Here is a 72,089-nt window from a genome sequence, read left to right as displayed (position 1 = left end):
TATTTTTTGGTTTTAGGGCTTAACTTTCATTTCCGGTCATTTTCCTAGCTAAATTTTGTACTTGAATGACTTTGAGCCTATTGAACGGCTGTTGTGCTGAATTTATATTGCGTATGACTTTGGGGTTGATTGAGGAAAATAATGAAGCCATAAGTGGCTGGAAAAATAGGTAAATACAGAGGGCATGCTGCCCAAAATTTTGGCGCGACGCGATTCCTTCAATTGAGTTGATCTTAGTACAAATGAAGGGTTTTGGGGGTTGTTTGTAACCCTAGGACCAACTGTTATCTTTTGGCTCAAAAGTCATATTTTATTCTTTTGTACTAGTACTTGTACTAGTACTTAACATGGAAAGGCGTACGACATGTAGTCGAGCCTTACTTGTGCATTCCGTTTACTCGATTTTGGATGTGAAACCTTCAATTGGTTTACTTTGATGATTTTAGGATTTTTTGGCGATTAAAGCCAATCTGAAGTGAAAACTTTTGAAGTATCTGTACTTGAATCGGTGACTGTACCACTCCTCTCATTTGCTGCTTAACTTGATTTCTGCCCTGCAATCTGTGATTTAAATGACTGCACTATCTGTTTATTCTATTTCAGACGAGGGTGTACTTTATCACACTCGTTCTCTTGTCTGTCCATATGCCTATTTACTGTTAATCTGTTAACTATATCTGAATCTGTTCGGACGTTGTTTGGAGGCTGGTATCCAACGACCTTTCTGTGACCTCTGAGCTCAACACCTGTGGCTAGTTACTCAAGTCGGGCCGACAAGGGCCTGGTTGATTAGATAACGAACCACGGTAGTCTGTTTCAGGAATCTTTGGGTATTGAGACCCTTAATTCTGGTATACTCGAGTATTACCACTTCTGTTCTGTTCGGCGTTCGGGCCCGGTAGGGTTATGTTTGGTGGACGAAAATTGGTGTAAAGTGGGGTCTACGAACATGTTGGTTCAATGTACGTTGACGGAGAGTCAACGGGTTCGGATCGAGTACTGCAAATGGAAATCTGGCTCTTGAGAGCCACCTGTATTCTTTCCCTTTTAATCACTGTGTCTAACTGCTTTCCTTTATATCTGGTATATGTATCTGACTGGTTAACGTGAAAGGCCATGATTTTACCCCTATATGATTGGTATCTCATTGTGCGTAAGCTCACCCCTTTCTGTTGCCTTTGTTTTCCTTATAGGGAACCATTTTTGGGGACTATGATTTTTTGAAGCACGAGTTGAGCTAGTTTTAATATCTTTTGTAAAGCTCCTCGATGGTTGGAAAAACCCTAAATATATTTTGATCCAATTATCTTCCTTTTGTTTTGTAAATTACAAACGTATGTGTATAACACTGTTTAACCCTGTTTGTGTGACCTTCCGAGTTATATGACATGGCACTCACTATTCATCGACGGTTTTGATTTTCGTTTGACTATTTTGCGATTTTGACTTGTTCGAGCGCTCTTTTATTCTTTTGGAACGTTTTAGATCGTGTTTAACTGCACCGTTAGTCCTGGCGAGAGTTGCGCAGACAGTCCGCTAACCTCTTTGGTTCGCCTTAGGGGAAGATGGGGCTGTCACAGGTGGTATCAGAGCCACTTCGCGTGGTCTCTGCGCGGAGTGAGCTTGGGCCAAGTGGTGTTATGGTCCTGCTTTCGTGAATGCGTCGAAAGGTATAAGTGATCTTTTGAGCATAAGCTATGAACCGTGCATGTCATAAGTGTAAAGATCTTTATCATAGGACTTGAGGAAGATAGATATGTATGTCGGGTAGGAATCTGTAATAAGGATGATTTACGCTTGGGACCGTCCGGCTCAAGTTGTGAATTATCCTAGATGGGATTCTTGCGCCCGGATACGAAAGAGATGATAGCCTAGGTTAGATAGGACTTGGGCGAACTAGAAATGTGATTCTATGGAATTTCGTGTGGTTTGTTCGGGTGTTAGTAAGCATGATTAACCTGGATTAAGATATAAATTGGGGCATTCTCGTAGATTAGGGATGGAGGCCTAGAAGGGAAAAAACTTTTCGTTAGTTATTTTGTACTTGTGACCTAGTTTGTCTGTAGTACTTTTGGATGACCCGGTACTTTCATGAATTTCTCATATTTATATCTAATTGACTGCTACTGTGTGACTGGTTCGGTACAGTTGTGTTACGTATATATGCTTTTGATCTGTGTGTACCTCTTGTTACTTGCTTATGCCTATAATTATCTTTAATATGATCTTTGTGCCTCGACCTTAGATTGACTTAGATCAATGGAGGGCACTCGAAGTGGACGAGGCCGTGGGCGTGGAATTAGGCAACCCACGTCAGACAGGGGCGCTGGAGAAACCTCATCTGGACCTAACCCTGACCCTAGGGTTGACCCCAACGTTCAAATAGCTGCTGCCATGCAGCAAATGACCAACTTACTGGCACAAGTAGTGTAGCAACAGGGTCAAAACCCCAATCCTAACACTGGAAACCCTGGCAACCACGTGGAGAGCGACGACAGGGCTCTTGAGAGATTCCAGAAGTTTGCCCCACCGAAGTTCATTGGGGGATCTGACCCGGATGTTGCCGAAAGGTGGCTTGAGAAAATGGTAGATATGTTTGCTGCCTTACACTATACCGAGGAGAGGCAGGTAACCTTTGTCGTCTTTCAGCTGGAAGGGGCGGCCCGTTCCTGGTGGAATGTGATTCGGCGAATATGGGAACGGGAGCAAACGCCCAAGACTTCGGTGAATTTTATGCGAGAGTTTAACGCTAAATTCTTTCCTCCTCTAGTCCAGGAGAGGAAGGAAGACGAGTTTATCCGACTCCGTCAAGGGGCCCAGTCAGCAGCGGAGTACGAGAGCCAGTTCACCCGCCTATATAAGTTTGCCCCTGAGCTGATTTTGACCGAGCAACCGCGGATAAGGCGTTGTATCCAGGGCTTGAACGTAGAAATTCAGAAGGACCTCGCGGTGGCCTAGATTAATGCTTTTAGCGAGGCCGTAGAGAAGGCGCAACGAGTAGAGAATGCTAGGCTGCAGGTGAAAAACTTTCAAGCCAAGAAAAGGGCTTTCTTGGGAGTAACTTTGAGCAAGAAGGTACAAGTACACCCCCTAAGATTGGAAAGGGAAACGGGGGAGTACGACAACTAGGGGTGTCGCGTGATGTCTCTCAGGGGGGACCGGTCTCAGCTACTCGTGGTCCCTGTGGATATTGCGGAGGGCCAAATCATACGGAGGCAAATTATTGGAAGAAAGAGGGAAAATGTCTGCGCTGCGGAAGTGCCGATCATCGGATTGCTGACTGCCCAGTTCGATTGTGAAAAGGAAAAGGGACCCCGCAACCCATTAAGATTAACCCTGGACAGTCGGAAAAGGAAGGGACTGGATCCAAGGTACCGGCTCATGTGTACTCTTTAGAACACCATCAGGGTCCTGACTCGTCTGAGGACGTAGAAGGTACGATCCGTTGGGTACCTTAGATTTTGATAGATTCCGTTGATAAGAAAATTTCGAGGACGAAATTTCTTTAAGGGGGAGTGAGTGTGAGGACCCGTAATTTTCTTAATTTCTAGGTTTTATTTTCTTTTAATTGCATGTTTTTCCACATTTTCTTTATTCAAAAAATTTTAAAAAATAATTTTTATCAGTAAATATAGTTTTTAGATGAATTTTCTAGTATCGGTTAGTTTTTGAGAAATGCGTATACCGGACGTGGGACCGGCTAGTGCTGAAAGTTCGAAAAAATTCGGCCAGTTAGGTTAAGTTTTGGATACCGGGTTTCCTTTAGCAGGTGTTAAGAGATAACTAGAGGTTACTAAATGGATTGGTGTGAGAGGACAAAAGGATAGCCATGTATTAATTATAGTGACAAGTGTCACTTGGAGAATTGTTCTTACTTTTTGACCACTATTCATTACTTTACCAATTAAATCAAAAAATTGCCCAAAAATCATCCAAAATTGCAAGCTCTTGGCCGGCCATCTTTCAAGAGAAAAGAAGAAAAACCTCACCACTTTCTTACTTCTAATATTGCTCAATCTTTCATTCCAACCGGTTAATCTTCAAATTACTCCATAAAACCTCTTAGTTTAGTGGTATTAAGGTTGGTTGTGAAGTGGTTTGGAGGAGCAAGGTGCTAAATTGGGTCTTTTCTTGGGTTTGCAAGGTATGTGACCAAGGAACCTTCCCTTTGATCCTAATAATGTTCCATTTGTACCTTATGTGAGTTAAAGAGATAATTTTAGGTGTTATTTTGTGACTTTTGGTTGAAATGGTGAAGTTTTATATTTATTTGTGATTTTTCTGTTTCCATATGATTAATATTGTGTGGCCATGGATGATGGTTGGGAATGGTTTAGAATGAAGCCTTAGGGTGTAAATTGTGGCTATTTGTGGAAAATTTCCGCTTTGAAAGGAAATTTCGGAAATTAGGGTTGCAATTGAACCCATTCTGCCCGGTACTGTTTTCCCTAGTTAGAGGCCGAATCAGCCTTGGGTTAAAATATGAAAGTTGTAGGGAATGATATTTATAGATGCCTCCAAAATTTCAGGCTAATCGGAGTAATGTATCCTGTGAAAAGACCAAAATACCCCTGCTGCCCTGTTTCTACCCGAACATGCTAATCAGCTTCTGTAATTTGTTGTTGTGACCAGGAATACTACTGATTTGGTTGTTGATGTATTCTTATGAAATATAGCTTGGTATCTTAGCTTTCTGATGGCTTTGGAATCACTTGAATTGGACTTTGGTGGCCTGAATTATGGTTGTTTAACCAGAATGCGGTTTGCTAACCAATTTATGCGGTTCTGGTTTGGTACATTGCCATTTTGACTTAGTTACACTACAAACTGGACTGAGTAGCCTTCTTCAACATTGTAGCCCTTTCTTTTAGCTTCGAAATGGTCTATAATTTACATCCATCCGATAATTGTAACGCCGGTTGTGTCCAATACGCTAAATGACATCAAAACTATTTTTGGGTTTTTGGGCTTAACTTTCATTTCCGGTCATTTTCCTAGCTAAATTTTGTACTTGAATGACTTTGAGCCTATTGAACGGCTGTTGTGATGAATTTATATTACGTATGACTTTGGGATTGATTGAGGAAAATAATGAAGCCATAAGTGGCTGGAAAAATTGGTAAATACAGAGGGCATGCTGCCCAAAATTTTAGCGCTACGCGATTCCTTCAATTGAGTTGATCTTAGTACAAATGAAGGGTTTTGGGGGTTGTTTGTAACCCTAGGACCAACTGTTATCTTTTGGCTCAAAAGTCATATTTTATTCTTTTGTACTAGTACTTAACATGGAAAGGCGTACGACATGTAGTCGAGCCTCACTTGTGCATTCCGTTTACTCAATTTTGGATGTGAAACCTTCAATTGGTTTACTTTGATGATTTTAGGGTTTCTTGGCGATTAAAGCCAATCTGAAGTGAAAACTTTTGAAATATCTGTACTTGAACCGGTGAGTGTACCACTCCCCTCATTTGCTGCTTAACTTGATTTCTGCCCTGCAATCTGTGATTTAAATGACTGCACTATCTGTTTATTCTGTTTGAGACGAGGGTGTATTTTATCACACTCGTTCTCTTGTCTGTCCATATGCCTATTTACTGTTAATCTGTTAACTGTATCTGAATCTGTTCGGACGTCGTTTGGAGGCTGGTATCCAACGACCTTTCTGTGACCTCTGAGTTCAACACCTATGGCTAGTTACTCAAGTCGGGCCGGCAAGGGCCTGGTCGATTAGATAACGAACCACGGTAGTCTGTTTCAGGAATCTTTGGGTATTGAGACCCTTAATTCCGGTATACTCGAGTATTATCACTTCTGTTCTGTTCGGCGTTCGGGCCCGGTAGGGGTATGTTTGGTGGACGGAAATTGGTGTAAAGTGGGGTCTACGGATATGTTGGTTCTATGTACGTTGACGGAGAGTCAACGGGTTCGGATCAAGTACTGCAAATGGAAATCTGGCTCTTGAGAGCCACCTGTATCCTTTCCCTTTTAATCACTGTGTCTAACTGCTTTCCTTTATATCTGGTATATGTATCTGACTGGTTAACGTGAAAGGCCATGATTTTATCCCTATATGATTGGTACCTCATTGAGCGTAAGCTCACCCCTTTCTGTTGCCTTTGTTTTCCTTATAGGGAACCACTTTTGGGGACTATTATGTTTTGAAGCACGAGTTGAGTTAGTTTTGATATCTTTTGTAAAGCTCCTCGATGGTTGGAAAAACCCTAAATGTATTTTGATCCAATTATCTTCCTTTTGTTTTGTGAATTACAAACGTATGTGTATAACACTGTTTAACCCTGTTTATGTGTCCTTCCGAGTTATATGACACGGCACCCACTATTCATCGACGGTTTTGATTTTCGTTTGGCTATTTTGCGATTTTGACTTGTTTGAGCGCGCTTTTATTCTCCCGGAACGTTTTAGATCTTGTTTAACTGCACCGTTAGTCCTGGCGATAATTGGGCAAGCAGTCCGCTAACCACTTTGGTTCGCCTTAGGGAAAGGTGGGGCTGTCACATCTGGTGCTCCGTACTTCTACACCTTAGGCACTTCCGAGCCTTTCTCCAGCACTCATCCTCAGTATGGTTCGATTTCCCACAATATCCGCATGTTACTCGGGGAGTGGAGGTTTGGCCTCCCTGCGGAATGCCTCTACCTTGTCCCCTACCACTTTGGCCTCCCCTCTGGGCACCTCCTCTCTGAGCACCTCCCCTAGATGCACTCGAAAACCGTCCACCTCCAGCCCCACGACCGGATTTAACGGGTGGCGTGTTCCGATCACTCCACTAGGTACCCCTTTCCGTTTTGCGTGAAAATTTCTCACTTGCGCCCTAGCAGTCTCTATCCTTTGGGCCTTCTCCAGAACCTCCGTAAACGTATTAATCTGAGCTGCCGCCAAGGCCTCTTGTATCTCCACATTGAGTCCTTGCACAAATCTCCGTACTCTTCTTTGCTCCGTAGCTATCAGTTCAGGAGCAAATTTTGATAATTTCGTAAACTGAGTCTCATACTCAGCTACACTAGAAATTCCCTGCCGGAGCTTAATAAAATCGTCCTCTCTCTTCTCCTAGATGATAGGTGGAAGGTATTTCTTCGTTAAATTCTCGCACAAAGTTTAACTAGGTCCATGCAGTTCCCTCTCTTTCCCATTTGGCCCTGATTACATTCCACCAGGCCCTGGCTGGACCTTTAAACTGGAAAACAGCGAATTGTATTTGCCTATCCTCTGTATAGTTTAAAGTGGCAAAGATGTTGATCATGGCCTCTAGTCATTTCTCAGCTCCTTCCGGGTCTGGTCCTCCCAAGAACTTAGGTGGGGAGAACTTCTGGAATCTCTCTAAAGCCCTATCTTGCCCCATATCGGGGTCCCTAGGTTGATTTACAGGGGCTTGACCCTGTTGTTCCACTAGACGGGCCAAAATATTAGTCATTTGTTGGATCGCGGTGGCCACTTGATCTCCCCCTACAGCCTAGGATTCAGGTTGTGGCTCAATCGTTGCCTCTCTCTCCTCTCTCGGTTCTTGCACCGGCTCCTGTGCTTGTCTACCCCCACGGCCCCGACTAGGACCGCGTCCTCGGTTAGTTCCCCTGGCTTGACTTCTTCTACCCTCTATGTTTTGGATTTAACCAACTATAGACATATAAACAAAGTAAGGTATGGCTCGTATCGCACGTTGTAAAAGGATAAATAGAGGCAATAAAACACAAAATAAACAAGTACTTTATATACATAGCAAACAGGTCACATATACATGCCAACCTAGGCAAGTCAAAGGCTATACTAACCAAGGAACATAGAGCAAAAGAAACCCTATTTACATCCACCGTGATATGTCAAAGTCAAAACAAAAGAAAACGTGTCGTTCAACTATGTTCCTAACTACCCCACAAAAATCTCCTCAATCCCCGATCCTAACAAGTCATCTGGCTAGACGCTGACCCAACAGACTCTGAGGATGCGCTCGGCTCCTCCTCCGGATCCTCCTCAGCAACCTCCTCAGGAGCACCAGGAACGTCAGGGCTACAGGCACTTGAGCCTCCTCGGCCAAGTCCTGTATCACATCATCCACCAGTGCCTCGCACTCGGTCAGGATATGGCCGGTCCGGTCTCTGATATCCTCAACCACTCGCATGAGGCGTCCAATCGCCGCCTGAGCCTGCTCGCGGAAGGCATCAGTCCACTGCTGCTCCTCCAAAATCAAGGCCTCCAACTCTCGGATCCGAGCTCCCTGGTCTCGGAGAGTAGCCTGGAGACGCTCTATCTCTGAATAGCACCTACGATTGGCGCTACCCAATCGTCTCCGCTCGTCGTCCACTGCAAGCACTACCCGATCAGGCTAGGAGTAGGTCTTCCAGCAGTCGCAGCGTCGGATCTTGCGCGCTGGAGACCACCGCTGCACTGGCCCACTGGGGCTCTCCTGATACGTGATCACGCGACAGACGGGTCCCTCCAGATGTCATTCGTCAATAGGAGCGTCAGTAGGTATGTCAGTAGGTACGGGCTGAGACGGCCCAGCACTCCCAGATGCATCAGTACCCTCCATCACCTAGGTTTGCAAATAACATTACAAAGTAAGTACAGGAGACGTAGAAAACAAGGCTAAAGACTAAGCTCAAGAATAAAACCCTAGCCTATCGTGTCAAGCACTCAATCTATCCTGATCAATTCACCCCTAAGCTCTGATACCACCTGTGATGACCCCACCTTCCCCTAAGGCATACCAAAGGGTTCGGCGGACCTCCTGCCCAACTCTCGCCAGGACTCACTCACTCGTATCGCGTGCATACATCCGAGGACCATAAATAACATCGCAATTCAAGCTTATAATTTACATTGATGCACAATCAAGATACAAAACCTCAATATACCCAAACTGGTTCAAAGTGTATACAATCCAGATACAAAACATTCTATTCGAGTAATAGCGCGAGTACAAGTCAAAAGTCAAAATAACTAGACTATGCTAGTCTTTACACGTCTCACGCCTCGCTCGTGCCCCTGTAAGGAAAACAAAACTAACGGAGTGAGCCAAAGCTCAGTGAAGTTTCAAATATCAAATTGGCCATCAAACAAAGTAATAACAGTGTAATAGTGAAATAGCGAGCAAACAAGTCCAATCAAAGAGATAATACTTCAGGTAATCAAGAATATATGGATCATATTCACATATAAGGATACAGTGGCTCATGTCTCGGCTCCATCCCAGCTTGATCGATTGGTAGTTGACACTCCGTCAACTTTCAAGTAATAACTAGTCCAGAAAGAAAACCCCACTTCACGCCAGTCTCCGTCCACCGATCAACCCCCTTTTTCGGGCCCGCACGCCACATGAAACACGGGTGGTAATACTCGAGTATACTGATTAGCCGAGGAGATAACACTCCACTCGACATTACTAGTTACCCAGGGTTCGTTATCTAATCGACCAGGCCCTTGCCGGCTCGATTAACTAGCCACAGGGTTTCTGGAATTTCAGGCAAGATATAATTCATACACATGTAAAGCAAGTCAATTGAAATCGATGAACAAGTACAAGTCTCATTAGGGCAAGTGCGATAAAGTACACCCTTGCCCTGTCAAATCACTGATATATCATGTAATCACATTTGTCAAAGAGAAATCACAAATATCAAGTTCAATCAGATATTTGGAAGCACTCACCAAAAGTAGTGCCTCTAGTGTTCGCGTCGGGGTGGTACTCCGGGTTTGGAGTCCAAATCTGTGATAAAACTTGATTTAAGAACTTTGAAAATCAACTAAGGTTCGAAACTTAGACGTTTCGTTCAATAAGAATTAAGAAATTGAAATTCACTTGGAGAATAGTCGTGAAACGGTTGCTCGCTTTTCAAACTGAAAAATTTTGTAAGATGTATACTTGGAAATAACTTTTGAGTCGAAAGTGCAAGGAAAACGGATTTATAGTGATTATTACCGCTTTTCCTAAGGGTACAAGTTCGGCGAGATTCTAACGTATAACCCTGGATAACCAAAGTAGCAAAAGTCCTAGATGGTTCAAGTGATATTCAATTATCAACCTTACCCAAGTCGCAAGTGTAATTCTCTAGTCCTCGAGCGTAAATTTGGGCAGCATGCCCTTTGTATTTTCCTCTTTCCAGCCATTTATGGCTTCATTATTTTCCTCATTCAAACCCAAAGGTACACACACAACAATCTAATTTCAATAGCCGTTCAATAAGCTCAAGACAATACAAGGACAAAATCAAGCTAACAACAAGTGCGGAAATAAAGTTTAACAAGAGACAGATTTGATAGAGTTTTGCATAACGGACACAACCAAAGCTACGCTTAACGGATTGGGGTGAAACATATACCGTTTTGAAGCTAAGACAAAGGCCTACAACTTTCATAAAGATCAATTAATCAAATTTCTAGTGTAACCCCGTCAAATTCCCAATTCACCGAACCAACTTCCAACTAACCAGCTAGTTAACCATACTACATTTAAATGGCCATATCTCAGGATAACAAAGTCCGTTTAAGGCGTTCTTTGATGTGTTGAAAAGATAAGACAGAGTACTAAAACTTTCATGTTTTGCCAAATGGCTAAATCAGCATGGATCATAGTGAATAGACATGGTCAACTAGATGAACTGTCTAAAACAGATCACTGGATACATCCTAGGGCAGCGAGGATATTTTGGTCTTTTCACAGGCTACGTTGCTCCGATTGGGTTAAAATTTTGTAGGCAACTATAAAACATCGTTCTATACAACTTTCATGTTTTATGCTAAGCCTAATTTGGCCTCTAACATCATGAACTGGAACCGGACAGAACTGAAGTCAAATTTTCTAGAAATCTGGAATTTTACGGTTTCAAAGGAAACTTTTTTCCTTTCTTGCTTCAATCACTACCACAATCACTTATATAAACTTAGATATAACATATACATCCATATAACAAGTATAGGCAGCAAATACCTCAAACCCTAACTCATGTAACTCAAGAAAACATACACTATATCCACCCAAATCATGATAATAGCTATCATCCACCACAAATTTAAGGTGCTATGCCAAGTTAAACAAGATTAAGTGTAAGAAATGGGGAAATCAGCATTATTACCTTGCTAAAGTGACTACCAAGAGCAGCCCTAGCTTTTCCTTCCAAAATTTCACCAACACACCACTAGCTAAACACTCAAGGAAGGTTTTAATCGGTTTAGTTTCTTGTTTCCTCACTTAATACACTCAAACTCAAGATGAAATGGTGCAGCTCTCCCTTGGTTTTTCTCTCCCTCTCTCTCGGCCAAAGCAGCAGAAAAATGAAGAAGAAAGGCAGCTCCAAGGTGATAAGAAGGCAAGACAATTGGTCTTGGTCAAGGCCCTTAGTTGGCCAACAAGTGTCCTCACCAATTCCACTCATTTTTTTGTTCTTTTCCTTGCAATTTTTGGTCAACATTTTCAGCCAAAGCAGCTGAGATTGAGGGGATATTTTGCTCAAATAATAATGAGCTTGTATGGTAAAAAAAAGTGGTGATCAAGTGGTGGGTTCAATCGGTAGTACACGGTACACGTCGGTTCGCACCGTTTTTCCTTAAATCACACGTACTAGGGTTTTTACTTCCTATTCACTAACTTTTTATCATTGCTTCTAATCACATATTATTTCTCACCTAAAAGTCACTCTTAAGCCCCAAATTTGATCCTCGCTTCGTACCGGATTATTACACTACGGATACACGAAAAATCATATTTCACTTCGAATTGAAATCGGAAAGGAAAACCCTAATTTCCTATGATCATTGACACTTTTCTAGGGTGATTGAGTTGTAGGATAGTGTAGAATAATAATTGCCAAATAATTTTCAAATAAAAGGGAATTTTCAAGAAATATATAAGGAATTTACAAGTCCTCACAGACTTCCACTCTGAAAAAGGGAACACCTCTAGTTATACTTCTGGACAGGCAAGTAAGAGTGCCCCACCTTCCAAGATAGGAAGGGGAATGGGAGGAGTAAGGACCGCAGGAGTTTCAAGGGGAGTTTTATCCAGAGGAGGTCGTCGCGGGCCGGTTCAAGCGAGAGGAGTACCCTCTAGTGGTTCGGCCGTAACCCCTCAAGTCAACTGTGGTTACTGTGGCAAGCCAAATCACTCGGAGAATGATTGTTAGAGAAAGTTGGGAAAGTGTTTGTTCTGTGGTAGTGCCGAGCATCAATTTGCGAATTGTCCAAGTAAGCTGAAGGTAGGAGGTAGCACTCAAAGGCCAAAAAAGTCAACCTCTAAACAGACTAGTGTTGGAGGAAGTCGACCAAAGGTACCTGTTAGGGTTTACGTATTGGACTATCAATAGATTTCCGATGCTACTGAGGTGGTCGAATGTACGATCCCTATTTTCACCGTTTAGCTAAGGTTTTAATTGATCCGGGTGCGATACATTCTTTTGTGAATCCTAACTTTATGAGTGGAATAGATATGAAGCCAATTAAGTTACCTTATGATCTGGAGGTTAGAACACCTACTGGGGATCAAAGTTTAATTGCTAACTTGGTGCATAAGGATTGTGAGATCTGGATTGGGGAACGGAAGTTACTGGCCGATTTGATGAGTTTAGCGATTAAGAGGTACGATGTTATATTAGGGATGGATTGGTTAGCCCGTTACAACGCTTAGTTGAACTGTAAGACGAAAATATTGGAATTGTGCATTCCAGGAGAGGCAACCCTGAAATTGGATGTAAGGTTTAGATTAGTCTCGTCTGCGCTTATTTCAGGGATTCGAGTTAGGAAAATATTAAGTAAAGGAGCTCAGGGATATTTGGCTTTTCTTATAAATACTCCTAGCGATAAAGTGAGATTAGAATATATGCATGTAGTGAAGGAGTATCCGGATGTCTTTCCTGAAGAGTTAGAGTCTTTACCTTCGGAAAGGAAAGTAGCTTTTAAGATTGATGTGACTCCACGAGTAGCACCTATCTCTAAGACGCCATATAGGATGGCTCCAACTGAATTGAAAGAGTTGAAATTGCAGTTACGGGATTTACTAGAATGGGATTTTATAAAGGAGAGTGATTCACTGTGGGAAACCCCAGTCTTGTTTGTTAAGAAGAAAGATGGGAGTTTAAGACTGTGTATAGATTACCGAGGCTTGAACGATGTCACTATTAAGAATAAGTACCCTTAGCCCCACATTGATGAATTGTTTGACCAATTGCAAGGGGCGGTAGTATTCTCGTAATTGGATCTGAGATAGGGTTACTACCAATTGAGGATTTTGAAAAAAAATATACCTAAAACTGCTTTTAAATCGAGGTATGGACACTTTGAGTTTGCAGTAATACCGTTTGGATTGACCAATGCACCTGCAACTTTTATGGATTTAATGCATCGAGTCTTTAAGCCTTATCTGGATTAGTTTGTGGTAGTATTCATCGATGATATATTGGTGTACTCTAAAACCTTGGAGGATCACGGGAAAAATTTGAGAATTATTTTACAAACTCTGAGGGAACATCAGTTGTATGCTAAGTTTAGCAAATGTGAGTTTTGGTTGAAAGAAGTGACATTTTTGGGTCATATAATTTCTAAGGACGGGATTAAAATGGATCTACCCAAAGTTGAAGCAGTCTCTAAATGGAAGCAACCGGAAATCCTACTGAATTTTGAAATTTTATAGGGTTAGCAGGGTATTATCAAAAATTTATCAAGGATTTTTCTAGGATTGCTGGACCCATGACTGAGTTGACTAAGAAAAGTGAGAAGTTTATATGGAGTCTTAAATGTGAAGAAAGTTTCCAAGAGTTGAAAAGACGTTTGACAAAGGTACCCGTATTAGCTCTACCGAATGGAAAAGATAGTTTTGTGGTCTACACAGATGCTTCCAATGAAGACTTGGAATGTGTATTAATGCAAAATGAGAAAGTGATAGCGTATGCCTCTAGGAAATTAAAGTCGCACAAGAAAAATTACCTGACTCATGATTTGGAGTTAGCGGCTATAGTGTTTGCATTAAAGAAGTATAGGCATTACCTTTATGGGGTGACGTTTGGGGTTTTTACAGACCACAAGAGCCTTAAGTATTTGTTTTCTCAAAAGGAGCTGAATTTGAGACAACGAAGGTGGATGGAATTCTTGGAAGATTATGATTGCAAGATAAAGTACCATTCAGGGAAGGCCAATGTAGTGGCCGATACTTTAAGTCGTCAAGTGCAAGTGGTAAGATTGATGATTAAAGAGATGCACTTGTTGGAGGAGGTTAGTATATGGAATCCCCGACTTGAATCTAGAAAAGTAATTCTGGGGAATATCGTCGTGAAATCCACTTTGTTGGAACGTATCAAGGAAACTCAGGAAAGGGACCCTGAAGTGCAAAAGTGGTTGGAAAAAGTCAAAAAGGGAGAAAATTCGAATTTTAACTTTGGAATGAATGGTGTATTGAGGTTTAGGAATCGGATAGTAGTGCCAAAGGACGAAGGGCTTAAGAAGGAAATTTTGGAAGAAGTACATCGATCTAAGTACACGGTACACCCTAGAGGGAATAAAATGTACCAGAACTTAAAGAGTTTGTACTGGTGGGAGAGTACGAAGAAGAAAATTGCTCAATTTGTCCAGACCTGTTTGATTTGTCAACAGGTTAAAGCTGAACATCAGAAACTATCAGGTCTCTTGCAACCTTTAGAGATACCTGAGTGGAAATGAAAAAATATCACCATGGACTTTGTATCTGGACTACCTAGGACACAAAGGGGTCATGATACCATTTGGGTAATAGTGGATAGATTGACCAAATCGGCTCACTTTCTGCCGATTAGTATGAAGTACCCCTTGGAGAAGTTAGCTAAGTTATATTTGGATGAGATCATAAGGCTACATGGAATTCAAGTGAGTATTGTGTCCGATCGAGACTTTAGATTTGTCTCGCGGTTCTAGCAAAAGATGCAAGAAGTGTTGGGGACTAAATTGAATTTTAGCACTATTTACCATCCCCAGATAGATGGACAGTCTGAGAGGACAATTCAAACGCTCGAGGACATGTTAAGAACTTGTATTTTGGATTTTGGGGAGAGTTGGATTAAGTATTTGACTTTGGTGAAATTTGCCTATAATAATAGTTTTCATTCTTCCATTCAAATGGCTCCGTACGAAGCACTGTATGGTCAGAAGTGTAGATCTCCGATATGTTGGGATGAAGTAGGTGAACGAAAAACTTTGGACCCGACTACAGTGCCTTAGATTGAGGAGACGATCGAAAAAGTGAAGTTGATACGCCAGAGGATTCAAACCTCACAAAGTCATCAAAAGAGTTATGCAGATAACCGAAGGAAGGACTTAGAATTTATGGTTGGAGATCAAGTTTTTCTTAAGATTACTCCTCTGAAAGCGAGTTTGATGGCAGGAAAAGGGAAGAAGTTACAACCGAGATTTGTAGGACCGTACAAGATTATCCAACGTGTAGGAAGTGTGGCCTATAAGTTGGAATTGCCACCAAGTCTATCTCGGATTCACAATGTTTTCCATGTGTCAATGCTTAAGAAATATCATTCGGATCCGTCTCACGTTCCGCAACCGGAGAATATTGAAATTGATGAGGCACTGACCTACGAGGAGAAACCGATCAAGCTTCTAGATTATAAGGTGAAAGAATTGAGAAACAAGCGGATTCCTTTGGTGAAGGTTCTATGGAAGAACCACGGACTGGAGGAAGCAACCTAAGAAGTTGAAGAAGAAATTCAAGAAAAATATCCAAACCTGTTCTGAAATCAAGGTATAATTTCGAGGACGAAATTTTCTTAAGTGGGAGAGGATGTGAGGACTCGTGTTTTTATTTCTAAAATAGTTATTTTTATTATTTACCCTAGTATTAGTTAGTTATATTATCATTACGAGAATTTCTTTTAAGTTTTGCTTTATCGCGGGCTAATTGGCAGTTCGTACATTTTGGGTCAAAACGGCTAAGTGAAAATTTAAGATTTATTCTAGACTACTAAGAGTGAATAATTATAGTATTAAAAGAATTACATTGGAGGTTTAGTGCACAAGTGAAACAAACCCGAGAGAAAATGGATGTGAAACCTTCGCGCGAGAGTACTATTTATAGTTGACTTTTGCTCAAATTTTAACCACAAAACACTCAAGCTTCTCCAAGAAGCTTCATTCATCAGCCACACTCTCTCTCCTCACCTCTCATAGCCGGACAAAACACTCTAAGGAAGAAGAAGAAGAGATCTCTTCATTTCATTTCAATTTTTGCTTCCATTCCATCTCTTAAAGTGCAACCAACTTCGAAATCACTTGAAGATTCACTTGAGCTTGGAGGAAGACACCTTCTTGCGGTTTTTCTTGGGAGATTTTTTGTCCAAAATTTCTGGTTTTTCAAGAGCTGAAGAGGTATCCATAACTCCTCTAATCTTTCCATTTTTCTTCAAAGTTGGAGCTTAAATTGCAAGGGTTTGAACCCTACACATGGATTAGGCTAGAGGACTTGAAAAATTTATTTTTCTTGCTTTTAATGTTAGGCTAGCGGTCTTGTGGTGACCTCTAGGCAGTGGGCTTGAGGTGTAAATGCTTGATTGTGGTTGTTATTGTGACGACCCTACCTCTCACTAGGGCTTACCCCAGGGTTTAGCGGAACGCCTGCCCAGCTCTCGCCAGGACTCACTCACTCACTTCGAATAAAATAGTTTACAATCTCAAGAGTAAAGGAAATAACAGTTTTCAAGTTTGGAATGTACAAATACATTCATTTTTGTTTCACTTCCATACAATCCGAAATACATCAAAAGATTTGAACTCTAAATACATTCAACCCTAATCGAGCGACTAGTGCGAGTACAATTACAAAATTTCCAAAAATTAGACTATGCTAGCCTGTACCAGTCTCACGCCTCGCTCGTACCCCCTGTAAGGAAAACAAATGGCGTGGAATGAGGTAAAAGCCCAGTGAGGTTCTAAATAGCAAGTTGACCATTATTTAAAAGTACAAATATCACTGTCGCAAAATAGCGAGCATAACAAGTTCATAAAAGTGAGCAATAACACTTCAAGTAGTTAATCTCAAAATGAGCGAGTGTAAAATTCTTTTTCTAAAAGAAACAATAACACTACGAATAACAATCAAAGTATAAGGATACAGATGCTTTCAGGAGTCAAATTCCCGTTGCTTCACCAAAGCTAGATCCAGTATTAGTTGACACTTCGTCAACTTTCAAGTAAAATAACCAATCCAGTAGTGCTTCGCTTCACACCAATCCGTCCACCATTCAACCCCCTTACCGGGCCCGAACACCAACTAAACACTTGTGGTAATATTTGAGTATATCGATTAGTCGAAGAGATAACACTCCACTCGACAACACTAGATACCCATGGTTTGTTATCTAATCGATCAAACCCTTGCCGGCTCGACTCGATTAACTAGCCAGTTGGGTTTGGGTTCCCAAGAATTCGATGAGATAACATCTCCAATCGACTAAATCAAGAGAAAAGTACGGAGATGGGAATGAGAGGCACCTCCCACTCGGATAGAGTGTGGTACATACTGTCACTCAGCACTTACAAGTCAAGCACAAGTACAAATATAAGTACAGGTCAATGCAAATCAAGTTACTTGTACAAGCATGAATGAGATATCAAGTGTTTAGTTGAGTTAGGTCAAGTGCGATAAAGTACACACTTGTTTGACCAACCAAGCAAATCTTATCCGATCACATTGGTAAAGAATTTAATCAAGTATCAAGTTCAATCATGTATTTGGAAGCACTCATCAAAGATTTAGTGCTTGTCAAAAATCACGCTCAGGTGTAACTCCTTGGTTGGAGTCCAAATCTACGATACAATATCATTTAAAAGCTTGAAATCAACTAGGGTTCGAAACTTAAGAGTTTCGCTTCAAGAAGATCAATTAAATGAAACTCATTTAGATAGGGTTCATGTTACGTATCAAACTCTAGAAAATTCATGCTTGCTCTTTTGGTTTTGTCAATGAAACGATTGAAACTTTGGAATTCCCATTTGAGTCGAAAAGACGAGGAAAACGTATTTCTATTGGTCGCTACTTTCATTTTTCCAAGGGTACGAGTTTCGCCCAAATTCCAGCTTATATACCTCCACAAAAGAAGACTCGAATACCTTAGACAAATCAAGTTCAATTCGTCCTCAAATCTTTGCTCAGTTGCGAGTACACATTCCTAACCCTCAAGTGAAAATTTGGGCGGCATGCCCTTTGTATTTAGCTATTTTACAGCCATTTATGGCTTCATTACTTTTCCTCAATTCAACCTAAAGTCACACATAATCAATGTCACCACAATATCCCTTTAACTAGGCTCAATGTCATTCAAGTACAAAACAATGCTCGTAATGCGACCGGAAACCAATTTTAAGGACAAATAACAAAACAGCAGGTTTGACGTCTCTTGGCGTTTCGGTCAGAACTGAAGCTACGCTTATCAAATTGGGATACACTTTATGCCGTTTCGAAGCTAAGACAGAGAAATACATTTCCTATAAAGACATCAATACCCAATTCGTGCATTTTCAAGGTCAAAATGTGCAATCTCAGAGAAAACAGAAAACTGTCCACAAAACAGTGCTTTTGGCAGTCAGGGGTAGTTTAGTCATTTCACATGTTACATTCCTTCGATTGAGCTGAAATTTTGTAGGCAGATAGTTAACTCCATTCCCTACAACTTTCATGTTTTGATCTAGGTCTGATTAGGCCTCTAACATGGACGAACATACAGGTCAGTAACAGGGCAAATTCACTACACTTGCTGGAAATTGCTTGACAAAGCTGAAATTTTATAGCTAAAGCTGGAAATTCTTAGTTGAAAGCTAAAAAGTCAGAATAAAGCTATAAATCTTCACACAAGTCCTTAACAAAGTTAGATACCATCATATCATAGCTAAAAAACACAAATCAAGGCTGGAAAATGAAACCCTAAGCTGGAAATTTCACCAATCTTCACAAATTCATGATATCTTCCATAAAACTTCCAATTTCAAGTCATCTTCCTAATAAATTGCAAGAATAGAAAGAGAAAGATAATTTTCCAACTTATTACCTTCAATCCTCCAAGAGAAAGTTAAAAACCAAGTCTTTCCTCTCCAAAGAAACTCCGCTACAAGCTTCCTTGCTACCTTATTGCCACTTTGTTCGGTTTAGTTTTGTTGTTCTTGTTGATCTTCACTCAAACAAGGTAAGAATCATGGCAGCCATGGAAGTTTTCTTTCTTTGTTTTTCCCTGGAAAGGTTCGTCCATGATGAAGAAAGAATGAAGAAAAAGTGGCCAAAAGGAAAGATAAGAAGATAGAAATTGGTTTGGTCAAAGTTTAACAAGTGTCACACTTTGATTGGAGGTCAAAATTTTCTTTTCTCTCTTGTTTTTTTAGTCCAAATGTTCGGCTGCATTGAGAAGATATTTAGGGCTGATTTTTCTCAATTAATAACAAAGAGATTAAGGTAATAAAGTAGTGTTCAAGTGGTGTATTTAACCGGTAGCAAACGGTGCGCGTCAGTACAAGCCGATTTTCCTTAACTCGCGCGTACTAGTGTTTTAACTTATGATTCACTAACTTATTATTAGATCTTCTAATCACACACTTTCTCTTATATAAAACTCACTCTTAACCACCAAATTTTGTACACATACCTCACCAATTAATCGCACTACCAAAATGCACCAAAAACACACCAAAAACCCTAGTATGCACAAAAAACCCTAACTTATGCCATTCCTTTAGAAAAATCCTAACTGGAGTTATAAATGCCAAACATTCATACAACTTCGCCTGTTAAAAACTAGACTTAAAACACTAATAATCTTTAGAAGACACCTCAAAAAAATTCAGTTCAAAAGTTAGTCCAAATTGAGCCATAAGCTACTACAACATTCCTATGTTTACTTGTGCATGGCAGAATTTTTAGTCAACTTTGCCAATTTTTTGGAATTTATAGAGATTGAATCAAATTCTAAATTTTTCACTGTAGGAAGCCCTATGAGTCTAGTTTTAAATGCAATAAACGGAACTCAATTCCGATTTTCCTATACGAAGTTTTAGCCAATTTCCCAAAGCTGCGCAGAGCCTCCTGCGAAAATTTCTAGATTTTCTAACAACTTGAGATTATAAAACTTATCTTAGCAAAATTCACTCCATTGGCTTACATTCAACAAGAATCTAAGGCAAGTAAGTTCAAATAAGAGCTATAAAGACAAGTAAAATTTTGAGGTCTCACAGTTATGTGTTTAGATGAGTTGATTATGGATAGAAAATGAAGGAAAGATGAAGGAAAAATTGCGCATCGATGCTGGCCGAAATCTGTCCTATTATTTCAAATTTTTTATGCTCAAATGACTGTGAATATGATGTATATATGTTGCATATGGTGTGTAGAAAGTTTCTACCAAAAATCATTTGAATTGGTTGAGTAAAACTTGAAATTTCGAAATGTGAAGAAACCTGGAAAATGTGTTCTGGCAGCTTGAACAATGTCTCTTTGATCAAACATATCTCTTTGTACAGATGTCAAAATTGAGTATCGTTTATGGCATTTGAAACTACACATTTGTATCTTCCAACGGTATGAAATTCATTTTCTAGTTCGAAATGAGTGAGCCATAGTGAGTCGGCAAAGTTACTGTCCTGTTCTGATGGCCTATCTGAGAGAAAAGTAGTAGCTGCATTTTGTGGCACTATTTTCTCTCACTTATGAATTGATTTTGAAAATGATTTGTTCTGATGAAATGTAGACTTATGATTCTAGTTTCTAAATCCACCAACGATTCGAAATTCCAAGTTGTATTGAGTGAGATATGGTCCAATTTTCAAACTGCGACAAAACTGGAAAACCCTTCTTTTTGATGGACGACTGGTTTAGTTGTTTGTGAAATGTTTTATTTTGAAATTTTGATGTCAACCAACTATCAATTGCTTATGAAATGTTTCTTGGACCATGTTTCACAAATGAACCAAAATGGGATTGATTTCATGGTGCAAAGTGTTTGAAAAGGGAAAGAAAACAAGAAGACAGATTTGTCTTGGAAATTTCTTGAACTTTGGTAGTTTTGTTAACTACCTTCCTGTATGAGTTTTTACATGAAATTTGACAGAGGAGTATTCCTCATATGGAAGTTGAATTGTACCAAATTTGGTGTTATTCTAAGATGATTTTGATACCTAAATGATGTCCCAAAATTTGCTTTTCAAATCTGGAAAATTCCTGACTTGTGCTCAAATTCCAGCCGACTTTGGACTGCTATATTTCGATACTCAAGACTCCGAATTTAGTCCTGTTTGGCCTGTTTGAAACTTTGTTAGGAACTCTTATTGTGGTGCGAATTTTAGAGACTAGTCCACTTTCTGTGAATTTTTCCGAATTTTTAAAATTTGCTGAAAAACAAGACTGGAACTGTCTGGTATGCTTCAATCAGCCACTTTGTGCTGAAATTTGAATGTCCTCCGTTTAGAATCTTGGAAAAGTGTCTTCTTGGAAATTTTAGTGCTTTTAACCAAGATTCCAAAGGTATAAATTTTCCAATTTTGGACCAACTGAGTGCAAGTTCTGATTTTTCTAAATTTGAGGTGCAAAACTGAAATTTTCTGACTCGATGGGAAATGAGTTTTTGGAAACTCTTCCCTATCCTTTGATATTGATTGACCGTTTTAAACTTAATTTCGTGAAGGAAATCAGTTTTTCTTATGTTGTTAAACCCCACTTTTGAGTCTCGATTTATGAGTAATTAAGGCTCTCTTTCATGACATTTTCTTAGTATTGTACAAATGTACAATCGTCCTTGTTAGCAAAGGGGTTTGTAAGTAATAGTGTGTGATAGTCAATTATTATTTGCTCAGGCGTTCAAGGGGACCTTCAAGAGGATCTCAAAATGGATGCCTAAAAGTTGTTTGAGCACTTACTCCCTATTTTGATTGGTGAGTGTCAAGTGCATGATTTGTTGCAATTATGTGAATTGCTTCTTATGGGCTGAATGGTTTACAACTGTTGAGTCAAGTGTGTACTTTATCGCACCCGTTCTCTTTTAACTGATTGAACAACTGAACTGAACTGTATTTGAACTGTTTGCATGCCGTTGGAGTGAATCTGCTCGACTTATAACTGAACTGTCTGTATGTCGTTGGAGTGAATCTCCTCGACTTATAACTGAACTGGGGGCCGCCCAACTCTCAATTGGCCGACCTTGCGACTCGAGCCAGCAAGGGCTTGGTCGAGAAGCTTGGTGAACCATGAGATAACTGTAAGATTGATCTATCGAGAGATCTTGCCTTGTCTACTCACGTAGTAGTACCTTTTATAGAAGTTCGGGCCCGGTGCGGTATATGGTGGACGAAACTGTGAAGTAAGCAGAATTCTACGGACTTAAATGCCGACCTGATTGACGGAGTGTCATCACAGGAAGGTATTCGATCGAGGTTTGGCGAAGCAAGTGGAACTTAGATCTTGGAGCTCCTGTATTCTCATTGAATATGTTTAATTGAAAATTGTGAATTACTTGAATGTTACAGTTTTAATTCTTGCTTAAATGCCATTGCTACTTGAACTATGTGTTTTGCATGTTTTCTTGGCCTCACTGAGCGTTAGCTCATCTGATACGTTCCTCGATCAACACGTTTCGAGACATGTAGCACGTTTGCCCAAGGATCGAGCGAGGTTGTCCAACGCTTCGATTGCGGGACTTAGAATCAAACGGACGACACGATTTGATTAAAGGCGGTAGAACGACACTCCGATGAAGGTGAGTACTCCAGGGGAATAGGTCGGTTGAACAATCAAGGACAAGACGCAAGATTCCTCAAGAACCCTTGCCAAAGCAAGTTAAAGGCTCGAAACTCCTTTAGAAGAGAAATCGAAAATAAGCTAAACTTTATTCATAAAACTTATATCTAAAAACCCTACAAAGCAAGCCTATTTATAGGCTAAAGTTTACTGAAACCTTAAGGAAACAAGGGAAGGGAAGTCGGCCATCTTGGTGGACAAGATGGGCGGCCCAATGATCTTCTAAGACAAATTAATCCAATCTAATAAGTACTAAGGGCTAAGGCCCTACTCGGCCGACTCTCTTGGAGGCCCACTTGATTCTCCATGGGTTTGGATCAAGGTGTAGATGACTAGATTGTCTCTTTCCAAGCCTTCAATATCTCTATGGACCCCATGTTGGTCTTGGACAATGCGAACAAGGGCTTGGAGGGATTCTTTGAATAGCTTGGCCCGTGCACGTGTGACTGGGCCCAATGAAACTCAGACTGGGTCATTACGTGGGCTGAGATCCGAGCACACATCAGTCCCTTTCTCTTGAGAAGGATTTGCCCTCAAATTAGTGTCCTCCTCGTCAAGAAATGGGCTCAGGTCCGCGACATTGAAGGTCGTGCTAACATTGTATTCCCCAGGTAGCTCCAATTTGTAGGCGTTGTCATTGACCCGTTGGAGCACTCGGAAGGGTCCATCACCTCTTGGGGATAATTTGCTCTGACGCTGCTTGGGGAATCGCTCTTTCCTCAAGTGTAGCCAAACCCAATCTCCAGGCTCAAAAATCATCTTACGACGGTGCTTGTTGGCTTGCTGGAGGTATTGCTGAGTACGCTTCTCAATGTTTACCCGAACGGCTTCATGTAACCTGCGCACAAAATCAGCCTTCTTTTTCCTATCTAAGCTTGTGTGCTCAGAGGAAAGTAAGGGTACCAAATCAAGAGGGGTCAAGGGGTTAATGCCATAAATAATCTCAAAAGGTGAGTAGTGGGTAGCACTATGAACGGTGCGATTGTAGGCAAATTCAACATGGGGCAAACACTCTTCCCAAGATTTGAGATTCTTTTTAATCAAGGCTCGAAATAGAGTACCAAGTGTGCGATTGACAACTTCAGTTTGTCCATCGCTTTGTGGATGACTGGTGGTGGAAAATAACAATCTAGTGCCCAGTTTAGGCCACAGAGTCTTCGAAAAGTAACTCAAGAACTTTACTTCTCTATCACTAACAATGGTTTTAGGCATGCCATGCAGATAGACAATTTCTTTGAAGAACAAATTCGCAATATGAGATGCATCATCAGTTTTGTGACAGGGGATAAAATGAGCCATCTTAGAGAATCGATCAACCACGACAAAGATGGAATCATTACCCCTTGGTGATCGAGGCAGGCCTAAGACAAAGTCTATAGACAAGTCTACCCAAGGATAATGAGGAATAGGCAATGGGGTATACAGGCCATATGGATTTGTTTTAGACTTTGCCTTATGACAAGTGACACATCTACCAACCATGCGCTCAACATCTCTACGTATATGAGGCTAGTAAAAGTGCTCTTGTAGCATGGCTAGAGTCTTAACAATGCCAAAGTGTCCCATGAGACCACCACTATGTGCCTCCCTAACCAAAAGATCACGAACGGAAGAATTAGGCACACACAGCTTATCCACATAGAATAGAAATTCGTCATGCAAAAAGTATTTTCCATGCGGGTTCTTAACACACGCAGCGTGTATATCACCGAAGTCATGATCATGTGTGTAGAGTTCCTTAATCATTTCGAAGCCTAACAACTTAGCATCAAGAAAGACAAGCAAAGAATGTCTACGTGATAAGGCATCGGCTACCACATTTGTTTTGCCAGTTTTGTACTTAATGACATAGGAGAAGGTGTCAATGAAGCTTACCCATTTGGCATGTCTCTTACTTAACTTAGGTTGCCCTTTGAGATACTTCAATGTCTCGTGATCGGTGTGTATCACGAACTCCCGAGGGCGAAGATAGTGTTGCCAGGTCTCCAAGGCCCTCACTAGTGCGTACAACTCCTTGTCGTATGTAGGATAGTTTAAGGCAGCTCCTCCCAGTTTCTCGCTAAAGAAGGCACAAGGCCTTTAGTCTTGCATTAGGACGGCACCAATACCTACACCAGAAGCATCACATTCGATTTCAAAAGTTTTGTTGAAGTTGGGTAATGCTAACACAGGTGCGTGTGTGAGTTTACTTTTGAGGGTAAGAAATGCTTGTTCTTGGGCTTCCTCCCAATAGAATTTGTCATTCTTCTTGGTCACGACGGTCAATGGGATAGCAATGGTGCTAAAGTCTTTGACAAAATGCCGATAGAAGCCTGCCAACCCAAGAAAGCCGTCCACCTCAGGGACGGATGTAGGAGTTGGCCATTGCTTGATGGCTTCAATCTTGGACTCGTCCACTTTGATCCCCTGTGAGCTCACTACATATCCTAAGAACACAAGCTCGTTAGTACAAAAGTTGCACTTCTTAAGGTTAGCGTATAGAAGCGCCTGTCGAAGTGCCTCGAGAACTAATCTCACATGCTCCAGGTGCTCTTGTTCACTGCGACTATCTATCAGAATATCGTCAAAGTAAACAATAACAAATTTTCCAATGAAATGCCTCAAAACATGGTTCATTAGTCGCATGTATGTACTAGGGGCGTTAGTCAACCCAAAAACATGACTAGCCACTCGTAGAGACCATGTTTGGTTTTGAAGGCCGTTTTCCATTCATCGCCTTCTTTCATCCTAATTTGATGATAGCCACTCCGTAAATCAATTTTGGTGAATATTATAGTGTCATCGAGTTCATCAAGCATATCATCTAATCTAGGAATGGGATGACGATATTTCACAGTAATGGCATTAACGGCCCTACAGTCAGTGCACATGTGCCAAGTACCATCCTTTTTGGGGACAAGTACCACAGGCACAGCACAGGGACTGAAGCTCTCTTTTACCCAACCCTTACCTAGTAGGCTATCAACTTGCCGTTGAAGCTCCCTTGTCTCCTCAGGGCCCATGCGGTAAGCAGGTTTGTTGGGTAGTGGCGCTCCAGGAATCAGGTCAATTTGGTGCTCGATTCCCCGAATGGGTGGTAAGCCATCAGGGACCTCATCAGGGAAAACATCCTCAAATTCCTGCAAAAGAGCAACCATACTCGAAGGCAATGCCTTATCGAGCTCAACAACATCTAAGAGCACATGTTTGCAAATCATGAGAAGTACAGGCTGATCAGAATTCACAGCTTTTCTAACGTATTTAGCCTTAATGATCATGTTTTGCTTCCTAGTGGTAGGTGCAATGGATGATTTGTCATGCGTAACACTTGGTGTGCTCACTTGACCCTTGGTCGATGGCTCACTTGTAGAAGTGGAGCTCCTGCCAGGGTCGGCCGTCTTTTGCTTCCGCTTTTGACGGTCTATGTCACACTCCCTTTGCAATTTTAATTGGTCCTCATAAACTTGTGCAGGTGTGAGTGGTGTGAGGACCTTACGTTTGCCATCGTGCAAAAGTGTGTACTTATTTGCCCTTCCATCGAATGTGATGTGTTTGTCAAATTGCCAGGGCCTCCCCAAGATGACATGCGTAGCATGCATAGGCACTACGTCACATACGACTTCATCAGTGTAACTACCAATTGTGAAGGGAATGCGTACCTGTTTGAAGACGCGTACCTCGCCATCCTCACTTAGCCATTGGAGGCGGTAAGGATGTGGATGCCTAGTAGTTGGGAGCCCCAAACTCTCAACCATGAGCAAGCTTGCCACATTCGTGCAACCCCCACCATCGATGATGAGGCTACACACTTTGTCACCGATCTTGCAACGAGTGTAAAATAGGTTCTCTCTTTGTAGTTGCTCGTCCTCCTTGACTCGGGCGGTTAGCACTCGTCGTGCCACCAAGCAACCTACTTCCCCTTGGGTAGGCGAGCAAGCATCCGCAGCTGAATCATCCTCCAGGTAGTTGTCGTTAACCAATTCGGGCACCTTCTCACATTCGTCATCATCGGACATGATCTCGCCATTGTGAGTGATTAACATGACCCGTTGGTTTGGACATTGGGACTGAATATGTCCAACCCCTTGGCATTTAAAACACTTGATGTCCTTACTCCTAGTCTTCGGAGTCTCATGTGATGCCTTAGAGGTAGACTTGGATACATCAAGAGCTTTGTTAGGGGTAAAATTGGTATTACGGGCAGAGGCATTACCTTGAATTCGGCTAGAAGAAGTTGGTGTAGCCGAATTTTCAGCTTCGTGGGTTGTTCGCCGTGGGAGGTTTCCCTTCCAGAAAGGCAAGTTGGAAGTTTGGTAGGTACGGGCCCCACGCCTTAATTTCTTTTCCCTCTCGGCCTTGATGGCAAGTTCAAGAAGGTCATGGATGTCCACATAATGCTGGAGCTCCAAGGCTTCCTGAAGGTCAGGATTAAGACCTCTAAGAAACCTGGCCATGGTCGCTTCACCATCCTCTTGAATGTTTGCCCTCATCATGGCCATTTCAATCTCCTTGTAATAGTCCTCTACACTCATGTTGCCTTGAGTGAGGGTTTGCAGTTTGGAGTGGAGATCTCGATTGTAGTAGCTTGGAACAAATCGCTTGCGCATTAATGCCTTGAGTTCTCCCCAAGTTCGGACGCGTGGTTCTCCCATTCTCCTTCTATGGGTCTTTACTTGGCCCCACCAGACTAGGGCGTAATCAGTGAACTCAACAGTGGCAACCTTAACCCTTTGTTCCTCACTATAATCATAACAATCGAAGACCATCTCGATACGGCCTTCCCATTGCAAGTAAGCCTCAGGATCACTCTTGCCTTTGAACGCGGGGACTTGAATCTTAAGCCCCTTGAGTTCGTTCTTAGACGTGTCCCACTTAGGCCTCTCGGCATGTTCATCATCCTCACTACCCGAGTAGCTTTCACTATTGGCGTCCCTGGTGTCACGGTTACTCCGGTTGTGAGATCGAGAACGAGAGCCTCGTGTGAGACTCTTGGAGAGTTCATCAAAGTGAGTGTGCAATTCCTCCATTTGTTGCTCACTAACTCGCTTGAGCTCGTTCTTCATGGCGGTGAACATCAAGGAGTAGTCAGTGGGTGGTTGTTGTTGCTCCATGTCTCTCTTGATGCCCTACAAAAGGTTAGTAACAAGAAGGAATAGTGCAAATATATCCTCACTTCACTCCCTTAGTGTATCACTCAAGCTCGTGTATAGCACTCAAAACACTCTATTAGACTTACCAAGTACCTTTACCTATTGGATTAGGTAGTTGAGAAATGTTGCTCAAGTCCAACGATTTGTCACCAACTTATCCACAAGAGTAATCACGAATTAAGACACGAGATGGAGGAAAAAAAATGGCGTAGGAATAGGTAGTTTGGAACGAATTATGGTGGCGGACAGCAAGGGGAAACGCCTAATGTGAACAAAAGAAGAAGAGAACCCTAGTTTCCTAAAGTGTAGGAGTGAAAGTAGGAGTGGTTTCCTAAAACCAAGGAGTTATTATAGGAGAGTGTCCAAGTGGGACAAAGAGTTTTCCAAGTGTTGTACTTAGTCTCCTAAATGAATTTGGAAAACAAGTTGGTTTTGGAAACTTCTTAGAAAACCCTCTTTTGAACAACTTTAGAAACCTCTAAATTCCTCTCCAAAACAGATTTGGTTTCTTTCCTCCCTCAACCGAAAACTTCCAGAATCTTTTCTCCTTAAATTCTTCCCCAAAGTCGGCTGCTACCTTATAAAAACTCTCTCTCACAGCCGCACCCTACCCACACTAAATTCGGCCCCTTTACTCTCAAGAACAAAGGCAATTCGGTCCCCTCCTTTCTTCACAAGGGCAAGGCGGTTTCGGTTCTTGTTTCAAGACTATGGCGTCTCAAGACAATGCGAGTAATGTCACTCAAGGATCCCCTCAACGGGCTGCTCAAGAAACTCCCAAGAAATTTATTCGTAAGCCAAGAAAGCCCCATATGGATACGAGAGCGTATAACAAACTTTTTATTCGAAGGAAGGTGCAAGTGTTCAAGGCTCAAGATGATCAAGACCCTCAAGAACCGCAAAGAGTGGTACAAGTGATCAAGTCTCAAGGTGATCAAGAATTTCAAGAAGAGGTTGGCCAGAATTTTTGAGTTCTTTTCCTAGTTTTAATTTTCTGTTTTGAGGAAAAATTCGATGTAAGGCTGGTCTAGGCAATAAAAGTAGTTGGCTTTCCCTTCTTGCCCTCCTTTGTTCTTGCCAATCGGATCTCCTCCCCTTTTCTTGCTTTCGTTGCCCTTTTTTTTTTTTTTTTAACTTACAAACAACCAAACACTTGGCCGGATGGTTCAAACCAGATTCGGTCAGGCCCCCTTTTTTTTCACAACTAACGCTCCAACCAGCAAGTTCTTGTAAGTAATCTCCACAAACTTTCAAGAGCCTCAAGAGTTTCAAGATTAGTTTCAAGAACCTCAAGAAACCTAAAATTCTTGTAGATTTTCTTCAAGATTCACAACACCAACAAGTTAAAACCCCAAATCAGTTTAGGAACTAACTAAAACAATTTGGATAACACTAAATCAACTCGGACAGATTTGACCACAAAAGGGAAACCCTAGCCGCCAAAAACCCTAGCCACACAAAGGTTAGGTTCCTTGTGGCCAAGCGACGTCCAACCAACCAAACAGGTTTGTGACTTCCAACCAGAATTTTGTACGTCCCAAGTGTGCAAAAACTACAGCAGGATTGACACCAAAACAACGAATAGAACTACAGACAGATTGGACTCGATGAAGAGCAAAAATTGCGCGACAAGAACAAGAAGCCTCACGGCCAGAATTCTTCTCCTCTTTTTTTTTTTTTTTAAATGAAGTGCAACGAGAATGGGCAGATTAGACACGGCTCAACAAACGATACGGACAGATTTGTTTGACACGAAGGAACACGAAACAAAACAGAAATTTGGCGATGCAAGAACAAAAATGCAATCATTTTTTTTTTTTGGAATAGGCAGCGGATAAAACAACACAAAACCCTAGATACAACTATGAAAAGCAAGGATATAATGAAAGATACCTCTACCAAAGCTCTGAAGCTAACTGATATGTTCCTCGATCACCACGTTTCGAGACACGTAGCACGTTTGCCCAAGGATCTAGCGAGGTTGTCCAACGCTTGGATTGCGGGACCTAGAATCAAACGGACGACACGATTTGATTAAAGGCGGTAGAATGACACTCCGATGAAGGTGAGTACTCCAGGGGAATAGGTCGGTTGAACAATCAGGGACAAGATGCAAGATTGCTCAAGAACCCTTGCCAAAGCAAGTTAAAGGCTCGAAACTCCTTTAGAAGAGAAATCGAAAATAAGCTAAACTTTATTCATAAAACTTATGTCTAAAAACCCTACAAAGCAAGCCTATTTATAGGCTAAAGTTTACTGAAACCCTAAGGAAACAAGGGAAGGGAAGTCGGCCATCTTGGTGGACAAGATGGGCCGGCCCAATGATCTTCTAAGACAAATTAATCCAATCTAATAAGTACTAAGGGCTAAGGCCCTACTCGGCCGACTCTCTTGGAGGCCCACTTGATTCTCCATGGGCTTGGATCAAGGTGTAGATGACTGGATTGTCTCTTTCCAAACCTTCAATATCTCTATGGACTCCATGTTGGTCTTGGACAATGCGAACAAGGGCTTGGAGGGATTCTTTGAATAGCTTGGCCCGTGCACGTGTGACTGGACCTAATGGAACTCGGACTAGGTCATTATGTGGGCTGAGATCCGCGCACACATCATCATCCCATTAGATTTGTTTTCCTGAACCGGAACCGAAATGGAAGGAGTGATGGAGAAGCCGACTTGAGGCACTTTTGTATTAGGGTTTCGAATGTATTCGACTACACACATTTTGGAAGTTATATATTTTGGGAAAGTGAATGTATTTTGAATTTGTGATGTAAGATTGAATATCTATGTATGGAAATGACTTCGTACCTTTATTCCGACTTTCATTGTTGGTATTGTACCTTAAGTTTGAACTGGAATTGTACTGAGTCCTGACGAGAGTTGGGCAGGCGTCCCGCCGATACCCTTTGGTTCACTTTAGGGAGAAGTGGGGGCGTCACATGTTTAGCATATCCAATAAACATATAATCAGAAGTTTTAGAACCTAATTTTCTTTTCTTAGGTTCAGGTAATAACACTTTAGCAAGATGCCCCCATACTTTTAAATATTTTAAATTTGGTTTATAATTTTTTCGTAACTCATAAGGTGTTTTGCCAGTCTTTTTATGTGGAATTCTATTTTGTAGATGACAATCAGATAATATAGCTTATCCCCATAAGTTATCTGGAGCATGAGAACTAACTAACATAGAATTCTTCATTTCTTTTAGTGTTCTATTTTTTCTTTTAGCTACTCCATTGGATTCTGGTGAGTAAGGAGATGTTATTTCATGTATTATGCCCTCAGGTTCACAAAACTTATCTAAAACTAAATATTCATCTCCTCTATCTGATTTAATTCTTTTTATCTATTTGTTGAGTTAATTTTCTACCTCAGACTTATAAGATGAAAAGGCATTATGAGTATCATCTTTATTTCTAAGTAAATAAAGTTTAGTGTATCTAGAATAATCATTTATAAAAGTAACATAATATCTTTTTCCTCATCTTGTCTTAGTTTGTTTCAAATCACCTAAATCTGTGTGAATTAGATTTAGTAGTTCAGTTTCTCTTTGGATAGTTATACAACTTTTCTTTGTTATTTTAGTTTCTGCACATATTTGACATTTTTCCATATTATTATTATTGATACTAGAAAGTAACCCAACTGATTGCATTTTCTTTATGTAGCTAAGATTAACATGTCCTAATCTAGCATGCCTTAAAGAAATTGAATCAACAATATAAGGAAAAGAAGATGCATTTTCATTGATCACATTTGAAATGTTGAGTACAAAGAATCCCTAATTACAGTAGCCCTTACCCGCAAATACATTATTTTTTGTCATTACAATCTTGTCAGATTCAAATGACACTTTCACCCCAACTTTTTCTAGCAATGCTACAGAAATCAGATTTGCTCAGATATTCGGCACATGCAGCACATTATTGAGGGCCAAAGTTTTTCCTGAAGTGAGTTTCAAGAGTATTTTACCTTTTCCCAGAACTTTAGCAGTTCGTGAGTCTCCGAGATAGATTACCTCTTCATCATCTCCTATTGGAATATAGGAGGAAAATGCTTCTTGATTTGCACATATGTGCTGAGTAGCCCCAGAGTCTACTACCCACTCTTTTACATTAGCTACAATATTGACTTGAGAGATGACTGCAGCAATTATATCGTCCCCTTCAGTTAAATTAACCTTAGGAGGATAGCCATTTGCTTTGCCACCTTTCTTTTGTGCCTGCATTGAGCAGCATGGTGTCCTGGTTTTCCACAAACATAGCAAATGTTTTTCTTCTTCTTAAAGTTGAGATTATTGGGTTTGTAATTCTGGGATTTGTTGGTGTACCTTTTATTGTTGCTTTGAACCAGGTTAGCTTTCAGAGCCATCTCCTTAGCTTTGGTAGTCCTTAACTCCTTTCTGTTGGAGTCTTCGATCAGAATGTGTTTCACCAGCTCATCAATGGTGTAATTTTTCTGCTTGTGCTTCAGGTTGTTTTTGTAGTCAGTCCACGATTCTGGCAGGTTTTCAATTAGCATGCCAGCAGCAAATTTTTCAAGCAAATTGATGTCTTCATTTTTGAGATCCTCGAGTAGCATTTGGTATTCCGTGATTTGTACTTTCATTTCTTTGTCTTCTGTCATCTGCCATTGGTTGTACTTTTGCACGATGAACTTTTGTTTGGTGGCGTCTTTGATGGTAAATTTTGTTATCAAGGCTTCCCAAATTGTCTTAGCTTCATTGCAGCTACAATACACGTCAAACAGTTCATTTGAAAGTGTTTGTAAAATAGTATGCTGACATACCTTATTAGCACATTGCCAGAATTCTTGCATCTTGACATCCGTAGTCGCAATTGGTTGTGCATCTGTCAGTGCATAGGCCACTCCATGAATGTCGAGTAGAGAGTGCACACGTTCTTGCCATCTTTTGAAGTTTTCATTGGCAAAAACTTTAATTTTGGAGATGTCCGGAAAAGGTTTAGCCAACGGTAGTGCAACAGCAACTGATGCGGATGCAGGTTGTGAAGTGTTAACATTGTCGGAGGCCATAGTTTCTTAGATTGTAGGAGAAAATAGCCAAAAAATAATGTTAACTGAAATTAATATAATGTAGCTTGAGTCGTGCTTTATAGCACTGTCCTAAGAAACTATTTCAGGAGCTTGAAATGTTTCCCCATGATTAAACAAACCTTCTTCCTATCATAAATAAGAAGGATTAGAACTAGCAAATGTAACGTAAATCCAGCAGAGGGAGAAGAAGAATGAGCAGAAGTAGAAGAAGAAAGCTGACAGGAAGGTATCTACTATCAAGGGGAGAAAATGGTGTATTTTTCAAAGGGGGAATAGCTACTATTTATAGGCATTAGAAAGTATACATTGGAGAGGATAACATCTGATAACATAACAAAAACGTGGACTAATTTCTTGTAACAGAAACTGTTATCAGATTACGTGCCCTGCCTTTCGGTAGAAAGAGTCAAAGTTTGATCCGTAAGATGTAAAAGTAAAAAAGTAAAATTTATTTTTACTCGTAGCAAAACCGACTTGGGCCGTGTTTAACCCACACGCAGAGGGGCAAATCCATCAGTTTGTATTGAAATGGCCTAACACAAGCCCCTTCACATGCGTGCGAGCCCACACTAGTTGCCAACTTAACACAAGCCCAATAAATGAGTATGTATTATAAATGCTGAAGAACCTCTTTTGCTTTCCGATGTGGGACAAAACTTTTGAAATACTCCTATTTTTTTACAACAAAGATATCTTTCTTTATGTTACGATTGTGGAGGGGGCCGGCTACCTGTGGATGATGTGTTGACCAAGTTTTGATTTCATCTTGCATCTAAATGTTTTTGTTGTTGACGGCCTAATGCTGAATATGTTCAATATTTGTTTATGGAATGGGAGATGGCTATGGCTGTTTGGAATTACTTTGGGGTTGTGTGCAGGATTTGACATCATGATGGGCTATTGCGGGTTTCTTTGGCCAACTGGTGGTGTAAACAAACAAAATCTGAAAGTTTTAAGTCTGTATATCGGTTGTGACAGCCCTACCATCCCCTAGGGCGTACCCTAAGGGTTAGCGGACTGCCTGTCCAACTCTCGTCAGGACTACTAAGCCGAACACATAGATGTCAAATCATACAGTGCAATCGTACCTCGAATGTACACTTCCAAGAGCACGAAACGAAATGAAAACAACAAAACGAAATCGGAAAATCATCTACCACATCACAATCCGGTCGGATTCCTGGCCGGATTGGAGGCAGTAGTTCACCCCAAAAATTTTCAAATTTCCCCTGCTAATCCGGCCAAGAACTGGCCGGATATACGGCCGGATTTGATGAACAGTTTACCCGCCAATTTTTTCCTTTCTTCGTTCAAACTCCGCACTCGTCCGAATTCTAATCAAGTACAAGCAAACTTTACATAACATTAGAGAATGTACATTTCCAACCAAATATGCCACATAGACATGATTAAATACATTTATATACACACCTTAGTAACTTTACAACTCAAAAGGAAACATTGGATCAAGATACATTTAGGGTTTTCCAGCTACGGAGGAGCTATACAAAAGCATATTTATACTAGCTCGACTCTTTCTTCAAAACATCATAGTTCCAAGTATTATGCCCTGTAAGGAAAACAAAGGCAATAGAGTGAGCTTTCGCTCAATGAGGTACCAACAGGTCAGGCAATCAGAAATCACAGAAGTACACCTTAAACAATCACATAGACTTCATTTAAATACCAAGGAGCACCACATTTTAACATGGAGTAAAAGGATACAGATGGCACTCAAGTGCCAATTTCTCATTTTTACCACCTGATCCGAACCCGTTGACCCTCCGTTAACGTTTGAAAGTGACCACAACCATAGACCCTACTTTACACCAAATTCCGTCCACCATACACACCCCTTACCGGGCCCGAACACCTCACAGTAACAGTGGGGTAATACTCGAGTACACCACAAGATCGAGGAGCTAACACTCCACTCGACAAACAGTAAACCCATGGTTCGTTATCTAATTGACCAGACCCTTGCCGGCTCGACTCGATTAACGACCAATGAGGTTTGTGTGAGGACCCAAAAATTTTCACATTTTCTCAGCATTATTTTATTTCTTTGATTATATTTTATACTTTCCTTGGAAATATTAAATTTTCTATGCATTTTGACAAGTAAGTACAGTTTTAAAATCATCTTCCTAGTATGAGTTAGTGTACGTTGAGTTTGAAGTGTATTATGGACATGGGACCCGCTAGTGCGGTAAATGCGATATATTTTTGACAACTTGTTGGAGTTTGGTTAAGTGATATTATTTTATAAGGTGCTAAGAGATAATTAGAAGTTACCTATATGGATTAGTATTAGAGAGACAAAGAGATAAGTTTAAGCAAGCAAGGTGCCAAGTGTCACAAACCCATTGGATGTTGAATTTGACCAAGACCTTCTTAACTTTCCTAAAATCAATTTTGACTCAATTTTCTCTCATTTTTCTTGTGTCATGGCCGAACCTCTTGAGGAGGAAAACAAGAGAAAGCTCTTTAATTTCTAGCTTCCAAATTTGCTCAAATCTTGAGTTCCAACCAACCAAATCACAAACTACACCATACAAGTGATCATTAGGGAAGGTTAAAGGTGTTGGTGGAGTTGTTTTGGAGGGGGAAAGATTAAGCTCCTACCTTTCTTGTGGTTTTAAGGTATTTTGCCAAGAACATCCTCTTTACTTCAATTTATTGCTTATTAGTGGTTTTTAGTTGTTTTAGATGTTGTTTTGTGGAAGATTAGCACTTGAATGCATGAATTCCAGATTAGGGTTTCTTTTTTTTCCCAATTCTGCCTGGTACTGTTACACCTAGTTATAGGCCGATTTGGCCTTATCACAAAACATGAAATTTGTAGATAATGATTTTTTATAGTTGCCTACAAAATTTTAGCTCAATCGAAGCAACGTAGCCTATGAAAAAACTAAAATACCCCTGCTGCCCTGTTTCTGTCCGAAAATGAAAATCAGCCTCTGTAAGAGGTTAGTTTGACCAGGAATATTACCGAATTGGTTGATGATGTCTTCTTAAGAATTATAGCCTTGTATCTTAGATTTCAAATGGCTTTGGAATTACCAGAATTGGAGTTGTGTGTGCTGCGATATGAGTGAATAAAGCAGGACTGCTAGTTGATTTCTGCAGTGAATTTCGAACTGGAAAATCTGGAGTTGTTTTGGTAAATTTGACCTAGTTAGGGTGAGAACTGGACTGAGTGGTCTTCATGAAAGTTGTAGGTATTTGTCTTAGTCTTTCAACGCCTCCAAGAACGCCTTAAACGGACTTTGGTAGCCTGCGATATAGCCATTTAAAGGTAGTACGGTTAATTAGCCGATTAGTTGGAACTTGGTTCTGGGAATTGGGAATTGGACTAGGTTACACTGGAATTTGGACTAAGTGGTCTTCATCAAAATTGTAGCCCTCTGTCTTAGCTTCGAAACGGTATAAATTACATCACAATCCGATAAGCGTAGCTTCGGATGTATCCGTTACGCAAAACCCGTCAAATCTGTCTTTTGTTAAACTTCATTTCCGCACATGTTGTTAGCTTGAATTTTGTACTTATATGACTTTGAGCCTATGGAATGGCTATTGAAATGAGATGATATTGTGTGTGACTTTGGGATTGATTGAGGAAAACAATGAAGCCATAAATGGCTGGAAAAATAGGTAAATACAAAGGGCGTGCTGCCCAAATTTTCGCTCGAGGGCTAAGTTTCTATTTGAATTTGTATATTTTCGTTTGGCAAATACTATGACCGTTTTCCATCTTAAAACATGATCCTTCTTCAATTGGAAACTCCAAATGTTTACTTACGCTTACCAAATAAAAAGGAGTGGTTTAGGGTTTTCTTGGGTATTTTGTTCTCCCTTTTACATGAATTTCATTAAGACATTTAGTCTATAATATCTACTTGAATATGAGATGATTTTGAACCATATAAACAATCCCGAAAACAATATTTCTTAGTCTATATAGTTGGATTCCGACATGTCTTTGGTTCAAGTGTTTTCCGTTGGAAATTTTATACCCCTTTTTGTTTGGTTTTGCGTTTGGTTTATGAAACCCTAGCTATTTCCGTCCACCGGTCCAAATGCCCTCGTTTCACTTTAAAGTCATTTCTATACGTTTTATTCATCAATTGTTGGGTTTCTTCGATTTCACCTAATTGTTTGTGCTAGATATGTTTGTGCTAGATAGACTGTAATATTCTTTCTCATTTACTCTTAGGTTTTCTCGGTGACTGAGGTAATATCCGGAAGGATATTTGCACGTTGTTTTGTGTGAATAGGTAAGTGTTCCTTGTTTGCTATATTTTTCTTGACTTCATGACTTGTGTTCTTGTTTGATAATGTGTTAAGTGCTTTTAAGGATTTTCAAAATGAGTTTTCTAGGCGAGCGTGTACTTTACCGCGCTCGACCTAAATGAAACGTGAAATTTTCAATGATTTAATGATTGCTACATTAGTTGCGCATGATGTTAGTCTTTTGGCTGAACTGGGCCCTGCCCTTCGTTACCGATCGACTCGAGCCAGAAGCGGACTCGGTCAGGCAGTATGGTGACCCTGGGTGAATTTGGTATACTCGAGTATTACCTTGTAGTCTGGTGGAGCCTGGCCAATTTCCAGGAGGGGGTGAACGAAACGAAAGAACGAACGAGGGTTTTATTTACCAAAAATGCATTTTATTTAGTACTACAAGCCTTCCTTCGCCACGAGCCCTGTGGAGGGGAATAAAATATTTTTGGGGTGAGCTAGAAGCTCAGTGAGTAACCAATAAAATCAGTAATCAAATATATTTCACAATAATGCATTTCGATGATGTCATGATTCCAAGATCAAATGTACGTATTTTTGCTCTCGTGAGCCAGTGAAATCATGGCACTTAACATCCAACGCTCAAATAGATCAGATAACAGATAAACAGGAATGAGGAGCCATCGTGCTTCAAATAAACAGAGGTGGAGACGTTGGTGTTCAGCACAGACTTCCCAAGAACTCAGTTAAACCAAATCATGTCATGAACTCGCATGCCGGCACACATGATATGCAAACAAGTAAATAATGCAAGAAACGGTTCAAAAGTAACTTTGGAAACGGTTTAGGGTCACTCACCAACCACGGCTCATAATCCTCATCCATCGTAGACAATTTCCTCGATCAAGTCCAAGGCCTTCTACTCAAACTCAAAGCCATCAAATGCTTTCAAAGATCGGACAGCATATCCCCTACATTTCCTTACTTTTTCATCCTACAAGCAACACCATTTCATCTCAAATCAATCGCATACACATCATAGATTATCAAATACATCTTTCAGCACAATATCCATAACTGAAGCTACACTTATCGGATTGAAACGAATCTAATGGAGTTTCGAAGCCAAGACATAACCCTACATTTCTTATGAAGACCTCCAAAGCCAAATCATGCAATTTCATGGTCAAAAATGGAAAACTCCACGAAAACAGAAATCTGGGCGCGAAACAGTGTTCATGGATAGTCAAGGGTATTTTCATCTTTTCACAGGCTACATTGCTCCGATTGAGCTAAAATTTTTCAGGCTACTATAAAACATCATTCTAGACAACTTTCATGTTTTGTGCTAAGGCCAATTCGGCCTCTAACTAGGTGTAACAGTACCGGGTAGAATTGGGAAAAAAAGAAACCTTAATCTGGAATTCATGCATTCAAGTGCTAATCTTCCACAAAACAACATCTAAAACAACTAAAAACCACTAATAAGCAATTAATTGAAGTAAAGAGGATGTTCTTGGCAAAATACCTTAAAACCACAAGAAAGGTAGGAGCTTAATCTTTCCTCCTCCAAAACAACTCCACCAACACCTTTAACCTTCCCTAATGATCACTTGTATGGTGTAGTTTGTGATTTGGTTGGTTGAAACTCAAGATTTGGACAAGAAATTGAAGTGGAAGATGAAGAACTCTCTTGGTTTCTCTCTCACTAATTTCAGCCAAAGGAGACAAGAAAATGAATGAATTTTGGTCAAAAATCTGATTTTAGTAAAGTTACCAATCTTGGTCAAAAGTCCAACTTCTAATAGCATAGTGACACTTGGCCCCTTTTAGGGTTTTAAACTTATCCTTTTGTCTCTCCAATGATAATCCATCTAGGTAACCTCTAATTATCTCTTAACACCTGATAAATTAAACCCAGTATGCAAAACTTAACCTAGTTGGCCGAATTTATCGAACTTACCGCACTAGTGGGTCCCATATCCATAATACACTTCAAAATTAACGTGGATTTACTTGTATCAAGGAAATGATTTGAAAACTATATTCCCTTATAAAAATGTATAGGAAATTAATATATTGAAGAAAGGTACAAAATTTTAGCCAAGGAAACAAAAATAATGTCTAGAAAATATACAAAAATTTCCGGGTTCTCACACTCATCCTTTCGGGGCGTCACACACCCACTATTCACCGACGGTTTAGTTTGCGTTTGGCTATTTTGCGATTTCGGCTTGTGTGAGCGCGTAGTATTTTCTCGAAACGTCTTAGATCGTGTTTGCCTGCACCGTTAGTCCTGGTGAGAGCTGGGCAGGCAGTCCGCTAACCTCTTTGGTTCGCCTTAGGGGAAAGTGGGGTTGTCACAAGATTTCATGACTTTTGGTAGAGATTGATGAATTTTTATTTTTATTCATGATTTTTTTGATTTTATAGGATTAATGTTCGTTGGCCATGGATGATGGCTTGGTATGGTCTAAAATGGTATCTTGGTGTGTTAATTGTAGTTATTTACGGAAAATTTCCGATTTGTACGGAAAATTTCATATTTAGGGTTTTGAATTGGGGCTTTTCTAGGGTTGTTATGGAATTCTTGAATTGGCTTTGATTAAAGGGTATTGTAACCCTAATAAGGTGTATTGAATGATGTAGGACTTGTACTTGTAGTTGTGGTTGTATTGGTTGAAAATGAATGATGAATTGTAGGTTGGAAATCTGAAATTTTAAGGGGAAATGCTGTCCAAATGTTAGGTTCATATGATTTCTTGGATTTGGGTTGCTTAGAGTGTTACTTAGTGACTTTGGGGTTGTCTAAACCCTTAGCCCCAAGTGTTCCTTATATTACTTTCCAATTCTATTGGCCTTACACTAGTGATATGTGGTTTGGGTTTATGACTCGTATTCGAGTCTTATTGTGTTTCTTGAATGTTTTAGGGCGTGCCGGTGACCCAAGGCGCTCGTTGGACGGAAATTTGTGAAATCTTCCTTTGCTTGATTGGTGAGTGTACTACACACATGATTGTTACTTCACGGCTTTGATATACTTGAAATCTATGATTTGAATGCTTATGTATACTGTTAAACTTGGTTGAGACGAGGGTGTACTTTATCACTCTTGCTCTCTATAGCTTATTTGACTGTTTACTGTATCAATTGAAGGTCTTTTGAATATACTTGAACTGGTGCTGTTTGGACGTTTATCCAACGACTTTTACTGTTTACTTTGAGCTCAACCCCATCGGCGGTCGATTAACTCGAGCCAGCAAGGGCATGGTCGAGGAGATTGACAAGCCATGGGGACTGTTTCTATGGAATCATTGGGTATGAGACCCTTGATTCCGGTATACTCGAGTATTACCATTGTAAACTGATTGGAATTCGGGCCCGGTAGGGGTATGTGAGGTGGAAGGAATTGGAGAAAGTGGGGTCTACGGTATTGGTTACTCCTTAAGCGTTGACGGAGGGTCAACGGGGCGAGATCAAGTACGACAAGTGTGGAAAAGGGCTCTTGAGAGCCGCCCATATCCTTTTATTGTTATTGAAATGTGATGTGTGTTCGACTTACTTGTTGAACGTATTTGGATTGAGCAATTTTGTGCTTATGTGAACTTTACTGATTTGCATGAGGGTACCTCATTGGGCGAAAGCTCACTCCGTTGCCTTTATTTTCCTTACAGGAAATCACCTTTTGAAACTGTGATTTTGAAGCCGAGTTGAGCTAGATTAATATTCTTTTGTATAGCACCTCGATGAATGGAAAACCTTAAGTGTATTTTGATTCAACATTGCCTTTTGAGTTGTAAATTGCAACTATATGTGTATAAACATGTTTGGTAATGTTCATGTGATATTTTGGGTTATAAAGATTCAAATTCAAGGTTTATATGATTTGTTGGTAATCGGTTGGGTTTCGGACAGGTTCGGATTTCAAACGGCAAACGAAAAATTTTTGGCGGGAAAGGACACAGGGGAATCCGGCCGCAAATCTGGCCAGATCTTGGCCGGATTGCTGGCCGGATTGTCTTGGAAATTTTGAATCCAGGCAGTTGGCTACTGCCTCCAATCCGGCCAAGAATCCGGCCGGAGTGACGTGGCCGGCATTGTTCATGTGCGGCTCCATTTTTCTGTTTTCCATTTCGCAAATTTTGAATCGTTTGAGAGCGCTATTACCTTTCGGAATGTTTGCGATTGTTTATAACCGTCATAGTAGTTCTGGCGAGAGTTGGGCAGGCAGTCCGCTAACCCCTTTGGTACGCCTTAGGGGAAGGTGGGGCTGTCACATCTTAGGTGAATCACTCAAGGAATCAAGCAAGAATTGAAGTTGGAGTTGAAGTTTTTCTCATCTCTTTTCTCTCTCTATAATTCGGCCAAGAAAGGGAAGGAAATGAAGGCATTTTGTCCAATGTTTTTAAGATAAAGACCAAGACTAGTCTTGGTCATGTTAGCTTGGATGGCCGACAAGTGGCGAGCTTAGGTTTAAACTTATCCCTTTGTCTTTCCTTTGTCTCATCTCACTAATCCATATTGTTTTCTTCTAATTCACTCTTAACACTTCTAATCATATAATCCCTCTTGTAGAATACCCTTTTTTGTCCACTAAATTTATTACACACCCCACTAATAGGTCCCACTTCCATAATGTATTATGAATTCAACGTACACTAACTAATAAAAGAAAAATGATAAAACCTTAACTCACCTGTGATGACCCCACCTCCCCCTAGGGCGTACCCAAGGGTTTGGTGGACCGCCTGCCCAGCTCTTGCTGGACTCACTCACTAAAATTCTTGAAATAGCCGTTCAAGCCTCGAAATTAACATAAAACTTCCATTCCAACCAACAATTCGAACTTAATTTACAATCCAAGAGTAAAACATAGGATTACATTTATAAAGATTCCAAATACATCTCATCTACAAAAGTACAAGTATGAGAGATTATATACACTAGTTCACGGTTACTTGCTCCAGCCTCCACCCCTGTAAGGAAAACAAACTAATGGGATGAGCTAAAAGCTCAATGAGGTTCCCAAACAAGCAGGTAAACAAGGGAACAGTTACACTTAGCACTTTGCACACTTGGCACAGTAATAAGCAGTCATTCAAGAATCAATCATTCATTCATTGAAAGGATATATGCTCACTTGAAGCCATTTATTCAAGTCATTCATTCATTCATTCGCCAACCATTTTCCTTATCCCTCCGATATTAGAAAACATTTGCAAGTGAAAACTCCTTCAGTATTCATGTCATTCTGATACGTTCCTCGATCAACACGTTTCGAGACACGTAGCACGTTTGCCCAAGGATCTAGCGAGGACGTCCAACGCTTGGAATTGCGGGATCTAGAACCAAACGGACGACACGATTTGATTCAAGACGGTAGACGACACTCCGATGAAGGTGAATACTCCAGGGGAATAGGTCGATAGAACAATCTAGGACAGGACGCAAGACTGCTCAAAACCCTTGCCAAAGCAAGTAAAGGGGTCGAATCTCTCTCTCAAGAAGAATCGAAAATATGCAAAACTTTATTGATAAAACGTCTCCCTTTATGCTTTACAAAGCAAGCCTTTATATAGGCAAAACTAATGAAACCCTAATATCGCAAGGCTAGAGGGTCGGCCACTCTTTGGACAAGGTGGGCCGACCCGTGGACTCAATAAAAAGGGCCTAGTGGTTCGGCCATCCTTAGACAAAGGTGGGCCGAATCCATGGCTAACAAAAGGACTAATCTAAACTTAAGACTCCTAACACTAAGGCTTAAGGCCCTATTCGGCCAACTCACTTGGAGGCCCACTTGACTCTTCATGGCTTGGATCATGGTGTAGATAACTTGACTCTTCATGGGATTGGATCATGGAGTAGATAACTTGATTGTCTCATTCCAAGCCTTCAATATCTCTATGGACTCCATGTTGGTTTTGGACAATTCGAACAAGGGTTTGGAGGGATTCTTTGAAGAGTTTGGCTCGTGCACGTGTGACTGGGCCCAATGGAACTCGGACTGGGTCATTACTTGGGCTAAGGTCCGTGCACACATCACATTCATTCATTGATTTCATTGCATTGAATTCACTAGCCAGTTTTTCACTAGATTTCGTGGTAATACTCGAGTATACCAAACATTGTCCCAGGGTCACCAGTCGCCCGACCGAGTTCGCTTTTGGCTCGAGTCGACTGGCAACGAAGGGCAAGGGCCCAGTTCAGCCAAAAGGTTTACATTGATGCACAAGTAGCATTCAATCATTGAAAATTCACTTTTGCTTGGGTCGAATGCGATAAGGACACACTCGCCCATTGAAAATCCATTTATCAATCATTAGAAGGCATTTCACATTCCTGCAACATTCACAACATTTTACATAGTCATTTAAAGTATACACATGCAAGGAACACTCACCTTTTAAAGTAGACCAAAGCTAAACGTTCGACTCCGGGTCGTGTTCGTTTCCACCGTTAAACCCTAAAAGTAACCAAGACAAGATGTCATGGTCTGATCATTCAAAACTTAGGTTAATAAGGTGCTCACTTTAGCCTTAATCATGAGCCATACACCTATCTAAAGTCGGCCCCTCAAAACACAAAACTCAAAGACAAACTTGAAAGCCAATCGAAGAATGTCCAATTGCATTCTAGGGCTATGAAGTACATTTGTTTAAGGCCACAAAACCATCCAAAATCACACCAATTAAAGTTTAAGACCTAAAATTCATTTGACAAAATTTTCTAGCTTTGGCGACATTCTTTGAAAAAGTATAACTTGAGTTCCGTAGGTCGAAAAATCACAAAACTTACACCATTAGAAACTATACTCAGAGTACTCATAGACTTTAGAATACATCTTCATGAAATTCAACTCATAGGTTAGTCAAATTTTCAGTTCAAAATCACTGCTGTCTCATGTGCAAAACAGAACAGTCATGGTTCTTCAAGAAACTTTGTAAATTTTCTGGTATTTATAGGAGTTGAATCAACCCCTGATTTTTACATGGTTAAAAGAGCTATGAGTCTAGTTTCAAATGCAACAAACGGAACTCAATTTGGATTTTTCTACACCTAGATATGACAGATTTTCCAAGACTGCTCAACGTCCCCTGCGGGAAAAATTTTCAGCAGTACTTCCCCTTATTTTTCCTAATTTTCAGCCATTTTTCAAGGCTTCATTCTCACCACATGACAGCCCCAAATCAAGTTCACAAGGTATAGGATACATAGAGTACTTATTTTAGCCATAAAACTAACAATAATCAACATATACCTAAGCTGTAAAATTCTCTACGAAGGCTGAAATTTAGCAACTAAGGCTGGAAATTCTTATTTGGAAACTAAAAAGTCACAATAAAGCTACAAATCTTCATACAAGTCCATAACAAAGCTAGATACTGTGAGGACTTGAAAAATCCCTTATATTTTTCTTAAAAATTCCTTTTAATTTGGAATTTATTACTTTACAGTAGCTTTACTACACATTCACTTTCCCAATAGCTACAAATAATCATAGAAATAAGGATTTCCTTTTTACTCTCATCGTTACAATAAACTAGGGTTTTTACGTCTTTTCGCAATACGAGAATCGGTACAGAGTGTGTATTAAATTTAGTGATTAAGAGTGAGTTTTAGATGATATTACATGTGTGATTAGAAGTGATAATAGTAAGTTAGTGAATTATAAGTTAAAAGCCTAGTATACGCGATTTAAGGAAAATCGGCTTGAACCAACGGGTATCGTTCACTACCGATTGAACACACCACTTGACCACCACTTTCTTACCATAAAATATCATTGATATTAGTGCAAAATATCAGCCCCTTAATCAGCTCTTGTTGGCTGAAAATATTGACTAGAAAAACCAAGGAAAAGAAAAAAATTTGAAAGTTAATCTCATGGTGACAAGTGGCGGCCATCCCAAGGTTGTTGACCAACCAATTTCTTTCATATTTATTACCAAAAATCACTTCAATTGCTCCTTATTTCTGCCATTCCAGCCGTGACATTGAGGGAGAAAACAAGAGGAAGAAAAGTCCATTTTCATCTTGAGTTTAGCTCGTTTGAGTGAAGAATCAAGAAATCTAAACCGATTAACTTCTAAATTGGGAGCTTAGGAAGCTTGGGGTGCTAAAGTTTGGGAAGGAAAGGTGAAGGATATCTCTTGCAAGCATCTTAGTGAGGTAGTATGCCTACTCATCCTATTTCTTTCCCTTAATCTTGCTTAAGTTTATGTAGCAACTTGTATTCTTGGCTTACAATAGCTATTTAATAATTTTGATGATTATGGTGGATTTGTGAGTTAGGGTTTTGAATTGGTTAGTTGTATTTCTTATTGTTTAGATAGAATATGATGTGAATAAACTTAGATAGGGAGTGGTAGTAGTGGTTTTATACATGAATAAGAAGATTATCACTTGAATGCATTAATTCCAGCTTTAAGTCTTTGTACTACCCTGTTCTGACCAGTTTCATTTGGCCATGATGGAGGCAGAATTGGGCTTAGCTCAAAACATGAAAGTTGTAGGAAATAATGTTTTATAGCCTCCTGTAAAATTTCAACTCAATATGAGCACTGTATCATGTGAAATCACAAAATTACCCTTGACTGCCATAGGTAGAGTTCTGTGGACAGTTTTGACATTTCATCATTCTGGCCTCATTTTTTCACCTTGATTCTTATTAAATTAGCATTTAGCCAAAACATGAAAGTTGTATTTCTATGTTTTAGCTTTCCAACACATCTGAAAACGTCTCAATCGGACTTTTGTAGCCTGAGTTCTTGTCATGTGAACACAGTGCTGTTAACCAGCCTGATGGTGAAATTCTGGCTCTGTAATTTGTAAATTTGACCCAGATATACTATGAACTGGGTTGAGTTGTCTTCATCAAAGTTGTAGCCCTTTAGCTTAGCTTCGAAATGGTATAAATTTTACCCCAATATGATAAGCGTAGCTTCAGTTGTAATCAATATGCTAAGAGACGTCGAACCTATCTTTTTGTTCTATGTCTTAAACCTTATTTCCGATCACTTTTCTAGCTTGGTTTTGTGATGGAATGACTTTTAGCCTATTGAACGGCTATTGTAATGAGATTATTTGTGTGTGATTTTGGGGGCTGATTGAGGAAAATAATGAGGCCACAAATGGCTGGAAAATAGGTAAATACAAAGGGCGTGCTGCCCAAATTTGCACTCGAGGGCTAGGTAGATGTACTCACGACTTGAGTAAGGGTTGAAGATGAAACTAACTTGAATCATCTAAGGTATTCAAGTCTTCTTTATTAGAGGTATATAAGTTAGAATCTGACCGAAACTTGTACCCTTGGAAAAATGAAATTTACGACTAATAGAAATATGTTTTCTTCGTTTCTTCGACTCAAATGGAGATTTCAAAGTTTTACGAGCGAGCATAAGTTTTACAAATATTTTACTCATGTCCTTTGGTTTAAATGTACTCTTTTCACTTCCAAAACTATACTTATACTTTGTACTAGTAGTTATTCGGATTTTCTTTGGTTCACCTAAACTTTGGATGGTTTAACTGTAATATTTTCTCTTGGTTATTATTAGGGTTCTTTGGTGATTGAGGGTATTATCCGGAAGGAAACTTTGGACGTTATTTTGCTTAAATAGGTGAGTGTTCTTTATACGTTATGTTTCCAATGACTATGTGGATTGTTGTGACTATGTGACTATTTGTGAATGTTGGATTAAATGTTAAATGTTTTCAATGATTTCTAAAAATGAATTTTGCTAGGCGAGTGTGTACTTTATCGCACTCGACCTAAATGAATGTGAAATTTACAATGATTAAATGTTTAAATACTACTTGTACATGAATGTAAGCCTTTTGGCTGAACTGAGCCCTTGCCCTTTGTTGCCGGTCGACTCGAGCTAGAAGAGGACTCGGTCGGGCGATTGGTGACCCTGGATTAATGTTTGGTATACTGAAGTATGACCACGAAGTCTGGTGGAGACTGGCCAGTGTCTAGTAGGGGGAAAATGAAATGAATGAATGAATGGCAAGAACAATGGAGGGGTTTTCACTTACAAATGAAATTATTTTTAATGCTGGAGGAATAAGGAAATGGTTGGTGGAATGAATGAACGAAGGGCTCCATGTAAGCATGTATCCTTTTAATGAATGTATTATCATTACTTTATATTGTAAATGTTTTCTGGATTACTTGTTATTACATGATTAATGTCCTTGTTTAATTATTTGGCTATGTGTATGGAATCTCACTGGGCTTTGAGCTCATTCTGTTAGCTTTGTTTTCCTTACAGGGGATGCGAGCGAGGGCGTGAGTCCTGTGCAAACTAGTTTGGTCTAGTTTTTTTGAAATTTTATTTTTTTATTGTTCTCGCGCTAGTGCTTGGGTAAGGTTGGATGTAGTAAGAAGTTAAAGCTTTTGTTCTAATTGGGATTGTATTTCTATTTGAGATGGATATGAATGTAAGTATATGTTTCAAGTTTGGGAATTGTTTTTCACTTAGTCTCGAGGTTATATCTTATTTCACTTGATGAGAGCGATCGAGTCCTGGTGAGAGTTGGGCAGGCGGTCCGCCAAACCCTTTGGTTCGCCTTAGGAGAAGGTGGGGCTATCACAGATACCATCATACCATAGCTGAAAAATAAGAAACAAAGCTGGAAAAATGAAACCCTAGGCTGAAGTTTCACTAATCTTCACCAAATCTAAGTTATCATCCATAAAATTCCAAGTTTCATGTCATCTTCACCATAATATTTGCAAGAATAAGAAAGAGAAAGGAAGTTGTTCATCTTATACCTTCAACCCCTTGAAGAGAGTGAAGAACCAAGGCTTCCTCTCCAAAAACTCTCAACTACAATCTTCCTTGCTCCCTTGGTGCTAGTTTGTTCGGTTTTGTTTTTGTGATTCTAAACAAGGCAAGAATCAAGATGAACTTGGTGGTTTTTCATCTCTCTTTTTTTCTCCAAACTCACGGCCAAGAAGATGAAGAAATGAAGAAAATTTTGTGCTAGGAAAGATAATAATGGGAGAAAGCTTCTTGGTCAAAGGTTGCATGGATGGCCAACACTTGGCAAGCCACCAATTTTCCTCTTGTTTTTGTTTCTCTTCCTTTTGTTTTTTGGTCAAAAATTTCGGCTGGCCTTAGGATTAAATTAGGGAGGATTAAATGAAATAAAAACAAGGAGATTATGATAAGAAAGTATTGGTCAAGTGGTGTCCTCAATCGGTAAAAAACGGCGCACGTCGGTTCAAGCCTATATCCTTAACTTTCTTGTACTTTTGTTTTAACTTATGATTCACTAACTTATTCTTAACACTTTTAATCACATACTTCCTCTTACTTAATACCTGCTCTTATCCATCAAATTTAGCACACACATCTCACCGATTGATCACACTACCAAAATGTACCAAAACCTAAATTTACTCTAACTTTAAAAGTAAAAGTAAAACTCTTGACTCTATTATTTATTACAACTATTAAAGGAAGAAATTAGTATTAAAGAAATTATAAATTAACTTATTCAAAATAAAAGAGACTTATAAGAAAATATAAGCAAATTTTCAAGTTCTCACATCACCTACGAAAGTATCTAAGAAATTAAGATAGTTAAAATAAAATAAAAGCAAACATATTCAAAGAAATGAGAAAAAATATAAAAATTAAATTTTTTTTTCTTCGGGTCCTTACAAGGATCACCAAAAAAGGAGCAATTCTCTAACAATAGTCGAGAGCCATTTCTGGGAACTACAAAATGGGGACTTGATATCATGCTCCAAATTCGGGTTCATTCAGGTTCATAAACTAGATTTGCAATATGGCACATGATACGAACGTCGCCAACCTTGTGACGAAACCCGTAAGAGACAAGCACAGGATCGATAAGCGGTATCAAGCTTGGAAGCGAAGACCTCAACCCGTTAATCACGTGGTTAACAAACTTTGGTATGAAGGTAGTAGATGCCACAATCTAGTGCGATTCTAGATTGATAAGTCGTGAACACTTAAAGAAAGCTCTAAGATGTTCAAGAAGCCTTAGAGAAAACCAAGAAAAACTCTCAAAATCTCATGCATTAATTGATGAATAAAACATGACCCTAGATAGGCTATGTAACAGCCCCACCTCCCCCTAAGGCGAACCAGAGGGTTCGGCGGACCGTCTGCCCAGCTCTCGCCGGGACTCACTACAGTCCTCAGATAAATTACATCTCAAACTCCAAAAGGATATTAATAAACCAAATATCATTCCAAACTTAAAGGTTAAGTCAAAAGATAAACTTACATAAACAAAGTACTTGCATTACAACCAAACTCCCCACTTACAATTCCAAAGGACAAAATTCTAATTTACAATCACCTTAGTATATACCGTCAAAATTTACGTTCATGTTAACTACCCGACCTTCAGTGTAACAAAACTAAAGCTACAAAATGCTTTCTAAAGCCATTTACACAAAAGTATCAAAAGTTCAGGACCTGCAACTTGCTCCTCAGGGTCCTCCGCCCCCTGTTAAGGAAAACAAACTAAAGGAGTGAGCTAAAGCTCAGTGAGGCCCCTAAAGTCACGCAAATATCACAATTTAGAGAAAGAAGTAAGCAACAGTTAAACAATTTCAGTTACAACGAGAACCAGTTGCATAATATAATCAGTTGAATAAGGACAAAATAAGTCAATTTATGTCAAAGGATACTCTTGAAGCTACTCCAGTCCGTCATGACCGCCAGTTCCAAACACTTAAAATTAATAAGAGATCATTGGATGAAATGAACACACAGACGTTGTAACACATAATTTAATCACATGCGCAGTGGCACTTTCAACTAGGAGATGGTGTTCTCGAGAAGAACACTGCTCGAGCCTCTCAACAACTGAACAGTGTCTCGAGTGTCCAGGAGATAGGTGCTCATTTGGAGGACCTGCTCGAGTGTCTCGGACTAGAAGGACAGTGCAGTAGGTCAGTAGTCAGTCAGTGCAGTAGGTCAGTAGTCAGTCAGTTAGTACAGTAGGTCAGTAGCAGTCAGTATCAGTGAAAACACAGAAATTTAGTTTTGAGTAGGTCGAGTGCGATAAAGTACACACCCGCCTAATAATGGTATGACAGTTATCCAGTATTATACAAGAAAGTCACATAGCATACACGCATGCAAGGAACACTCACCACTAGCGAAGGTAATCGGAGCTAATCACCGAATCGTCCCTCGGCTCGCCCGTGAACTCTGTGGTTAAAGTACATAGATATTATACCAAGAATTTATCAAATTCAAATCACAATACTCGTATAAGAAGATAGCCATAGCCATCAAGCTCAACTTAAACACTAAGGAAGAAAACGTCCACATTTAAGGGTTTAGTCAATCAAATTAAAAAGTCATATGCAAGAGCACTTGATTCAAAATCCCAGAAATATGTGAGATACCTAAACACATTCTAAGAACATACAAGCCACTTTGGATCAAAACAAAAGATCTTTTAGGAAAAAAAATATAGCGTAACTAGTTTTCTAGTTTTTGTTTTTTTTTTGGTCACTATTTGAAAGTCAATAGGTGCAACTAGAAATCATGTTTTGAACACTTAGTTAGGTCATAAGAAACCAGGGTTATGATACTTATAAGGTACATGCAAAGTCGGACCAAGGAAACGGGAGTAAAAGAAAGGTAATCAAGACGTAAAAACAATGGCAGTTTCGACACCCTACAGTGTTTTGAGCACTACTGTGGCTACGCATCTCGGATTCAGGCAAATTTTATGCCGTTTCGAAGCTAAGACATAGACCTACATTTCTTATGAAGACATCAACACCAAGTTCTCACGTTTTCAGGGTCGAACAGTCATGGTCAGAGGCTTCCGCAAAATCATGACCAGAAATAAGGCTTTGCGCGGACACTAGGATTCTGGCCGTAACTCAGGCTACAATGATCCGATTGATCTGAAATTTTTCAGGTAGAAAGATAACTCAATTGTCTACCACTTTTATGTTTTGGACAAAAGCTGTTTCGATCTACAACATGGAGCAATTCGCAGCTCAGTTTTAGTCACAAAACAGGGCAGAATTAAACTGTTAAAGAAACTTACCCAAACCCTTCACACCGGCAACATTCTTGACAAAATTTGAAACAGGGGTTACATTGGTCCAAACTTCACCAAATTTTGACACAAAAACTACATTCAAAGATCTACATATGTTTAGAAGGTCACTTTAAGAGCTTCGGATCACAACCAAGTCAAATTTTAGCTATACAGTCCAGCAGCTATAAAATTAAAGTAGAACAGTCTCAAAAATCAGCAAATTTTGGAAATTTACCATAATTCACACAAATAGAACCAAGGTCTGAAATTTTCACAGTTTCTATCCCCATGAATCTAGTTTCCAATGCAACAAACGGAACTCAATTCTGACCTTCCTACACCAAATTATGACTATTCTCCCGAAACTGTTCCAAGGTACCTGCTCCAATTCGAACTTGCAAACTAACCATTCAATCACTCGTATCAATGAAGCCCCAAATTTCAGCAATCAATCATCAACCAAAATAGAAAGATTAGTCATGAATCATCTAAAATTTAACCATACTTCTCCCCTTGTACAAGAGGTCCATCAATTAACAAGTATTACTTACGAATCAAACAACTAGTTACATGAACAAATGAAACCCTCAATTTCAGCCAAGGTAACCCAACTTCAAGTCCATAGAACTTCATAAAAAGCATGTCTTTAGTCTTCTAATCACATCAATAATCAAAGGCCCTTCAAGTTCATAAAAGAAAGCTTGAGTTTCTAGTTTTACCTCTTGACCAAAGGTGGAACTTAGAAGCAAGAAAAACTTGGTTCTTCTTGGAGCAAACCACCTCCTTGTTCAAGTTTTAGTGAAAGATTGAAGTGCTATGGCTTTCCCCTCTTGATTCCTCCAAGTTCTTTGCTACAACTCAAGATGAAAACAATGAAGCTTTCCCTCTTTTTTTTTTCTCTCCTTATCCACGGCCCTCTCCCTTTCTCTTCAACTCTTCAAGAGACCAAGTTATAAGATATACACTAGCTAATGTCTTGGTCAAGACTTAAGGGATGTGCAACACTTGTCTTGCTAGGATTACTTCTTAATCAAAAAATCTCCCAACTATGAAATTATTGATACCTAGCCCCTTTAATTTCCTCATCTCTATAATTTACCCCACTAACTTATCAAAATAAACTTGGTTATACAAGTGCAACTCACATTCATTTCCAAAAACAAAGAAAGCAGAGTCATCCATAGACTACTAAATTTCAAAGTAAGGCTAATCAAGAAAAAAAAATAGTTTTAACGAATGGTGTAACACCTAAAATACATATCTTTATCTATTCATATGGGTTGGTTTGAGTTCTCACAGGCTATTTATAGCCATACAAGTAGAAAACCTAATGTGAAACGGAAAAGGCTAAAACATGACAAAGGTTCCTACATTTTAGGAAACCTAGAATCGGCTCTCAAGGCTTGCAAGCTGGCCAAATTATTTCTTGAATTGATTGACTAAACATGACTCCAAAATAACTAACTGAGCAACTAAACTCCATTATGGATCTGATGACGAATACTCGCACTTGGTTTAGGTCAGTCATGATCCTCCTTTGCTTGAACAACATGGACGACCTTCAACCCTTCATGTTCAAGTCCCTCAATGACTTTGGGGACAATTTCTTGGATTTGCACCCTCGGACCAGCCCTTGGAGTTCCTCTCGCCTCTTCTTAGCCGAAGCTCGGGTCACAGGTCCTAGAGGAACTCGAACCGTAGCCAATGGTGTCTCTTGGTTCGTATCATCCCCCTCCTCTTGAAAAGAATTTGTTCTCAAATTAGCTTCATCGTCTGCAAGAAAAGGAGAGAGGTCAGAGACATTGAATGTAGCACTCACATTGTACTCACCAGGAAGGTCTAGCTTGTAAGCATTGTCATTGATACGCTTGATGACTTGAAATGGGCCATCTCCTCGTGGAAGTAGTTTATTGCGCCTTTGGACAGGGAACCTCTCCTTGCGCACATGCAACCACACCCAATCACCAGGCTCAAACACCATGTGTTGGCTTCCCTTGTTAACCCGTTGAGCAACTTGATCCATCATTCGCTCAATGTTTAAGCGGACCTGCTCATGTAATTTCTTTACAAAATCTGCCCGTTTAGCACCATCTAAGTTAACTCACTTAGAAGAATGTAAAGGTGATAAGTCTAGTGGTGTTAAAGGGTTAAAACCATAGACTATCTCAAATGATGAAAAACGAGTAGAACTATGCACAGTGCAGTTGTATGCAAATTCAACATGGGGTAAGCACACTTCCCAAGTTCTAATATTTTTCCTGATGATGGCACATAAGAGTGTAGACAATGTGTGATTGACGACCTCAGTTTGGCCATCAGTTTATGGGTGACTAGTAGTAGAAAAGAACAATTTAGTACCCAATTTTTCCCATAAAGTTTTCCAAAAGTAACTCAAAAATTTGACATCCCTATCAGAGACAATTGTTTTAGGCATGCCATGCAATCTAATGATTTCTTTGAAAAACAAGTCAGCAATGTCAGATGCATCATCTGTTTTGTGACATGGTATAAAGTGTGCCATTTTTTGAAAATCTATCAACAAAAACATAGATGCTATCATTACCCCTCTTTGACCTAGGTAACTCCAAAACAAAATCCATGAAATTATCGGTCCAAGGTTCCTTAGGTATAGGCAAAGGACTGTAGAGACCATAAGGTTGAAGTTTAGACTTAACTTTGTGGCAAGTGATGCACTTAACCACCATTCATTCCACATCTCGCTTCATCCTTGGCCAATGGAAGTGTTCTTGAAGGATAGCTAAGGTTTTAGCCACGCCAAAATGTCCCATCAGGCCACCTCTGTGTGCTTCCCTGACAAGTAAAGAACGAATAGAGCAGTTAGGTATACACAGTCGATTGAGATAGAAGAGAAATCCATCAAAGATATAGAATTTACCTTGGGTTGCTGAACCACAAGAAGCATAAATACCTGAGAATTCCGGGTCATTGGAGTATAACTCTTTAACTAACTCAAACCCTAATAACTTTGCATCAAGTTGAATAAGCAAAAAGTGACGGTGTGACAAGGCATTAGCAACAACATTAGTTTTTCCAACTTTATATTTAATCACGTAAGGGAACGTTTCAATAAATGCAATCCACCTAACATGATGCTTATTTAACTTCTGTTGTGACTTAATGTGCTTAAGCGATTCATGATCAGTGTGTATAATAAATTCCCATGGTCTCAAGTAGTGCTGCCAAGTCTCTAAAGCCTGAATTAAAGAGTACAACTCTTTATCATAAGTAGAATAATTCAAGATTGCCCCATTGAGTTTTTCACTAAAGTATGCAATAGGTTTTGTGAGGACTCGCAAAATTTACTTATTTAATCTCCTATTTCTAGCTTATTTAATTATTTATTTGGTCTTTTACTCCGAATATTATTTTCTAAGCTCTTGAGACCTAATTACATGGAAATATAGTTTCATTATATTTTTAAAATGACTTGTTTCAAAAATTAATTTTCGGAAGCTCGTTTAGTGAAAATAGTGAACACGTCTTTGGAAATCTTGATCGATTGAGAGTACAATAGGTTTGAAATATTGGAGACATGTACAATGGACCTAAATTAGACATTTTAATGTTTAAATACTCCAGTGATAGTTATTAGTACTATCGTTATAAGAATTTCTCGGAAGTTTCGCGTTATTGCGCTTAAATTGGAGATACGCGTTTTCACACGTGCGATTTAATTTAGGAACTTTAGACCCTTATTTTGGGACAAATTAAGAGTGAATAATAGTTATATGAATATAAGTGCATTAGAGGTTTAGTGCACTAGCGAAACAAACGCAAGAGTAAACGAGCACGAAACGCGCGCGTTCGCGCGCTATTGAAAGGTTGACTTTTGGAACCAATTTTGGCCACAAATATCAAAGCTTCCTACGGAAGCTTATCATCAGCCACCATTCTTCTTTTCCTTCTCAAACCAGCCGTGCAACACCAAGAGAAGGAGACCAAAATTCCTTCTTCATTCACCTCTCAAACTTGCACCAAATCACTTGAAATTTCTACCACAAACTCACAACAACTTGGAGATTCATCTAGGCAAGGAGGGGAGCTTCATTTCCATGGTTTTCTTGAGGCTCAAAGTGACCAAAAATTTCTGATCTAGTCATCCAAGAAGGTAGCAAATCATCCAACCCATAGATCTTAGTTTTTGTAAGATATATTGCACATATACGGTTATATAATCATGTGGGTAGCTTTGTTTATGGTGTAAAATGAAATGGGTGGGCTCTATGAACTCCCACCTTTGTCTTGGGGACTGATATCATGCTTAATGATGGATTTAATGTTGGTTTAGTGCTCAAAATGGTAGATTAATGGTGTATAACTAGTAGAAACTTCAAGGAGTGCATGGAGTAAAAAGTGACCGTTTTACCCCTGCCTTGTCCGACCATTTTTGTGCAACATTTTGAGGTTCTAATGACTTGATTATGTTTTTTACATGTTATTGTGAGTGTGTACAAAATTTCATCGAAAAATAACATGATTTGGTTGGTCAAATGAGTTGATTTCCAAAGTCAGCAAAACTGGAAAATGAATCCCGTATTGGCCAGGCAGTCATTTTGTATCGACCATAACTCTTTGCTCCGATGTCGAAATCAAGTGCCGTTTGTGGCACTGGAAACTTGACATTCCCAGCTTTCAATTGGTACCAATTTTACATTCTGGTTCCACTTGAGTGAGCCACACCATTCGATTGAAAATCACTGTCCTGTTTCGTTGCTCTCCAGGAGACAGGACAGAAATTGCTTCTTGATGCTCAAAAACGAGCTGTTTGTGAATGGAATTTGAAAATGGTTTCTTCTGAGAAAATTTATATTTATGAGAGTGCTTTCCAACGCCATTAACCACGCCCAATTCCAAGTTAAATTGAGTGAGTTGTGGCCAATGTTTGAAACTGCTACAGTGATAGAATTTTCCACTTGGACAGATTTGTAACTAACAATGATTTGGGACTTGTTTTCTGAAGCTTCTTGGTATAAATCACCTATCAAATGTACCTTAGACATTATCTACTGAAATGAACCATGTTTGAGGTGTTTTATTGGCCAAACGTTTTGAAAATGGAAAAACGGAAGTCCAAGGCAGATTTGCCGAGGAACTTCTTGGGACTTTAGTGATTTCGTTAACCAACTTTACGAATGAATTTTCCTACGAAATTTGGTAGAGAAATAGCCCTTATATGGTAGGATAATACTGGCAAATTTGGTACCATTCCAAGTCCGTTTCAGTGTTCAACCAACATCCCAAAGTTCATGTTTAAATCTGGAAATTCTTGATCGAGGAGGAAATTTTAGCCAACTTTGAGCTGCTATATCTTGGCGCTCAAAACTTTGATTCTTGTTCCGTTTGTTTTGTTTTAAACTTTGATTGTATCTCTAATTGAGTTCTAAATTTCGGAGGTTAGTTCGTATTGTGTGAATTTTACTGGATTTTCAAAGTTGGTCAAAAACCAACCCCGGAACTGTCTTAATGGTCCAAAGCAGCAACCTTGAGTCAATTTTTGAATACCTTCCGTTTGGAATCATGGAAAAGTATCTTCTAGGAACTTTTAGTGCTTTTGAAGAAGTTTCCAACGGTATCAAGCTTTCCAATTTTGGACCTACATAGTGCAAGATACAATTTTTCTAAAATTGACACCCAAAGCTGAAATTTGTCAATTTCTTAGAAAATGAGATTTTGGAAACTTGCCTTCTTTTCTCGATACCGATTGAACATTTTGAACTCGATTTCATGGAAAATATTAGTCTCTCTCTTTAGACTTTAAAACTTTACTCTTGAGCCTCGATTGTTAATAATTAAGGCCCAATTCATGAATTCCCTTTAGATTGTATAACCTTCTTTGATAAGTAGGAGTTCTAAATGATAGTGTATAATAGTTAATGGTTATTTGCTCAGGCGCTCAAGGGGACCTTCAAGAAGAACTCGAAGTGGACGCCTAGACACTTGTTTGAGTATTTACTCTCTTGTTGCAATAGGTGAGTGTTCCATATAGGAATACGTAATTGGAATAAGTCTATGACATGCTTAACCCATGGTCATTAAGTGTTAAGTGCTATATGATAAGAATTTACCACACTCATGCATATTCGAATGAGGTATACTTGAATTGCTCGACATGAAATACCTGAAGTATGTATATTTGAACTATTCGATATGAAATGCTTAAAGAGCATATTTATGTGATTACTTGAAATGCTAGATATGAAATGCTTAGAGAGCATATATATACATGATGTGTTTACATGATTAATTATGCAATGGCAGCATAAGTCGGTTGGAGTGAATCTCCCCGACTCTTACGTGGTAAAAGTGGAAAACGGCCAATGGCGGCCTATTAAAATGACATATGTCTACCAATTAACCGTAATTACCACCGTTAACCGTTTACCGTTTACCGTTTACTGTTAACCGTGTTTACTTACCGTTTTCTAATCTATGTGGTTACTTGCTTACTTGATTATCATGAATCACATGTTATATGAAGTTGTCCATCATTGTTAGGCGAGTGTGTACTTTACCTCACTCGACCTATTCAAATGATGAATTTTATTTTTGTCGAATTACTTGGTTACATGTGCATGTTGTAAGCTATAAGCTGAACTTGGGCCCTGCCTCGGTTACTGACCTACTCGAGCCAGGACTGGGCTCGGTCGGGTAGGTTGGAGCCCTGGACAACCGTTTCGGTATACTCGAGTATTACCACTGGAGGGATAAGGTGATAGCCAGTCAAACCGAGGGGATCCGGAAGTCATAAGGTGCAGATGACCGACAGAGTTCCACTGGAACACCGTATCCTACAGTATATGTTTACCTTGTATCATGATGATTGTTTCGTGCTAAAATGCCAACATGAAATCCTGAGCTATGCCTGTAATAAGTTCCAATCACTCGTGAACTATACATGCTAATGTCTCATACCATGATAAATGTCTCAAATTACCCGTACAATGATTATCACCTCATGATAACATGCCATTGTGTAACCCTGAACCATGCATATGATATGCCCAACTTACTTGATTTATTTGAACTGTTAGAGTGTCTTGGAACCTCACTGGGCTGTGTAGCTCATACCACGTTGTGGATTTCTTTTACAGGGTTCGAGACCAAGGGTGCTCGTGAGTAGTACTAGATTGTTTTCTTTTGAAAACTTTAAGTTATATTATAACGGATGGCTATTGTACCCTTTTCCGTTGGGTTGTATTTAAGCTTGAAAGCTACATAATTGTAAGTGTGAGATATTTGAAGTACTTTAATTATGTATTGAAGTTACTTATAGTATTTCGAGCTCTTGAATGATGGATTGTAGTGAGTCCTGGCGAGAGCTGGGCAGGCGTCCCGCGGATACCCTTTGGTTCGCCTTAGGGAGAAGTGGGGGCATCACAGGTTTGCCCTCTTGCATTAAGACAGCTCCAATGCCCACCCCAGATGCATCACATTCAATCTCAAACATCTTATCAAAACATGGTAATGCAAGTAGAGGTGCGTGTGTGAGTTGGTGTCTAAGCATTTGAAATGCACGGTCTTGAGCATCACCCCACACAAATTTCTCATTTTTCTTAATTACAGCAGTTAAGGGTGCAGCAATGGTACTAAAATGTTTGACAAACCGTCTATAAAAGCTTGCGAGACCATGAAAGCTGTGTACTTCTCCCACTATGCTTGGGGTTGGCCACACGTGAATGACTTTGATTCCCTGTTCACTTACAACAAAGCCTAGGAAGACAAGCTTATTAGTACAAAAGGAGCACTTCTTAAGGTTGGCGTATAGCTTTTCCCTTTGAAATATATCAAGGACAAGTTTGACATGCTCAACATGTTCATCTAGGCTCCTACTATAGATCAAAATGTCATCAAAATATACGACTACAAATTTCCCAAGAAATGGACGAAGTACATGGTTCATCAACCTCATGAATGTACTAGGTGCATTAGTTAGACCGAATGGCATAACTAACCACTCGTACAAGCCATGTTTGGTTTTAAAGGCTGTTTTCCATTCGTCTCCCTCTTTCATCCTAATTTGATGATAACCATTTTTTAAGTCAATTTTTGTAAAAATAACAACACCATATAACTCATCTAGCATGTCATCAAGTCTAGGAATAGGGTGACGATATTTTACCGTTATTGCGTTCACAACCCTACAGTCGGTGCACATTCGCCAACTTCGATCTTCCTTAGGCACCAAGATGACCGGAACCACGCATGGACTTAAGCTTTCCCGCGCCCATCCTTTCGTTAAGAGTTCATCGATTTGGCGTTGTAGGTCTTTGGTTTCATCTGGTCCCATTTTGCAAGCTGGTTTGTTTGGAAGTGAAGTGCCTGGAACCAAATCGATTTGATGTTCAATTCCCCTAATTGGTGGCAGTCCACTTGGAATCTCATCGGGGAAAACATCATCATATTCCTGCAAGAGAGAGACAATACTTGATGGTAAAGTGTTAGTAAGGCCACTTGTAATAACCATCACCTCTTTGCACAAAAGTACAAAGACGGGTGTATTAATATTTAAAGCTTTCCTCACTACATTGGCTTTTATCAGTAGATTTTTCCTTCTCTCTTTTCTTTCCTCTTTGGCCGGCTCACCATATGCCTTTTTCCTCTCAATTTTCTCGGCCTTTTCTTTCTTTTTCTTCTCACGCTCTAGCACACTTTCTTTTATCAAACTCTCTTGATCCTCACGAACTTGGCTAGGAGCTAGTGGTATATGAGAACCCTCATTTAAAAATATAAATTCTCCCAAAAATTACTTGCATTACCCTAAGGTTAAATCACTTATAACGATTCCATGCATTGCATATTATTGCTCTTACTTGAATTGTAACATTTCCTAGACTTGGCAATTTTTTTTTCACTAGATATATTTGGTCAAATATCCTTTTATGGTGGTTGGGACTTTATATGATAGTTTAGAAGTGTTAAATAGATATTGGAACATTTGGAGGGTTGAGACTTCATTAGTCAAAGATTAAGGGAAGAAAGGGCCAAGATTGGGCCAAGTGGCAAAACCCTAGTCACGCATCTTGTTTGACCAAAGGATTAGAGAAAATTTAAACCATCTTGGAGCCATTATTTCCCTAGCTTGGCCGACTCTCTTGAAGCTTCCAACGGAAGAAAGAAAACTCCATCTTCTTGCTTTTAAAACCCTAGTTTGATCTTGAGCAAAAATCATAAGAGAAGGAACTTGAGTTAGTAAGTGAACCACCTTCAACCCTGGAGTGTGTTTCAAGCCTAGAGCTTTGGTTTTGGTGGTTTGTTTTGGTGCTTCAAGCTTCACATAAGAGAGGTATGTGAACCTTAAATCCTAGATTTCTTGTACTATATCAAGTATTTGAAGTTTTGATGGCAAACTAGGAGTCAAATGGATGTTGGTTGTGGTTAAAATTCTTGAACTAAACAAGTGGTAGTAGGGTTGGTTGTTTTGCATACCATGTGTTAGATGAATTGCTTGATCTTTGTTCATAGCTTTCCTTCATATATTTACATGTTTTGGACCCTTTTTGAGTTAAGGATAACACTTGGTATGATGTTTAAGTTAACTACAATGAAAGGATGAAGGTTGGTGAGATAAGTGAACTAGTGGACTGTTTTTCTTCTCCTTGGCTGACCGGTTTGGTAGAGGAGGTTTCTCATTGATTTTGTGGTTCATTTGCACCTTAATTAAGCCTAAGAAACTTGGCTAAACATTGGTTTAAGGTTTGGTGTGAGTTAAAATGGAAATGAAGCAAGAAAAGTGGTTGTTTTGAGCAAGTAGTGGACTGTTTTGATTCCTTTGCTTGACTAGACTGTTTTGGCTCTTTTAATCAATTATGTGTGTTGCATTTTGAGCTCCGATGGTACTAGTTAACTTGCTCCCCTGTATATGACCTCTAGGAGGTTGATTTGGATGAATTTTAACCAAAACAAGTGAAGTTAGCAACAAGAACTAATGTAACTTTGCTAGGGTTTTAGGGCTGATTAGAACTGGAAAATCAGGCGATTTCCCTGGATCACTGGTTTTGACAGGAGATGAACTAGAGTGTGAATTTGGTACTGTTGGAAATCCCTTTGAGTCTATTTTCCAACGCCACTAACAGCACTTGATTCCGATCTTCCTACAATGAGATATGGCCATTTTCCTGAGACTGCGCGGGATCGACTGTTTTACCCGCGAAGAAGACTTTGAAGTTGAATGAAAATTTTCTTTTGCCCAACTTTCTTGCACTTGTCAAACTTGTTTTCACATGACCTTTTACTACATTTTGGGCCTAACTTTCATGGTGAATTGAGTAGATTTAATCACTCACTTGGTCACCTATTGAGCTCCCTTTTGGGTTGGAAATGAACCTAGATTGTTAACGAATTCACTCGTTGCCCTAGAATTGGGAAACGGAGGTAATCGTAACCAAAGGACTTGACGTTTGATCACGGCATTGCTTGATAGGTGAGTGTTCCATTGCCAGTTACCTGTCTATGTGAAATATCTAAATACTTGAATTGTGATGTTTTGACAAAATTGAGGTGAGCATGTACTTTATCATACTCGACCTCCTTTGATTCCATTGAGGCTCTGTATACTAATATTTTGAGATGTGATTTCTCTATATTTGACTGTATGTGTGTTGTTTGGATGATATCCCATCAACTACTACGACTGTTTGGGTACCCAACTTCATAGGTGAGTCGGTTGTATTGAGCCAGCAAGGGCTTGGTTGAGAAAATCGATAAACCCGGAGGACTGGTTACTGAATTTGGAAACCGGTATACTCGAGTATTACCTACTTACTGTGTGTGGTGTTCAGGCCCGGTAAAGGGGTTGACTGGTGGACGGGAATTGGAGAAAGTAGTGTTCTACGGACATTGTACTCTTTAAATGCAAACGTTGACGGAGAGTCAACGGATTCTCGTATGATCAAGCTCAAGTGGAATTGGCTTTTGGAAGTCACCTGTATCCTTGAATTGAACTGTGATTAAATTGTTTTAGTACAATACGGTGCTTACTTGTTTATATTACGCCTTTATTTGGCTATGTGCTTATATGTTTATTTGGAATCTCACTAAGCTTTAACTCACCCCACTCCTTTTTTTTCCTTAACAGATCGGTGATGGACTTATGGTCAAGAACTTTCGTAGTTTAACTCATCTTTGAACTTGTACTTTGGATTATACCCTTTTGTTTAGAAAACCTTACTTTTTGACTCTTGTAAGTTTGAATTTATAAGTTTGACGTATGTTATGTAAATTAAGTGTGGAGTGGTAAGCTTGACATTTAGCTTTATATTCTAAGTTTGGGAAGTTGGCGTGGCGATTATATTTTCATTAGGGTTTGCATTCTTTGTTTTGAAGATATTTCATCAGTTTTCTTGAGTTGCTAGTTCTTTGATCGATCGAGCCCACGGCTAGAGTTGGGCAGGCAGTCCGCTAATACCCTAGGCTTCGCCCTAGGGAAAGGTGGGGCTGTCCCAGGTGGTATCAGAGCCTAGGTTTAAATTGGCCTGGGCGTGTTAGAAATTTTTGACTTGAGGAATATATATGATTATTTCCCCTTAAGAGTACTTAAGTTTTATCTACACTTTGTGTAGGATGGACGGACATAGTGGCCCTAGCGATAGTTAGGTTGGCACGTAGCCCCGTGCTCCATTACCTATGATTAGATACCAGATTCGGCCAGGAGGAGCTGCCGTGCATTAGAGTCCTGCTAACCGTCATTGGCGATGCGAGTCCGCCATACTTATACCTATCCCAATACGGTAGTTCTGGCTGTGGTGGAGGAGAGAAAGGCTCTAGCAAAGGATAACGCTAGGCTTGAAGCTGAAGTGAATCAGTTAAAGGAAACTATTAAGATACAAGCCGATCGGGTCAAAGAACTTGAGTATGATGTGGTTGAAGGTCAGGAAAGGGTTGATGACCTCTGTGCGCAGCTTGGAGAAGCTCAAGAGCGCATGGTTAAGGGGGCCATGAAAGTAAGGAATAGAGCTGAGTCGATTCTGAATATTTGTGATGACCTACTTGGAGATTCAAGCGACGAGGCTTCTCACATCGGAGGCGAGACAGGAGCTGAACCTACCCAGGATGGGGTGTCAGCTAGTCCCACAACGGATTGAGTCCTGACTGTTAGGTTACACTTTTGAATGATTTTGACCTTTGTAAATAGAAAGGATAAGGGATGTGGTGACTTGGTGGTTGTACAGTTTTCTTTTGACTACGTACACTGGCTTTTGCATGATATGGCTTGATGAACTGTGTCTGTACTTTTGAAACTCGTACTTGATACTTTTGGCCTTGTTAGCTTGTAAATGGTTGCTATGAGCCTTTGAATGTATAATACTTTGATTTTGACTTTGATTTTGACCTTGACTTTGACTTGATTTTATTTCGAATTGGCATTTAACTGCTTTGTGTTTTTCCTTGCTTATCGTGATTCCAACTTCATTTTTCTTTGACTTTTGATTGTGAATAAGTATCTATTATATACCAATACTTTCTTATCCATTAGTTATAATATTTGGACCCTAGACCAGTGAGTGATAATGGAAGGTAGACGACAACGTGATCAGGGCCGTGGGCGTGGATCCAGGCAAATCCAAGACCAAGAGGAGGAACAAGGATCAGCAGCAAACCAGAACCAGGGACCCAGAGGTGAAGAAGGGGACCAAGTAACTACAGCTATCAATCGTATGACTGATTTATTAACCCGATTGGTTGATAGCAAGGTCAAGTGGACCCAGGCAAATCCAAGACCAAGAAGAGGAACAATGATCAGCAGCAAACCAGAACCAGGGACCCAGAGGTGAAGGAGGGGACCAGGTAACTACAGCTATCAATCGTATGACTAATTTAATAGCCCGATTGGTTGACAGCAAGGTCACGTACTTGGTAACCAGCAAAGGGACCCTGAAGTAGGTGAAGACAGGGCCCTGGAACGGTTCCAAAAGTTCGCTCCTCCTAAATTTCTTGGAGGACCAGATCCCTAAATTTTCGAGAACTGGTTTGAAAGAATGGTGGAGATCTTTGCTGCGTTGCACTACACAGAGGAAAGGAAAGTAACCTTCGCTGTTTTCCAGTTGGAAGGCGCGGCCCGTTCCTGGTGGAACATATAGAGGGCAAAGTGGGATAGGGAGCAAACTCTCCGTACTTGATTTAACTTCACTAAGGAGTTTAACGAAAAATTCCTCCCGCCCTTAATTCAGGAGAAAAGAGAGGATGAATTTATCAAACTGCGCCAAGGCACTTCGAGTGTGACGGAATACGAGACCCAGTTTACCAGACTCTCCAAATTTGCTCCGGAACTAGTGGTTAATGAGCAGAAACGCATAAGACGATTTATACAAGATTTGAATACAGAGATTCAAAAAGGCTTAGCTGTAGCTCAAATCGACACGTTTAAAGATGCTTTTGAGAAAGCTCAACTAGTGGAGCAAACCCAATTTCAAGTTCGAACTTTTCAAGCGAAAAGACGAGGTGCATCTGGTAGCACTTCCGGGCGAGGCGATCAAAATGTACCACCTCCTAAGTTTGGAAGAGGTATAGGTGGAGTTCGAATTTCAGGGACACCGAGAGGAACTCCCTCCAGAGGGGCTCAAAGTGGAAGGGGACAACAGAGGACTATCTCCAAAGGAGGTCCTGCACCTGCTCCTTGCGCAAGTTGTGGATATTATGGTAAGACAAACCACACTGAAGATACTTGTTGGCACAAAATGAGGAAATGTCTCCGTTGCGAAAGTTCCGAGCATCAGATCGCCACCTGTCCTGTTAAAAATCGTGAAGGAAATGAGGGTGTGCCACCAGAGAAGTCAAACTCTAAACAACCAACTGTTAGTGGGAGTAGACCGAAAGCCCCTGCTAGGGTTTTTGCCTTGAACTATCAGCGAGCCCCTGAGTCATCTGAAGTAGTGGAAGGTACGATCCCTGTATTTCACCACTTAACTAAGCTTTTAATTGACCTTGGGGCAACCCATTCTTTTGTAAATCCTGCCTTTGTGTGGTATTGATGTGAATCCTGTTAAATTACCCTATGACTTGGAAGTTAGAACACCTACTGGGGATCAAAACCTAATCACCACTATGGTTTATAAAAATTGTGAGATTTGGGTAGGAGAATGGAAGTTGGTGGTAGACTTGATAAGTTTAGACCTCAAGGGGTACGACGTGATTATAGGCATGGATTGGTTGACCCGTTATAATACTTAGTTGAAGTCTAAGACTAAGGTGGTGGAGTTCTCTATACCCGGAAAGACAACTTTAAAATTGGATGTGCGAGGTAAACTAGCCTCATCTGCATTTGTTTCGGGAATTCGAGTCAAAAAATTATTGAATAAAAGGGCGCAGGGTTACTTAGCTTTCTTGATTAATACTCCTGGAGACCAGGTGAAATTGGAAGATGTGTTAGAAGTAAATGAATTTCTCGATATTTTTCCTGACGAGCTGAAGTCGATGCCGCCAGAAAGGGAAGTAGAATTTAAGATCGATTTGGTGCCTGGAACCGCTCCTATTGCAAAAGCACCATACCGAATGGCCCTTGTAGAACTTAAGAAACTAAAACTGCAGTTATAGGATTTGTTAGAGCGAGCATTTATTCGAGAAAGTGAATCACCTTGGGGAGCACCTGTTTTATTTGTTAAAAAGAAGGATGGCAGTTTGAGACTCTGTATAGACTATCACGGCTTAAATGATGTTACGGTGAAAAATAAGTATCCTTTGCCACACATTGACGAGTTGTTTCACCAGTTGCAAGGACCAGTGGTTTTCTCTAAGTTGGACTTGAGGCAAGGTTATTATCAACTACGAATTAAGCTGGAGGATATACCGAAAACTGCTTTAATTCTAGATATGGCCATTTTGAGTTTGCAGTGATGCCTTTTGGTTTAACAAATGCTCCTGCTGCATTTATGGATTTGATGCATCGAGTCTTTAAACTCTATTTGGACCAATTTGTCGTAGTGTTCATAGATGATATCTTGGTGTATTCTATAACTCGAGAGGATCCCGAACGGCATTTGAGGATAGTCTTGCAGACTTTAAGAGAACATCAGTTATATGTCAAATTTAGCAAGTGTGAGTTTTGGTTGGAGCAAATTTCTTTTTAGGGCATGTAATATCCAAAGATGGCATTTCTGTGGATCCAGTGAAAGTAGAAGTCGTATCTGAGTGGAAACGATCAAAAACCCCAACTGAGATCCGTAGTTTCCTGGGATTGGCAGGATACTACCGTCTGTTCATCAAAGATTTCTCCAAATTAGCTGGCCCTTTAACCGACCTGACGAAAAAGCATGGTCAATTTGTCTGAGATTCTAAGTGTGAAACTAGTTTCCGAGAATTAAAGAACGGTTAACGTCGGCACCAATCTTAGCTTTACCAAATGGGAAAGACAGCTTCACTGTATATATTGACGCCTCAAGAGAAGGATTGGGTTGTGTTCTAATGCAGAATGGAAGTGTAATTGCCTATGCCTTTAAGAAATTAAAACCCTATGAGCGCAATTACCGACTCACAACTTGAAATTGGCCGCAGTAGTTTTTGTCCTAAAGAAGTGGAGGCATTATATATATGGGGTGACTTTTGAAGTTTATACCGATCATAAGAGTTTGAAATATCTATTCTCTCAGAAGGAACTAAACTTGAGACAGCGTCGGTAGGTGGAATTTCTTGAGGATTATGACTATACAATTAACTACCACCCGGGAATGGCCAATGTTGTAGCGGATGCTTTAAGTCGGAAAGTTCAATTAGCCGGATTAATGGTCAAGGAGTGGAATTTATTGGAAAAGGTGGGTGAATGGAACCCACGGTTGGACCGAAGAGAGTGATTTTGGGCAATATCACGGTGAGATCTGATTTGTTGGACCAAATTAAAGAAACTCAGAAGAATGACCAAATGGTGCAAAAATGGGTAGAAAAAGTGTAAAAAGGGGAAATCTCAGACTTTAATGTGAGTTCCGAGGGTATCTTGAAATTTTGTGATCGGATAGTGGTATCGCAAGATGAAGAGATAAAAAGAAAAATTTTGGAGGAGGCACATCGATCTAAGTATACAGTACATCCCGAAAGCAGTAAAATGTACCAGGATTTGAGGAGACTGTATTGGTGGGATGAAATGAAGAAGGAAATTGTTCAGTTTGTTCAAAAGTGTTTAGTGTGCCAACAAGTGAAAGCTGAACATCAGAAACCCTCAGATCTTCTACAACCTCTTGAAATTCCTGAGTGGAAATGGGAACACATTACCATGGATTTCGTATCAAGGTTACCCCGTACCCAGAAAGGTCATGACGCTGTTTGGGTAATAGTAGACAGGTTAACCAAGTTTACTCATTTCTTGCCTATAAATATGAGATACTCCTTGGAGAAATTGGCCCAACTATACATGGATGAAATAATGAGATTACATGGTATTCCAGTAAACATTGTTTCTGATAAAGATCCACGGTTCGTGTCTCGTTTCTGGCAACAGTTACAAGGAGTTTTAGGGACCAAGTTAAACTTTAGTACTACTTATCATCCCCAAATCGATGGACAGTCAGAAAGAACCATTCAGACACTTGAGAACATGCTAAGGACTTGTATTTTGGATTTTGGTGGAAGCTGGGGACAGTACATGGCGTTAGTCGAATTTGTGTACAATAATAGTTATGATTCCTCCATACAAATGGCACCGTATGAAACTCTTTATGGAAGAAAGTGCAGATCACCAATATACTGGGATGAAGTAGGGGAAAGAAATATTTTAAACCCAACTGCAGTACCATGGATCGAGGATGCATATGAGAAGGTGAAAGTGATATGTCAGAGGCTTCAGACAGCGTAAAGTCGATAGAAGAACTACGCCGATAATCGACGAAAGGATTTGGAGTTTGAAGTTGGAGACAAGGTATTTCTAAAGGTCACACCACTTTGAAGTCTCATGGTGGGAAAAGGAAATAAGCTTCAATCGAGATATGTAGGACTTTTTGAAATTCTTCAACGAGTAGGGAATGTGGCATACCGGTTGGAGTTACCAGCAAGTCTATCCAGAATCCATGACATGTTTCACGTTTCTATGTTGAAGAAGTATCATCCAGACCCCACTCATGTACTAAAACCAGAAGAAATTGACATTGACGAATCGCTGACTTAAGAAAAAAAGCCAGTACAGATCTTAGATCGAAAAGTAAAGGAATTAAGAAATAAACAGATACCCTTGGTAAAGGTTTTGTGAAGAAATCATGAGGTAGAGGAAGTTACTTGGGAAGTGGAAGAAGACATTCGCGCAAAATATCCTGAGCTATTCAGTAATTAAGGTGAGAATTTCGAGGACGAAATTCTTTAAGGGGGAGAGATTGTGAGAACCCTCACTTAAAAATATGAATTCTCCCAAAAATTACTTGCATTACCCTAAGGTTAAATCACTTATAACAATTCCATGCATTACATATTATTGCTCTTACTTGAATTGTAACATTTCCTAGACTTGGCAATTTTTTTTTCACTAGATATATTTGGTCAAATATCTTTTTATGGTGGTTGGGACTTTATATGATAGTTTAGAAGTGTTAAATAGTCATTGGAACATTTGGAAGGTTGAGACTTCATTAGTCAAAGATTAAGGGAAGAAAGGGCCAAGATTGGGCCAAGTGGCAAAACCCTAGTCACGCATTTTGTTTGACCAAAGGATTAGAGGAAATTTAAACCATCTTGGAGCCATTATTTCCCTAGCTTGGCCGACTCTCTTGAAGCTTCCAAGGGAAGGAAGAAAACTCCATCTTCTTGCTTTTAAAACCCTAGTTTGATCTTGAGCAAAAATCATAAGAGAAGGAACTTGAGTTAGTGAGTGAACCACCTTCAACCCTGGAGTGTGTTTCAAACCTAGAGCTTTGGTTTTGGTGGTTTGTTTTGCTGCTTCAAGCTTTACATAAGAGAGGTATGTGAACCTTGTGATGTGAACCAGGGCCAGGGCCCAGTCCAAGTTCCATTGGGCCCAGTCACACGTGCAAGGGCCAAACTCTTCAAGGAATCACTCCAAGCCCTTGTTCGAGCTGTCCACGATCAACATGGAGCCTATAGAGATATTGAAGGCTTGGAGAGGGTCAATCAAGCAACTTACACTTTGGTCCAAGCCCAAGAAGACCCCAGTGGGCCTCCTTACGAAGCGGCCGAGTAGGGCCTTAGTCATTGTTTTCAATTTAGTTGGATTCGTTGTTCGTAGAAGGCATGGGCCGGCCCACCTTGATGACAAGGTAGCCGACCTCCCCTTTAGGTTTCTTTAGGGTTTTGTTATTTCATTAAGCCTATAAATAGGCTAGTCTGGTAAGGTTAAAACTTAGTTTTTGATGAATAAAATTCTTAGTGCATTCGTCTTCTTTCAAAGAGAATTCGAGCCTTTTAACTTGCTTGGCAAGGGTTTTGAGCAATCTCGCGTCCTGTCCTTGATTGTTCATCCGACCTATTCCCCTGGAGTATTCACCTTCATTGGAGTGTCGTCTACCACCTTCAAATCAAATCGTGTTGTCCGTTTGGTTAGAGGTTCCGCACACCAAGCGTAGGACATCCCCGCTAGATCCTTGGGCAAACGTGCTACGTGTCTCGACCGTGGATCGAGGAGCGTATCACCTTGAATCCTAGCTTTCTTGTACTATATCAAGTATTTGAAGTTTTGATCTCAAACTAGGAGTCAAATGGATGTTGGTTGTGGTTAAAATTTTTGAACTAAACAAGTGGTAGTAGGGTTGGTTGTTTTGCATACCATGTGTTAGATAAATTGCTTGAACTTTGTTCATAGCTTTCCTTCTTACATGTTTTGGACCCTTTTTGAGTTAAGGATAACACTTGGTATGATGTTTAAGTTAACTACAATGAAAGAATGAAGGTTGGTGAGGTAAGTGAACAAGTGGACTGTTTTTCTTCTCCTTGGCTGACCAGTTTGGTAGAGGAGGTTTCTCATTGATTTTGTGGTTCATTTGCACCTTAATTAAGCGTAAGAAACTTGGCTAAACATTGGTTTAAGGTTTGGTGTGAGTTAAAATGGAAATGAAACAAGAAAAGTGGTTGTTTTGAGCAAGTAGTGGACTATTTTGATTCCTTTGCTTGACTAGACTGTTTTGGCTCTTTTAATCAATTATGTGTACTGCATTTTGAGCTCTGATGGTACTAGTTAACTTGCTCCCCTGTATATGACCTCTGGGAGGTTGATTTGGATGAATTTGAACCAAAACAAGTGAAGTTAACAACAAGAACTAGTGTAACTTTGCTAGGGTTTTAGGGCTGATCAGAAATGGAAAATCAGCTGACTTCCCTGGATCACTGGTATTGATAGGAGATGAACTAGAGTGTGAATTTGATATTTTTAGAAAACCCTTTGAGTCTAGTTTCCAACGCCACTAACAGCAGCTGATTCCGACCTTCCTACAGTGAGATATGGCCGTTTTTCCGAGACTGCGCAGGCGCGACTGTTTTACCCGCGAAGGAGACTTTGAAGTTGAATGAAAATTTTCTTTTGCCCAACTTTCTTGCACTTGTCAAACTTGTTTTCACATGACCTTTTACTGCATTTTGGGCCTAACTTGCATGGTGAATTGAGTAGATTTAACCACTCACTTGGTTACCTAATGAGCTCACATTTGGGTTGGAAATGAACCTAGATTGTTAACGAATTCACTCGTTGCCCTAGAATTGGGAAACGGAGGTGATTGTAACCAAAGGACTTGACATTTGATCACTGCATTGCTTGAAAGGTGAGTGGTCCATTGCCAGTTAATTATCTATGTGAAATATCTGAATACTTGAATTGTGACTGGTTGAGTTAAACATTGTTTTGACAAAATTGAGGCGATCATGTACTTTATCATACTCGACCTTCTTTGATTCCACTGAGACTCTGTATACTGATATTTTGAGATGTGATTTCTCTATATTTGACTATATGTGTGTTGTTTGGGTGATATCCCATCAACTACTGTGATGGTTTGGGTACCCAACATCATAGGTGAGTCTGTTGTATCGAGCCAGCAAGGGCTTGGTCGAGAAAACCGATAAACCCTAAGGACTGGTTACTGAATTTGGAAACCGGTATACTCGAGTATTACCTACTTACTGTTTGTGGTGTTCGGGCCCGGTAAAGGGGTTGACTGGTGGACGGGAATTGGAGAAAGTAGTGTTCTACGGACATTGTACTCTTTAAATGCAAACGTTGATGGAGAGTCAACGGATTCTCGTATGATCAAGCTCAAGTGGAATTGGCTTTTGGAAGTCACCTGTATCCTTGAATTGAACTGTGATTAAATTGTTTTAGTACAATACGGTGCTTACTTGTTTATATTACGCCTTTATTTGGCTATGTGCTTATATGTTTATTTGGAACCTCACTGAGTTTTAGCTCACCCCACTCCTTTTATTTTCCTTAACAGATCGGGGATGGATTGTCTTTGAACTTGTACTTTGGATTGTACCCTTTTGTTTAGAAAACCTTACTTTTTGACTCTTGTAAGTTTGAATTTATAAGTTTGACGTCTGTTATGTAAATTAAGTGTGGAGTGGTAAGTTTGATATTTAGCTTTATATTCTAAGTTTGGGAAGTTGACGTGGCAATTATATTTCCATTAGGGTTTGCACTCTTTATTTTGAAGATATTTTATCAGTTTTCTTGAGTTGCTAGTTCTTTGATGACCGAGCCCCAGCGAGAGTTAGGCAGGCTGTCCGCTGATACTCTAGGGCGCCCTAAGGAGATGTGGGGCTGTCACATGGTACAAGAACAATCCATTTTTCGCCTTGCTTGAAGGAGTACTTATCAAAGATAACTCCTTTATCAAATTGCCACGGCCTCCCCAACAATACGTGACATGCTTGCATCGGGACCACATCTCATAGCACCACGTCCTCATACTTCCCAATTCGGAA

The sequence above is a fragment of the Coffea eugenioides genome, chromosome 2 (assembly GCF_003713205.1).
Source record: "Coffea eugenioides isolate CCC68of chromosome 2, Ceug_1.0, whole genome shotgun sequence".
Lineage (NCBI taxonomy): Eukaryota > Viridiplantae > Streptophyta > Magnoliopsida > Gentianales > Rubiaceae > Coffea > Coffea eugenioides.
The sequence above is the reverse complement of the archived record's forward strand: the minus strand, read 5'-3'. Positions refer to the sequence as shown.